The 72089-nt window shown below is 39.1% G+C and overlaps 2 protein-coding genes and 1 non-coding gene across 5 annotated transcripts; 2 read left to right on the top strand and 1 right to left on the bottom strand.

Annotated features, from left to right (window-relative positions):
* Positions 1 to 1292: 1292 nt before the first annotated feature.
* Positions 1293 to 1398, top strand: LOC120104857. The gene has a single exon (XR_005507212.1). It is a non-coding gene; the product is annotated as a small nucleolar RNA R71 (small nucleolar RNA).
* A 7888-nt stretch (positions 1399 to 9286) lies between these two features.
* On the top strand, positions 9287 to 34119 carry LOC103718432 (26S proteasome non-ATPase regulatory subunit 13 homolog B-like). The gene is made up of 6 exons (XM_008807257.4): positions 9287 to 9612; positions 12833 to 13279; positions 18769 to 18849; positions 23903 to 24099; positions 24268 to 24367; positions 33445 to 34119. The coding sequence occupies exons 1-6, from the start codon at positions 9460 to 9462 to the stop codon at positions 33628 to 33630; spliced, it is 1164 nt and encodes a 387-aa protein (XP_008805479.1). The 5' UTR covers positions 9287 to 9459; the 3' UTR covers positions 33631 to 34119.
* Positions 34120 to 38378: 4259 nt separating this feature from the next.
* Positions 38379 to 51977, bottom strand: LOC103718433 (extra-large guanine nucleotide-binding protein 3-like). Of its 3 annotated transcripts, none has more exons than XM_017845539.3 (10): positions 51629 to 51823; positions 50303 to 51491; positions 50054 to 50191; positions 49402 to 49506; positions 49089 to 49271; positions 47314 to 47491; positions 45936 to 46186; positions 42064 to 42236; positions 39277 to 39474; positions 38379 to 38980 (listed from the first exon to the last, which is right to left on the bottom strand). In XM_017845539.3, exons 2-10 carry the CDS (start codon positions 51269 to 51271, stop codon positions 38593 to 38595), a joined length of 2583 nt encoding a protein of 860 aa, XP_017701028.1. In that variant the 5' UTR covers positions 51272 to 51491; positions 51629 to 51823; the 3' UTR covers positions 38379 to 38592. The 3 variants fall into 3 exon arrangements, with proteins under 3 accessions (XP_017701028.1, XP_038972656.1, XP_038972657.1); XM_039116728.1 differs by having other exon boundaries at positions 50303 to 51513; positions 51629 to 51820; XM_039116729.1 differs by lacking the exons at positions 50054 to 50191; positions 50303 to 51491 and adding an exon at positions 51843 to 51977 and having other exon boundaries at positions 51629 to 51752.
* Positions 51978 to 72089: the final 20112 nt, after the last annotated feature.

The raw sequence follows: 72089 nt of genomic DNA on the forward strand, positions 1-72089 counted from the left end.
CAGGATCTTTGAATTTCGGAGGAGTGTTGTGTTGGAGAATAGAACTCACTTGCTCAGTTAGGAAGACCTTTCTAGGCACATATGTCCTAGATTTTCGCTTTTGGGTACAAAGGTCTTTGAGAAACTTGGCATAGGAGGAAACTTGTTTGATGGCATCAAGGAGTAGGAGGTTGATTTTAACTTGTTTGAAAACCTCCATCATCTCTTCTAGTGAAGTTCCCTTCTTGCCAAAAGGAGAGGGTGAATTAAGAGCTTCAGAAAATGGGGCCTTTGGGGTATGAGTTTTGGCAGAAGGTGGACTAGCTGAAGAAGAAGAAGAAGGTTTTAGATTTTCATTTGACACATTTTTATCCTCTTCTTCACCTTCCTTATTGTTGTCCTCCCCAATCTTATTGTCTACTACATGTCCACTCCTTAGGGTAGTCAAAGCATTGGCTTGTTCATGATGAATTGCATTTAATTGATTTTCTTGAGCCATGTATTGTCCCCTAGGATTACTTAGTGGTTGGCTTGGAAGCTTTCCTTCCTCTCGCTTGTTCAGTGCATTAGCTAGTTGCCCCATTTGGGATTCTAGCTTGACGATGGATTGCGTGTGAGAGTGCACCAATTGTGTAATGGTTTTCAAACCTTGAAGGGCGTTCAACACTTTCTCCTCAAAGGCTGTGTTTCTTTGGGGTGGAGAAGGAGTGTGTTGAAATTGAGTCGAGGGACGGTAGGGATGAATATTTTGTTGGGTTTGAAAATTCTGAGGATTTTAAAAATTTTGGGAATAGAGTTGGGCTGTGTTCGAAGCTTGCTGCTTCCAAGAAAAGTTTGGATGATTTCGCCATCCTGGGTTATATGTATTGGAAAATGGGTCATTACCCGGTCTAGGCTGTGTTTGAGCAACATTGATGTGTTCTTGCATGAGTTCGGGGAATTGGGGCGCTGAAGGGCACTCATGAATAGGGTGGGATGGGCTAGAATAGATAGTACACACTTGTGCTTGGGAAGAGTTTATGTAATACCCACCTATCATCAGTTGATCAATCTTATGGGACAATGCATCTACCTTGCTAGACAGGTCCATAGAATGACTTATTTCACAAATGGTCCCTTTTCTTTGAGAACTCAGGGGTGCTTGACGAGAACAAAAAGCATGGTGGAGGGAGTTTTCATTTAGATTTTCAAATAATTGCCATGCTTCATGCTCATTTTGAAGCATGAATGTCCCCCTGCATGCGGCATCAATAATCTGACGGTTTCGTTCAGTCAATCCGTCATAGAAACATTGCACTAGCTGCCATTTAGGTATTTGATGATGTGGGCATTTACGGATTAGGTCCCGAAATCTCTCCCAAGTTTCATGAAATTCTTCTCCCTCAGTTTGGGAGAAGCTCGTGATGGCACGTCTAAACTAGTTCGTTCTTCCTATGGAAAAGTATTTTTTAAGGAATTCTTGTTGCATTTGATCCCAGGAATGAATCGAATTGGCTTCTAAAGAATTTAGCCATTGTTTGGCTCTATCTTTAAGGGAGAAGGGGAATAACCTAAGTTTCAGAGCATCATCAGTGAAATTCTGAATCTTGACAGTGGTGCAAATCTCAAGAAATTCATCTAAATATTTGTATGGGTCTTCGTTGGTGAGCCCATAAAAAGAGGGGAGCATTTGGATCACACTAGACTTTATTTCATATTGTACAACTGCTACCTCAGGTAATCGAATGCAAGATGGGGAAGTGTAAATAGTGGGAGTAAAGTACTTCCTCCGGAGTTTGGGTTGTTCTTCAGCCATCTTAAGAGGTGGGGATGATTCTAATGTTCTGATCTTAGCTCGAATATTCTAAGGGTCCGTTCTATTTCAGGGTCAAAAGGTAATAGGTCATGTACTCTAGAACGACTCCCTTGCATACACTAGTACTTGATCAGTCAAGCATGCAATAAAAGATAAACACATCAATCCTTGTATTTGTCCTAAAATCACTAGACAGCTCCTAACTGGTTTGAAGAGGGCACCTAAGCCTCCAATCCGGTCTAGAACCGAGTTGACCAGGTAAGCTCCCAGGTAAGTGGAGGGGTCACGATGCGTTTGCAAAGGTCCCACTTAAAACCCACTTGCCTCGAACAGATGAACTGTCTCCCTTATAGGGACAAAGCTTGCCTAGACATCAACTAAGCCACAGAGCGAAATTGGTGCAACTTTCGGTGATCTTCGTCCTATTGAGCTCGAATGTCCCTAGGGGCCAATGTCTAATTGATTTTAATTAAAGTGACACTATGTGAGATTGAGTTCACCTAAATTGGGCAAGAGTCCGGTGATGAAATCCGGCTCTTATCTTGTTGGGGTGATTGCCCTTACTATGTGCGGATTAATTTGTGTATGTGTATCAAGCATGCATTCACACTTTTGCTGAAATTAAAATCAAACAGTCACCACAAAATTTTAAGCTAATAATTAATTTAAATAAGAAAGGTCTAGAGGTTACCAAAGAAAATTTTTCCAGCAATTTAAAATTTTTTAAGCAAACCTCTAAAGCATTCCCTTTTGATAGCCCAGATCTCCTCTTCGATTCCTGATCAAATAAGACCAAAAGAAAAATTAAAAAAAAAATAGTAGAAGAGAAAAAAGAGATAAAAAAAGTAACAATAATAGAAAATAATTTTTTTAATTTTATTTTAGATATATATATATTTTTGAAAGTTTTTTTTTAATTAATTAAATTTTTTTTTAATGATAGGAAAAATAACTATGCTAGCAATCTCCGGTAACGGCGCCAAAAATTGATCGGTTATTTTAATTTCAAAAATAAACCACGTAATAGCACGTATCCTGTAGGATAATGATTACGGGTGTCGGTCCACAGGAATTGGAGACAAGTTATTTTTTTCTAATTAAATAATTACTTCAAAGGGTATAAGCTAGAGTAAATGATAAAAACTAAGAATTAATATGGATGTAATAGTATGAATTATCTATGGAGGGAGGTGTTTAGGGCTAGAATCCACCGATAGATTTATATTCGTGACGCTTTCAATGATTGAGTTGTATTTAAGACTTGATTGCTTCCGACTACAAGTCAAAGCAATCATAAAAGAAAATTATAACTAATTTCCAGCATGAATCATCTAAGTCTAGCACAAACCATCTACTCTAACGATAAGCATGACCTGTCTAACCTAGCATGATGCATCTAATCATTAAATCATTAAACATGAAATCGATGTCACATGAATATCTCCCCCAAACCACAGGTGTTGGATTCGATGAAATAGATCAATCTATGTAAAATATTTTATGCAAGATAAATGATTCACATAAATTGGATAAATCATAAAGATCAATTGATAAATTCTTCATCATGCAACACTCTTACAATACAAACTCAAATCAATAAAAATGAAACGAATACTCCTCTATGGCTTCATCAAACCCCTAAACCGAGGTTTAGCTGCTCATGATGCTCGGCGACTTTGATCGGCTTGCTAAGATACTCCACGCCATCCGCCTCAAGTCCTTCCTTCTGATCGGTTCTTTCAATTTTGAAAATAAACCACGCAATAGCACGTATCTTGTAGGATAGTGATTACGGGTGTCGGTCCACAGGGATTGGAGATAAGTTATTTTTCTTTTAAAAATAAATCAAAAAGAAGGATTTGCTAACTTGATTTAACTAAATTAATCTATGAGTACGAATTGAAATTTTATCAAAGTAAATAGATCTAGGGTTTGGAATCCACCACATAGCATTGCATCAAGGATTGTGTTCTTAGTTTTTATCTTTTGGAGAGGCATGCAATTTTGGCTACAAGCCTTTTAAAATAAAAGCATAAAGAGTGTTAGGAAGATCCATCTTCGGTGTAGCATGAAGTGTCTACCTAAGTATGCTAATCTAGGATGCAGCACACTTCATCTTCCTAGGCATGGATCATCTTAGACTACTTTAGCAAACATGATTAGTAACTAGCATGCTCAAAGTTTAAATATCATGAAGAAATATTTCATTGGAAATAAGAATTTAAACAGACTCCAAAATAATAAAAAAATAAGAACTACAATTGCCCTGATACATTGCTAGGGCTTCATCCAGCCCTAGACTAGATGTTTAGCCGAGCATGGCTTCCGGACGACCTCCCATCTTCAAATGAAATTGAGCACCTCTCATTCTTCCCAAAATATCACAAATATTCTCTTTCCCTCTCTCTCTCTTCTTTTTTTATTTCTTTCTCTCGGCTGGTGGCTTCTTTTCTTCTTCACCGAAACAGAGTATTCTCTGTTTCTTTTCTCCCCCAAGCTCTCCCCCCCGTCTGAAGAACTCTTCTCCCTTTTTATATCCTTCCTGACCGTGGAGATCGGATTCTTGAAGGAGGATATGCAGGCGATGGATCCGCGGATGAGTAGCTGGATTGGAGGATGCCGATGCTGCTCCAACGCGAAGGACGACGTGGGCGTGGAGAGGATTCTGCGCTGGCTCTCATCTGGACACGCGAGGCAAGGGAGCTTCCATTTGGCTCGGGATTTGGATGGATCACGGAAGACCGCTGGGATTTGGTTCCGAAGCAAGGAAATCTGGAAGAGAAAATCACGAGCATGGTTAAATGTTGGGCGGATTCCGTGGATGATGGAGTTAATCCGAATGGGAGGAAGGTTGCGGATGCTTGCAAGATTTGAGTGCGAACGGGAGGGATCCGGAAGAAAATCTGGGAGAAGATCAAATCTGGAACAAGAAATGAGGGTGATGGTGCTCACGGGATGCTCGGACACAATTGAACGCGAACGGGAGGGGTCCGGAGGCGATCAAAAATTGGATGCGGTTGAGCTGGGAGGTATGCTCTGTTTTGAATCAGGGGGAAAACGTGCGGATTTGAGCCGTGAGCTGGGATGCTGGGATACGATCGAGATGCGGGTTATTTGTGGAAGGAGATTTGAGAGGATAAGCTTGCTTCGGTTTGCTGGGAAGGAAAGGGATGATCTGCCGATTTGAATCGCGGAAGCGGGGGAGGGGAGGACGTGGTACAGGGGATTCTTATCCGTGGGAGATGAAAATGTTTAGATTCAGAATCAGATGGAAATAAATCTTTGGGAAGACGATGTTTGGCTTGCGGATGCTGGGAGGATTGCATTGCGGGAGGAGATCATGTTTGGAGCAAAGAATCTGGGAGGACGGGGTTGAATGGGAATGGGAGTGATCATGCGGCTTGTTCTGAAACAGGGAAGGAGAAGAGAATAAATAATGATGCGGGAGATAAGCGCGTGAGGGGTGATATGAGAATTATTTTATCTCTTTTTTTAGAAAGGTAGTTGGGGTCCACTCGTGTAGGTTGGGAGGGCTCTGTTCTGAATAAAGAAAGTTTGGATACGTGGAGAAAATGGGAGAGGCCTCTGTTTTGTTAAGTTGGGAAGCTTGGTGCACACGAAAAAGATGACGTGGACAAAGGGATGGGTAACTTCATGCAAATGGGGAAGAAAGCAATCCACACATGGAACTGATTGGGACTAATTCGTGAATGGGGTGACTCGACCTGCACACACATTAGACTAAATCAATATAGAAAATTAAACCAAACTTGAATTACCTCTAATAATTTATTAAAATGAAATGAGAGGGGAAACACATTTTCTTCTGTTAATATTTAAAATATGTGCATAACAATAATAATAAGTGCTATGTAAAATAGATAAATTTGTACATTATTTAGCACTTATCACCTTCTTTTTCTTTTTTTTTTCTTTCTTTCACTAACAAATCCGCTCACAGCATTTTTTTTTCTTTATTCTCCCTTCTCGGCACCAAAACAGCTATTTTTCTTTCTTCTCACCGTCCTCCCCCCCTTTCTTCTTCCTCCCGTCTTCTTCTTATAGCTCGCCGAAGACCAGCGATGGATCCCGAGAGAGGAGGAGGGCGTGATGCTGGGAATGATCTCAGGTGAAGATGGAGCTCGAAGCGGGTGCCGATCCGGAAGGAGCTGGGTTACCGGCTCGTTGATTGCAGTCGGCTGGGATCGCGGTGAAGGCTGAATCACAGGGATTGGAGCTGGGAATCGATGGGAGGGACGCGAACGGCCGGATCTTGGAGAAGACGGAGGAGCTGCTCGCTGGTGTGCTCGTTGGATGTGGCTGGAACGGGATGATGCGGAAGAGCTGGATCTCGGCTGCTGGGAAGAGGGCTGGCCGCGGGATCGACGGGGAGACACCGGAGGCGTCACGGGCGGAAGAGGAGGCGGAGGATCTGGATCTGGCTGCACCGCGTGGGACTCGTGGCTGGAACGGGCAGGGGGGCGCTCTGTGAGGCGGGATCACGGGAAGGATAGATAACGGGAGGAAGGAGATAAACAGTGAAACAATTTTAATAATAATTTTTTATTATTATTATATTATTTCTCACTGTTCATATGAACAGTGTTTTTACGGGACACTGTTCATATGAACAGTGAATAAGTGATTCTCCCCGAAATTATTTTTATTTATTTTATTATATTCATTATTATTTTTTTGTTTTAAATTTATAAATTTTATATGAAGGCAGGTAAGGAATTGGTCGGGAATTGACTTTGGGTTTGAGGTGGGTCACGATGGTTGACTTGTCCTTGAGCCCATTGTCATTTAAATTTAATTCTTGCTAAGCTGCTTCAGATCGAACTCGACCAGACAAGACTAAAAACAGGACCGTGACCTAATAAAAAGGGTTAATCAAACCTCTGCCCCATACAAAATTAATTATAACTTTCGATCGAATCAGGACCAAAACCCATTTAATTATAACCTTAGCTTGACTACAATTCTATCAGGTTATCAAACCGGGTCAACACAATCTCCTCCTTATATGTTTTCCTGTAATTTTCATGAAAGATTGCAAACAAGAGAGAGACAAGTTCAGAGTCTGATTTAAGAAAAGAATTATTTGCTTTTTACCATATTTTAAATTTATTACAATGATGATTCAATTTAATGGTAAAATACGTATTTATCAGTTTAAGAACATTGATAAGTGCTATGGAAAGATAACTAAATTATAGATTATCAAGCACTTATCACCCCACCTCCGACAGTTGCTCCCACGATCGGGGGGGTTAGACTTCGGCACCGGCTTGCAGGATGACGACGACGCGGTGAGCTCTCCTGGCTTCGAGCTCGATGGGGGCCCCGACGACGGTGGGGCTCCCTCGTCGTCGGGGCCCCCTTTCGCCTGCTGTATGCTGCCTGACAGGGGAACGATGCCGCGGGTGGCATCCCGTGGACTCACACCTGCGGAGAGGGGGCGCAGATTGGGCCCTGCTTTGTTGTAGACCCTGAATAGTTGTGGTCAATGTTTAAACCTGCTGAAAGAGCAGGTCAAATTGCTTTGGCCGGACTTGCGGGACCTGGTCCACTAGTGCAGGTACTGCAGGGAGTGGATTTTGACGAGAGCGGTCGGGTGGCGGGGCCCGGCTGCTCGATGCACTCGGAGCTCCGTGATTTTTTAGCCTCATGATCACGACTCAGGCCCTCTTTCTAGGGCCAGAAATGTTGTGGTTCAAATTTGGCCCGAGGGTCACCACGCTGGTGGAGTCGAGGAAGCTGCTGGTTGTTGGAAGAAGAAGATGGGAGCCACCTCCTGCGCGACGGCGGCGGACCTGCGCAAAGCCTCACCGGTGTTTCCGGTGAGGGTCCTTCGGCAATCACGTTAGAGTGAGATAAATTTGGTCCAGCCAAGAGTCCCTTAGAAGTTACTTGACTAGACTATTTATAGTCCCGGTGGAAAGGCCCAGGTGGCAGAGGCACCGTCAGCCCACATTATGAGGGGGCGTGGCTCTGAGCCGAACGGCGCGTAGCTTAGGCTGGTTGGTGGCGTGTGGTGTTATCCGTTCTTGAGAACGGTAGGGTATTGTCACAGCAGGGTATGGTCGGAGTAGTTATGGTGCCATCCTTTGACTGTTAAGGGCCGGCTATGGAGGCGTGGCATGGTGATGTTGTAAAGTATGGCCACGTAGATGGGCATAGGCGCGCACATGGGCGCGGTTGTTGGCGAAGCTGAGCCCGTTGAGAAGTCGCATCATGCGTTTGACGAGGTCGGCTTGATGGGTGTTGGAGGTAGCTCGGCTCTCCAGATTCCGAGGTGTGCTCGGTGGAGCGCCTCGAGCTTGAGAATCAGGGCGTACTACTGAAGCAGGCGCCCCGAGCTTGGTCGGGATGGATCGACGAACATTGGAGGCACCCCGAACTTGGTCGGGGGAGTCGGTGAATATCTGAAGCTGAGTTGGTTCTGAGCTGGACTGAGGATTCGACCGGATGGTGTTGGCTTTTATTGGGCCAGAACTGGGCGGCCTTTTAGCTATAGGCTGGACGATCCATTTCGTCCCCCATCACTATCTTTGGTTCAATCTTTACTATTTATAGCAAAGAGATTTGATTATGAAAAAGCCACTTCTCCTGCTTTGCGTAATTGCGCCTATCTATCTGCGGTACAATATTTGCTATTTATAGCAAAAGGAGTTTGATTCTGAAAACGTCGCGTCTCCCGTTGTCTCATCTCTCACTAATAGCTTGGGGGAGCCTGGCCCCATCGGGTTAGGGTAAAAGTGGCCAATAGTCTCTTTCTATTCTTAAAAATACCAATAATAGCTGAGTGCAGGAGCCTATTTGAGGGTCTGTGATTAAATATTATTTTTGCTCTAAAAAGAAAAAAATTTCATGATTGGGTGAAGGTGTGGATCTATGGAACCGCCGATTGGGTCGCCGCCTATGCTGCCCAGCACTCAAAAGAGGCCCTTTGGACAGACCAGGGATTGTTCTCCCAACTTGGAGTCATTGTCTTTTTCTTTGATTTTACTGGTTACATCCACGTTAGAGTAGTGTGAACAACCGTTGTACCTAAAAAAATAAAAAAAATAATTGGTACAACAAGTAAAATCATGAAATTTTACTTTTTAGAGGAAAAAATTAATTGATTACAACAGTCGAGGAAGAATCTCCAACACGCCTCCTATGCGAAGAAAAGCCACCTCGTGTTCTTTACATTGCAGCTAAACTAATTCCAAGGCTGTTTTTTTTCCTCTGTTTTTAAAGTAAAAACTCCACGGAGCCTAGCGTAATCGCTGATCACATCGCCCCTCCTGGCCCCAATGGACATATGCTTTACGTGCATCTTCATAGTTTTTGTAAGGGGATCGCCTAATCCACCGTCCGTTGATAGAACAGATGGCGGATGCGATACTCGCTTAGGACGTTCTATGCGAATGGTCGTATAATCCAGCAGTCTCCCACTACAAACAAAAGTACCGGCGCTGGAGTGCAACCATCCTTCCGCCGCAGAGAGGAACTAGGAACCCAAAATAACTTATTTAATATTTAATATTTTAATATTAACAATAAAAGGGAGGGAAAAAACCTAAGCTAGGGTTTTGGTGCGTGCTTTTTGTTCGTCCTTCTCCGCTGGGGATTGGAATTGGGATTGAGATTGGGCTGGATCGATTGAACGAACGAAGGATCGATTCGATCATTCGATGGGGGGAGCGCTGCAGTACTTGGAGGCGCAGCGGAATGCGCGGCCGGAGCTGGCGGAGTGGTACGACGCCATGGCCGACCTCTACCAGAAGAAGCTCTGGCATCAGCTCACCCTGAAGCTCGACCAGTTCTTCGCCCTCGCCGTCGTCCAGGTCCCCATCCCCTTCTCTTCCTTCTAGGGTTTCCAATTTTCTTTTCTTTTCTTTCGTTTTAAAGAATATGATGATTTTGAAGTTCACCTTGTTTTGATTCTTTCTTGTTGGGAAAGTTGGGGTTTTGGGTTTTGCACGGTGGAATGTTAAGATTTTGATGCTTTTTGCTTGCTGTCTCTGTTGGATCCATGGGGTATCGTTCGGACGAATGTGGGAGATTGGATTCATGGACGGTGTGGATGCTTCCTGGACTCGGGGGAAATGCCCAAAAAATCTAACTTTTACCATCAATTTGATACTTTTTGTTATTAATGTCGATCAATTTGGTGTGCCCTGAGTTTATTGTGCTAATGGAGGAAAGGTTCGTCAGGTACTGATGGGTAATCTCTTGATTTCAGTCCTAATTATCACTTTAAAACCCGGGATATTACAGTTATCTTTAGATATAGGAGGACAGGAAGTAGCAAACATGTCAAGGAAGTTATTGAGGAAAAAATCCCAGATAAGAAATCAAGTTCTTTGGTAGTTGTTAGTATTAAGAACAAGTGGGGGAGTGAGTGCGTACAAGAGATGGAGACATGGGTTTAGGTGTTTGATAGAGAAATGGGATTTGAAAATTTAATATAGTAAACTGCAGTCTTATGTTGCCCCATGACTTGGAAATTATTTCAGACAATGCCATTGGCGCTGATTTCTTGAAAATAAAATCATGACATGTATACCCTTTGGTTAGTCCAAGATTCAAAATGCAGGATGGTTAATAACAAAACATGCATGCTTGCGTGGTCTCAAGGTGAGGTATAAATGATTGTTGGCTTGGAACCATTTAAAGACATCCATGTGGACACATGCTTTATTTTTCTTTCTCTTTCTTTTCTTATTGGGGGGGGGGGAGTGAAAGAGTTAATGTGCCTAACAAAGCCAATATTATATTAATAAAGTTCTATTACATGCATATTGTGGGTAAATTAATTTTATTATATGATGATAAAATTTGTCCATGATTACATTGTATGGAGATCATGTAATAATAGAGATTAATACAGAGAGATATAACACTCCAATTTTTTGTAATCTAAAATAGTTCACAACCTAAATAAATATATATTGGGCAAATATATTTATATTATGGTTGTCCCATGTTGTACTAGTATATGTGATAGGATGATATGTTTTAATCATCAAAATAGAGATTCTTAGTAAATATGTGGGTATTTGTAAGATGACAAATACTGAATAGGACCAAATATTAGAACACTCTTGGACCATAAAATCTGTCAGAATGAAAGAGTGGTTGTAGTCACATATTCATAATTCCTTAAAGACCTAAGGATGTTACATAATCTCATGTGGAGTTTGTGTAACTTTGACATTGTCAATCATTGACGTCTAGTAAAAGACTATATACGGACATGTTGGGTTGCATAAATAAAATATGGAGATTTGTGAAGAGTCATGAACATCCAAAAAGGGGATTCATCATTCCTTAGGAAGGAAAGAATATTCAAGACTGTGTTCCTTAGAATTGAATTGGAAACTTGGCCGGTACAATTTTGAGAAATTATCTAATTCAAATTAAATAAAAGAACACACATATGAATTACTAATAGACAGTCTCATAGTGGTTCATATCAATTCAGTAGTTCATATGGAATATTAGTTGATGAAAAAAATTATGTGGACATATAATGTGACAAGGGATACTCACTACATGTTCTATTCTTTGGGTGAGACTGTAATTTGCAAATAGGCATAATTGCAGTTGCCCAACCAAATTAGGTTTTGGCTTACCAGAGAAAAGAATATCCCTAATGGGTCCCATGCAACATGCTCATTCTCTTACTAATTGGCATCCAAAAGGTCGTAATATGAAGGATCATATTATGAATAGTCGCTTACTATTCATTAGATGAATGTTACTAAATTTGATTAATTTTTCATTCATTATAATGGAATGAATATGGCAGACTAAATGTTAGTATATGAAGAGATATGATTAAGAGAGGTTTCATTATAATGAATGTCATTGAATGAGATTTCTATTATGAATAGTCTCTTACTATTCATTAGATGAATGTTACTAAATTTGATTAATTTTTCATTCATTACAATGGAATGAATATGATAGACTAAACATTAGTATATGAAGAGACATGAATAAGAGAGGTTTCATTATAATGAATGCCATTGAATGAGATTTCAATATACCTCCTCTATAAAAAGAGAGAGCAAGTAGAGATGAAATACGAGCTCACCAATTAAAAAGGATAGCCAAAGTTGTAGAAGAGGCATCGCATGCGAACTTAGGAGGACTTTGCATTTGTGAAGTCTTTTGTGAGTAATATCATCACTAAGGTATGTCCCATGAGATGAATCCATGTACATCAAACAAGGACCTAGACTCCACCAAATTTTCATATTATGAATATGGATAAAATGAAATTATTTTGGAATAAGATTCGAAATTCTGCTGCAACTATCAGGGAGGTGAGGGAATGCTAGGCGGGAGATTACGATTTCACAACATCAGATCCAAATCAGAGAATGCATCTTGTATTCCATTGGCATCATTGTTGTTCTAGTGAAGGTCTTTACATGGAGTTCTTTTCATATGGACTTTGCTTGCTGACACCGAAGTACGCATTGTTGCAAAAGTAAACATTAATTAACTTTAATAATTGAGAAACATGGAGATAGTGATCCCCTCCACATGATACATTGGTTGATGAGAATTGTTACTAAGCTTATAATATCCTTTTTTCAGCATAATTCTGAAACTCACATTGGTTTCAGTAAAATTTGTGTTGTCATCTGAATGCAATCTATAGTATACCATTTAAGAACATGTTGGAAAATGATGTTTTTTGATTGCCCGCATCCCCACACTACAAAGTATCTTCAGATGTAGGTGTAGCTATTTTTTCTCTCTGTCTCTCTTTTGCTTTCTCTAACTGAGTATTACCTTTGGAATAAATGCATAATTTGTTCAAGGTGTTTCACTTCTAGTTGTCCTTTTTTCATTGGTTTCTAAATTTGCAGTTTATCTTTAGAATATAGAAAAAACGTCTCCTAGAATTTTATGTTGGAGTTTTCAAGGGAATTTTCTGAATTGCATTTTTTCTTATCTCTTTATTTTCAACATTCAAGTTATGAAAAGTATGCCCTACGCAATTGCTGATGTTGTAGTTCTTATATCTGTTTTTGATGTTTTCCCATACAGACGGGCGATACTCTTATTCAGCTGTACCACAACTTCATTACTGACTTTGAGACAAAGATCAATCTCCTGAAACTTGCACATTTTGCTGTGGTAGTTTCTCGTCAGTATACTGAAAGGGAAACTGCCATTAGCTATCTTGAAGGGATGATTGAAAAGCTGCGTGCCACAAGGGAGTTGCGGATTGAGGAGCCTATTCTTTATGTGAAGATGCAAATAGCTGCATTTAACCTTGAGAAAGGGGACCAGAAGGAATGTAAGAAATATCTAGAGGATGGAAAGACTACGTTGAATAGCATGACTGACATTGATCCTTCTGTTCATGCTACCTTTTACTGGGTTTCTTCTCAATATCACAAAAGCCGCCAAGAATTTGCTGAGTTCTATAAGAATGCTCTTCTTTATTTGGCATACATGTCAGTGGAATCTCTTTCAGAATCATTTAAACTGGTATGTCTGAAATCCTTGGAGGCATTTATGTCTCTTCATATGGGTATGAGCTGATGTAAGCAATTCTATGGCTATATGTTAACATATGCCTACATGGTAGTATGGTACCTCAATTTATCCATATGTTCTTGACCTACTAGCATGCATTTGTAATGTATTTATGCTTACAAAATGCATGTTGCCCATCTTTATGTCTATCATATAATGTGACAAGGATTGGCCTTAAGGTGAGTGCTTCAGGCATGGACCAGACTTTGACCTTTCATGAAAGCCTTTGTTAAAAAGTAATTCTATTTGCAAATTCCTACCATTTTGTCCTATTCAAGCAGACCATGTTATATTGTACAAGAACTCCAGTTATTTCTTTTTGTCTCATTTTAATCCTAATGATCCACCTAAATTCCCTGGCCTTGCATGATAATTATAAAACCTGAGCAACTGTTGGAGTGAATGCATATTTCTGTTAGGGCAGGAAACTAAGTTTTATATCCAATAACGAATTAACCATGATATCATAGTTGGGTGCATTTACATATGAATTTATATTTATGTACATATGGGCATAAAAAGTAACAGCGTATTAACATATAGGAAATTTACATGTTGTAATGTGGATAGTAGGAAGGTTAAACCATCCCGAACCGTCCGGTCTGGGGCGTACTGAGCCGTACCGGCGGCGGACCGAGATGGTTCCGGCAATAAAATTGAGAAACTGGAGAGTAAGGTTCGTTGTCTCGGTATCGGACTTCGTACCGATGCCACACTAGTACTATGTTGATATGTTTGGTATGAAATTTTTTCAGCATACCGAATATTGGTACGCCTCCCATATCGAGTACCAGTATGGAATTGGTATAGCATAGTACGTCCGTACCGCGCAGTTCGGGTCAGTACGGTAAGCCATGCTGGTGAGGGAGGGGGAGAGGGAGAAGGAAAGAGAGGAGAGGTAGGGAGGGATAGAGAGAGGGAGAGAGAGGGGGGAGAGAGAGAGGGAGGGGGGAGAGAGATGCCAGGAGAGGGTAAGAGAGGGGAAGCCCTTCTCTCCTTTAGTCGTCCACGAGCTCTGTTGGGTGACCCCTGTTTCGAAGGAAACAAGGGGTTCGCCTCGTTCTTTTTAATTTTTTTTCATTTCTTTAAGTGAAGTCTGCATATCTTGTGCTGACTTCACTTAAAGAAGTGAAAGGAATAAAAAGAATGAGGTTGAGCGTCGGTTTCGTTTGAAATAGGGGCTTCGCCCGGTGGCCCCTGCAGACGAGCGGAGGAGAGGAGGGCTTTTGAGCCCCCTCTCTTCCTCTCCTAGCATCTCTCTCCCCCCTCTCCCTCTTTCTCTCTCCCCCTTCGAGCCTCTTGTTTGTTCAAGATAGGGCTCCATCTAGTGGGACTGGCGGATAATTGGAGGAGGAGAGGAAGGCTTCCGAGCCCCCTCTCTCTTCCTCTCCCAGCATCTCTCTTTCCCCCTCCCTCTCCCCTTCTAGTTTTTCTTTTTCAGTATGTGCCGGAATGGGACGGCACGGCATCGTACCATATCATACCACCAGCCTATTGGCATGAGTGTTGGTTCCGGTACTGCAAACTAAAAGTAGAACCGGTAGTAATAGAAGCCATGCATGACATGATGTGACTTTGAAAGAGTGGTAGCAGCTGGTGTTCGACCACTCCAATACGCAAATTTGCATTGCTAATAACTTAGAATGTGAATAGAATGACCACCTCCACAATGGAGAACTACAAGTTGCTTCAGTCTAGGATGCAAGCTATAAGGAAATGAGTTGGTTTATATAGTTGACTAGCAGTGAAGGAGACTATTTAATCAAGACAATGGTGGTGATGGTGAAGGCATGGAGGAATAGTGCAATGTAACAATTGGTTGTTGCCAGGCATTTGCAAACAGCAAGATTTAACTGCAGGAGACAAGCTGCTGGTGGATAATAAGCATAGAAGGTTCCCAGGCCTCATTTGCTTGCAGCATTGATAAGAGATTGAGTTCATGATGGCAGGAATGACAAAAATTTGCTGGAGTTCCAATTTGTGTATCTTGAAGTTCTAGAGGACATGCAGTAGGAAGGTTAATGCAATAGCAAAATAGCATCGAAGTTGCTTGGACAACAAGGTAACAGAGACCAAGATTGTTAAAACAGATATGCTGATTCATGGTGCAGGGTAGAGGTAAATTTAACCTATGAAACATTATTGAATTAAAAATTAGGCCAATATCAGGACTCCATCATGATAAACAATGCTAAATGTATTTCAAATTCCAAGAGTCAAGTAAATTGCCAATTACAAATTGGGATGATTTAAAGATGCAACAAAGAAACATAAGGTGATGATGGAGCAATGGAATCCTGAATAAGGTGACTACGAAGTTATCAATTTACATATACTTGATTATCCAAGAGTCGGAACCATCAGGGTGCACACAAGGTTGTTAGGACATAAGGTATACCAAAAGGAAGCTCGATAAAACTTAAGGATTGAAAAGACATTGATAAATAATTAGGAAGAAGGTGGGTCTCTCATGTGGTAATATTTGGGGGATAGAAGACCTAGAAAAATTGGACCAACTTAGTAGAAGGACATGATAGAGGATATGGTGAAGGCCCTAGGACTAGGGGTGGCAATCAGCCATTCGGGTTAGGTCGAGTTATGTTGAGGTTATATATCAAGGTCTACTGAAAGATCTCTATTGTAATATTATAAAAATTCTTTGAGCGTGGGAGCAAGGTGACAACCTATGAGACTAGTAGTTGAAGACTTTTGAAGGAAAAGAAAATTTCTGTCAAAAAAAAAACTTTTGTCTAAACTTTATAAAAAAATATATTAGGAGAAATGGAAACAAAGAACCTTACTTGATAGATGCGTGAATTTGTCTACTGTCATGAATATTTGCCAACTCCTTCATGATGGAGTCGATGAGGTTGTGGGCAAAGCAGCTTTAGCAGCTGCCATCATACCAAAAGACGAGTCCATTCAAACAAAATCTTGGAGGTGGATGCCCTAATCGAAGGCTTTTGTGGACAGTGGAAGAAATAAAAAGAGAGGCATGCGAATAGGCTATGGTTGATGACTTTGTGGAGAGGAGATTGGAGAGCAGATGTGGTGGAAGAGAGGGCGGTGGAAAGGTGGAAGAGGGGGGTGGTGCTGGATGGGATGATGGTGGTAATGAGGAGGAAGAGGGGGATGGGGTGGAGAGAGGAAGTGGTGGTGGTACTGGCCAGTTTGATGTTGGTTTAGGCAGCTAAGGTTGAGAAAAAGAAGTCAAGAGTGGGAGGGAGAGAACACATGGTAGTGTGGAGGGGTCTAGGGTTGAGAAAGAAGTCAACATCCTAGCCTTGAATCCTAACTTCTTTTGTTTTGCTCTCATTGGCTCATTTTCCCATGTCACCACTGATCCAATGGCTCCCAATGGCTCATTTTCCATGTCATCACTTAACTAAACCCTATGATATATTTTTTTTAAAAAACCAGGAAGTCATGCCTAGTTTACCATGCTTAATGCCTAGCCTCATTAGCCAGAGACAACTGGAAAATTCGGCTAAATCGGTTTCAATTATGGGATTAGTAATCAAAAACTTTATTTCCTTTAATACCCCTAGATAAATTGAAGCCACAATTCTGTTCTTCCCTCATTCTATGTAAATCCATAAATCCATGGCATTGGCGTTATGCCCAGCTTCTCTGAAAATCTTGCTATAACTCTAAAGGTCCACCAGAAATCTATTGCTGCAATTTTTTCCTTTTTTAATCATATCTCATTCATAGCATCATCACTGATACATCTCCCCCTCTAGTCCCTTTTATCCTTTTTCTTTTTTCATTTGATAGAAGAATGGGGAAGATCATATTGGAATAGAAGGGTACACAGTGGCCTAAAATTCTTGATATGTTTTAGTTTTGGATTCCTTCGCCTTTTTTTTTTATTTTGTTGATAAGATAGGAAGATCTCCATCAGAAGGAAAGTGGACTTGTAGCCCAAAATTCTTCATGATATGCTTTACCTTGAGTCCTTAACAAATCTTTGCTAAAAAAAACAAAGAAAGAAAATGCACAGGTCCGTGCTTCTTTCTTTCTTTATAAAAGGATGGGAAAGACCCCATTAGAACAAAAGTGGATCAGTGCCAAAAATTTTAGGCTCATATTTTACATCTATTGATCTTGGATCATGAAATGGGATTGAGTTCTTCATGGGACCTGAGTGTGATGGCTTTGATGGAATTTTAGATGAAAAAGTTGAGGTATCATCTATGTTGGAAGAGCTTGTTCTTGTAGGGAGGGTGGGAGAGCAAAGATGGTGTTGTTTCATGGCACCCAAGGTAAGAAAGGGTATTTTTGGAATATAAGCTCAATTTCTAATAAAATCTAAGAAGCTAGTTTCTTGCTCTTTTTAGAAAGAAATGGACTGTTGGTAGCCAATCAAAACATGTGGTAATTTAGTGTGGCTTCATAAGGCATGGCTTTGAAATATTTCTCAAGAAAAGAGATTCCCATGTATATTACTTTTCTTGGATTTTTGTATATGGTATTTTTACTCAATTATATGGGTATGACAATCCAATTTTATTTGCTTTTAGGAATTCTATAAATATCATATATAATCCCTGCCTCCACTAAAAAAAAATTAACGCATTGGGTAAAGGAGCCTTGACTCGATCTCGACCTGACCCATTGGCAAGTGGAGATTGGTTGACCTGAACCTGACCCATGGACCCAATAGTTCGGGTTAGACAATTAGGTTAGGTCGGGTCAATTCAAAAATTGCCACCCCTTCTAAGGACCAAAAGATGGTGGTTGGTCTAACTCAAGGTCCGCAATCTCGGTACCGGATAATATATTGATACCTTATCGGTTCGGTATGGTATGGTACATATCCTGTACCAAAATAACTCTCTGACTATTTTTCTCAATTTTATCTTTCTGCACCTCGATACAGGTTGGTACACTTCGATATGAATCAAACGCATCTCGGTACGAGGCTTGTACTGACTCGAAATTGAATTTCGTATCGGTACTATACCGGTATGGTACAGTACGCTCTGTATCGAGCGATACGGGGTGGTACGGCAGCCCATGGTCTAACTAAACGATCATGAGGTCCACAAGAACCTTTGAAGCTATAGTTGAAGAAGTTCAATTATCAATAAAGTAACCGTTACTTCTCAAGTTTTTAGACAATGCCACCATGCATTTGACTTGCAGTCATTTTCTGTACAACTTTATGCATGCAATGCTATAAGTTGCAGATTATGATCTAGTTATGTTTATTAAATATTTTTAATCCTCGTGTTAATATCTTTGTAGTGTTTAATTTAGTAATACTTGTGGTCCATGATTTTGAACATATTGCCACTTGTTATTCCTTTTGTTGTCTGGTTTAATGCATTTGGCTATGAAATTTTAATTTTCTTACAACAAATTTGGAATTTTAATATAATTATAGTTGTGGTTTACGATTCTGCACTGACAGCCACTTGCTATTTCTTTATTGTCAGGATTTGGCATTTGACCTGTCTCTTTCTGCCTTGTTGGGGGATAATATATATAATTTTGGTGAATTGCTAGCCCATCCAATTGTAAGATATGATTTTGTTAATATATTTCTATATCCTTTCCCCTTAAAAACGTTGCATTCTATATGTAATTTTGATGCTTCTTATCTCTTTCATTTGGTGCAAATATCTTTACAGTGAAGGTTTTATCTAGAAAATGTTTAGCATTTTTCTTGTGATTATTATGTTTACATCTGCATAATTTACCCGTAAAAGTCATCCATCATTTTAACTCTCTTGTTATGGAATAAAATGATCTCAAATACATATTGTGGCCCTAGATGATTTTGGAAACTTTAAAAAAGATTGCCTCCTATTTTCCCAAACCACCGTCAAAGTGTTTGTTTTGCTTTTCTCTAATCCTCTCTGTGTCTTTGTGTGTGTCTCATGTTTCCTGAATTAATATCAAATGTTTGTTTTCGCTATTGTTACATATAATGATAATGTACATTAGAGTACATATGAGAAAATTATTTGTGCATGTTTATTTGTCTTGTCGTCCATCCTGCATATCATCTTTTGGAGAATTGTTTCCATGGATAAGGGTAAGATTGTGAATAGAGTTGGCTTTTGTTGTATCATTCTCATACTAGGCACCAAAAGAAGGGTTGGGTGTTAATAATTCTTCCGTTTATTTGTTGGAGGAAAGGTTAAGATTCTCGCATATTCATTCAAATACTCACTGTCAAGTAAAATTGATTCCTATAAGAAGCTCTTTTAGGAATGGAATTTATCTGGTTTAAATTTAAAAAATGAGAATAAGAATCATTATATCTCTTTTTGGCTTTTTGTTTTTAACTCCTAGGGGAGCATAATACCAATGCTTTTTAGAGGGAAGTCATGTAGATGGTTGGCTTGTCATCATGGGATTTTAGCTTTGTCTATTGGGCCAAATCTGTGGGTTATAATTGTGGCTGTGGTCTGGTAGTGATTTCCTTATTTTATTGCAATTTCTTTGCCATTAGGCTTGGTGCCTTTTTTGAAGTTAATATTATTTCGAGTGTTATAAATAAATTTGATTTTGCTGAACCATAGACCTTGCAAAATCAGCTGCATTTAACTACCTTTTAGAAAAATGTACCTGTTGGTATGACTTTCATGCTTCCAAGTATTGCATACGAACATGACAAATTCTGTGTGGATGAGGTGTTTGAAGTTTTAATACTACATAAATTGTAAGTCTTTGATCAGTTGATGCATGCTAACGAAAGGCTTTCTTTCATGGTACCTAGTGTAGTGAGTAAAGAGGATGTAACTAGGACAAGAGTGATAGGAGTTGGGTAGTGTAAAGCGAAAAAAATACTTGATTTTTGATCTAGGTGATTTTTTAAACCCTTTTGTTATAGAAAAACACTATCCACAATATTTTATTTGTTTAGAACAAAGCCTCAAAGAAATCTTGGAGGAGGAATGAGATTCTTTCTTTATTTTTATTTTTACTTATTTTTTGTAGGGTAGGTGATTTTTTTTTTTTGGGGGGGGGGGGGCATAAATTAGAACAGATTTTGGACATAAGTGAGTTTACCTAGTGCTTCCCTCTTTTGCATGGTGTTGCCTCCAACTTCTCATCCTAACGTTAGAGTGGTTTCTGGCTGGTTTGGAAGCTGTGCAGGATGATGAAGAGATGAGCAGGCCTTTGTTTACTTTTGGCCTACAAAAGGTAGATGGTTGGAGGCAGGATGAACACTTGTAGATGTTGGGTCTTAAGGGCTGTTACCAGTTTGGCCAATTTATGGTCTAATTACTGATTGCGTGACCCAATTTATGGTTTAATTACTGATGTTTTGATCCACTTATTGATGGTTGGAAACTTGGTTGTGAAATAACCTGCTTCCTAAATGACCTTTTTAGCCTTGGTTAAAGTAATTAATTAAGAAATATAAGGTCAATCCACAATTTGCCTTAAACATGGTGTGATAGAGCAAACAAACATCGCTTAGTTGCTTCTCCTCTGGTCTTGGCATGCACATTGCCTTCCGCTCCATCCTCACGACTAGCGACCCCCTTAATGCCTTTACCACTGCTCTTCTCCTCCATCGCCTATTCCACCAACTAGCCAATGAAAGATGATGCCACTGGGAGCTTGATCCTCTCATTTGTCCTCGATTTTGCTTGCTGCTTCACCACAGCCCATGGCCTCATCATTCAGGCTGTTCTTGTCCAGGTTGCCAATGCTTTCACTATCTTCCACATGAATGTGGCTCGCGATGTTGTCATCCAGGCTACTGCTGTCCAGGTCACCAATGCTTTCACCACCTTCCACACCATCATGCCCAAGGACATCAACCCTATCTTCCCCAGGCTGACCTTAGGGGCCTTTGCCTTCTTTGAGGTCAAGTCTATGCCTCTATGGCAATATCATCTTCCGATATGTCTCCTTCCCAACCGAAACTCCCCAAAACCTGTCCACAACAACCCTTCATGTCTGGGAGTTCGAAGTCATATACCTATGGGCATTTCGGTCTTTTGGCATGAAAATGGTTATATTTTGATAACCTGTGATGATGGGCTAACCACAAGGTTATTGGTGCACACGCACGCACGTCTGTACGCACAAAAGAGAAAAAAAAGAATAGAAAAGGTTTCAAGGGTATACATGCTAACAGTACTTATGGGTGGGTACACATGCAAATAGGCATATTTTGTATATAATATAATATATACATATGTACAGGTACGTCATGCTGATTTAGTTTTTTGGTTAGCTGCATGGTGGAGTGAGGGAACAAAGGCGATATGAGATAACAGTTGCCCATTTAAGCATAAGACAAGCAATTTTTCAAGGTTCTCATTAAGGCCAAATTGTGACATATGTTGAAATAGCTTTTAATTGGGCATCACCAAACACAATAAAAGAAGTTAATTCCTGATGTGTTGCATGGTGGAGTGAGGGAACAAAGGCAATATGAGATGTTGACAGTTGCCCATTTAAGCATAAGACAAGCAATTTTTCAAGGTTCTCATTAAAGCCAAATTGTGACATGGTTGAAATACCTTTTAATTGGGCATTACCAAACACAAGAAAAGAAGTTAATTCCTGATCTGTTGAATAGGTTTTTTAAAGCTCCGAACAGACTCAACGTCACTGTCTTATTATTAAGCATGTGATAGTGCTTATAGGATGACAAAGTTATCTACAGACCAGGGAGTATGACTCATGAATTAAGATTTTGAATTATACTGTATGCTATTTACATAAGAATATTGCCTTATTTTTGTTTTTAAACTTTTAATGGGTGTTTCAATGCTTGACTACCTTGACTGTACAATATCCTCTACATTGGTACAGCTGAGAAGAGGAAGTGAAAGGATTTTAGAATACCCCTAATCACTTTGTGCATGGATTTCAGTATCTTGTTGTAAATGTGGTTGGAGACTTGATATGTGCAACATCTTCTTACAAGTGTATATACCATCTTTGCCTGACGGAAATCATGGTTGGGCATCTGTAAATCCCTCAAAATTTTTTATTTCATGTAATTAAGTGTAATTTTTTACATTAGAATTTTTTAGAGTTATTTATCCATGTTGCTTATAAGTCAATGAATGCATCTTAGAATTTCCTAAGCTTTGGACACTAGGATAGTTGTTTTATTATTTAATTATCTGTCCATAATTGCTTGAAGATTTAAATTATGGTTTTTATCTTCACATATCTTTTATTTTACCCTTTAATTGTGACAATTTGGAAACTAAATGGAGCTTCAGCTGGTGAATGCAAGCATATTTATCTCATTGAAGTGATAAACCTTGTAGATGTCTACAGATGGACTATGCTCTTTTAGCACTGGACTTCACGAAAACCATGTGGCTGATTGTGAGGCATGTTCACTTCAAAAGTTGCTCAAAATGTGCATATGCCTGATTGTAGTCTGAAAAGTTGATGAGTGGTATGCAGAGAGAGGGATGAGGGGAGTTTAGAGTGAGTATATTTGGGGAAACGTAGGAGTTACACTGGTCAAGCACAAAGTAGAGATTTGCAAGAGATTGTGTGGGGCTATGGGCATGCGCAACAAAGATTTAATGAGGCCTCAGACCTTGTTAAGGGACTCAGATTTGTGTCACCTTTGGGAAAAAGGAGGGAAATACGTAAAATAGAAATTAAAGTAATAACAAAAGGGCATGGAAAATCTTGCAGTGAGAACTGGTAGGCATGTGCGACAAAGCTCTAATGAAGTCTCAGACCCTGTTAAGGGACTCACATTTGCATCACCTTTTGTAAAAAAGGAGGGAAAAGTGTAAAATAGAAATAAAAGAAATAACAAAAGGGCTTGGAAGATCTTGCAGTGAGAACTGATGTAGAGTCTGTTGAAGTGAATGAAGAAGGATTTGTAAAGCAAACACTTACTTACTGGAATAAGGGTTGATAATTATGGTTTGTTTTAGAGAGGAAGAGATCAGAGGACTTTCAATTTCACTTTTGTTTTGTAATTGCTGTATGAACATAGATAAGCCATTCAACTGTTTTCTATTGTACCTAAAAATTATGTTAGAACCAAGGTTCGCCGTACCGATACCGGACCTCGTACCGATGCCACACTATCATAGTGTCGGTATGGTACAGTACGCGGTACGCCATCGGTATGAATACCAGTACCGAACTGGTATGGTATGGTACGTCTAGTATGGTACGATACAGCATACCATAGTTAGAACCATTTCTTTTCTTATTATTTTTGCCACTGTATTGATTCTTAATAATACGGAGATTTTCTACAGTGGTAGTCTTAAGGTTGTCATTCTAGTAGCAGGTGTCATGCCTTCACAGGTAGGTGTGAAGTTTGCAGTGCATCTGATGATAAATTTCTTGCAAATTGTTTACTTTTTCTCTATAATTTCATTTTTCTGAAGCATTTTTATATATTTCTTGGTGATGTCTGCGCTATGTTGCTAACTGCAGTCAGATGCATTTCTTCTAGTTATTTGTGTATTTATTTGTCAATATATTGATCATATTGTTTTCTGTTCTTAAGCATGGATGCATTTCATATGCACCATTTTGCTTTTTGTCCTCCATTTTTTTTCTATTTTCACATGCACCTTAGTCATGCGTGCTGAGCTTGCAACTGTTTTGCAGATAAATTGTCTTCTTGGAACCAAAGCGGAGTGGCTTTACCATATACTTCATGCATTCAACACTGGCAATTTAGCTCTTTATCGTGAACTTTGTCATGTTCACAGTACTTCTCTGAATGCACAGCCTGCATTGGTAGCAAACCAGAAAAAGCTAATGGAAAAAATAAACATACTCTGTTTGATGGAAACCATCTTTAGGTAAGATGCTATTTGATATTTCAGTTATGCTTGAATTTATAGCTTAAGTAAGATTAGGTAGAAGATATTGAATCAATTGTTTCTGTGCACTGTCTTACAGAATCATTCTTCATAGTTGCTTAGTTTATTGTAGCTTGTATCTAGGTTAACTTTCTTGTTTCCTTGCAGCCGACCTTCGGAAGATCGCACCATACCGTTAAGTATTATAGCTGAACGAACTAGACTTTCCATAGAGGATGTGGAATATCTTCTTATGAAAAGCCTCTCTGTGAGTTTCTGTTATAATTTTGCAAACTCTCTTATGATAAGCAATTCTGTATTTCTCGTTCTGATTTCAACATAGGTGATTGCATGAAATTTAGAAGAAAATGAAGTTATGACTTCTGGGGGACTATTTGTGCAGTTTTTTAATTGATTTTATGTGTGCATTACATCCTTCTGACCAAGAGAGCTTTAATACTCATTTAGAGAAGTGGGTGTGTTAACACGGAGCAATGAAGATCACCAAAACACCTTTTAGTGTTATATAATTAGATGGAAAGAGAGGGCAATTCTTAGCCTAATGGTAAGGTTGCTCTATGGTGACTTGTGTATCATGGGTTTGAAACACAGAGACAACCTCTTCGCACAAGGGCAAGGCTATGTACATCTAACCCACATCTGACCTTGCAGTTTCAGGAGCCTCCTGCACTTTGATGTCCTTTAGTTAGATGGAAAGAACCAAGCTTATTGTAGTCATTTAACCAGTAGAACAATGATTGACCTTTTTGTATCTTTTTATGTCTCCATTGCATTGGTTAAATGATTAAAAAAATCCAAATATGCCAAGTGAATTGGTCAATTAACTTCCATATTTGAATTCCTAGTATCTGCAATGCATGTTATAAAAAGTAATCCCAATATCCCAAGTGAATCGGCCAATTAACTGCCATGTTTGAACTCCAATATCTCCGATGCATTTTAGAACTGTACTCATAGCAGCTTGTCAGATGCATACTGTACGAGCATACAGAATTATAAACAAATCAGACTTTATGATTTAGTTACCTCTCCAAGGGATGCATGTATAAACCATAGAACCTTTTGCGGACTACCACATATTCTATAAAAGTAAGGTAAAAAAGTCATATCGAACTACCTTTATTTCCTCCTTTAAGAGCTTTCTTGTTGAAATTTCTCTTCGTTGTTGTTGTGCTTGTAATTCCAAATTGACATCAATACTTGTTGGTTTTCATCAAAGTGGCAGCAATACCTTTTCCTTTGTAAGCTGGGAACAAACAAAAACTTGTCATGCATGGTCCCATCAATGCCTGCACTGAGTATATTCTATAATTCTCTTCCTAGAGATTGAAGTCTACAATTTATGAACATGTAAATAGAGGTTCAAGAGTATGTTCTTTGCTAATATTTTAGGTGATTATGGTATGCCAATGCTGTTCTTTGATTTGAATTCTTTTTGGGAGTTGTGGCTTTCCTCTGTGGAATGGTCTATCGATATGCAAGCTTCCTGGGAGAATGAAACAAGGCAAGGGATTTGCTTAGTGTGGCACATGGTTGGATGGATTGAGGAAAATGATTTTTTAGAACTCTGCCGTCGCACTTCCCAATAAAATAGAATTGGAGATTTTCACTATGTTAGAACTGTCACCTTTACCACTTTCAAGAGGTTTGATGAAATGCAGTGGTGGCCTTATCTTAAAAAGGTTTGGGGCTTACTACAAAGTCTGTTGGAGTACATCTTTACTTTGACCTTGTTTGTCTACCTTAGAGGAGAGATATCCTTCTGCCTTGTAAATTTTTTCATCCTACTTCCTACAAGATTGTTGTTTTTAAGTTTATATGAATTTAAGAGGAACTTGCCTTTTAACAATAAACATGTGGTTGCTATTGCATAGACTAGGGAGAGAAATCCTTTATGTGTAATTTGGGTAGATTTAAGTACTACTGTAATAAAGCCACATAAAACGGAATGAAATTTTAACTAGATATGCGAACAAGAATGATGAATGACATGATTGTTAGAAGTACTAAACTTCATTGGTGTTTAATCTTCATATGGTGGTGTGGAATCCATGTGTTGATATTATTTGCACCGCTAAGGCAGTAGGGTTACATGCTCGTCAAAATATGCCTGCTCATAGCCTGTTGTTTGCACTACATCCAAACATCTGGGGATCATCGTACACATAGTGGCTCGGGGATGTGATTGAAGAAGGGGTTCCATGTCTTGAGCTGAATAAGACAATTTTTCATGCGGTCTCACTAAAGAGTTAAAAAGGAAGGTGTTACTTGATAGACCAAAGCAGCAAGCACCTATGGGAGAGTTGAGCCAGTCTGAAGGTACATTAGCATGGAGAAGTAGTCTATAGGTCGAGAAACGACCATGGTAAACTATTATGAGCAGGCTGAACAGACAGTGCAATAGGATTGAGATAGATCAAGTGTGATAATCGGTCTGACAGAGGATCCAAGATCTGGCCATTATAGTAAACATGAGTAGTGAAGGGTAGTTAGCATCAGTTGCCATAACTGTCAGAGATGGAGGCTAGACATGAGCTACTATCGCTGGAATGGGTGGTTACCATATCGTTTGTTTTCTAGTATAAATAATAGATTATAATTGGATACTTTCACCGATCAATGAAATCAATTTATCTTTAAGCTATTTTTTACTTTTATCTTTATCTTTAAATTTCTTGCTTTTAGGTTTCCAATAGGATTTTAAGTTACCAATATGAGTAGCAGTAGAGTACTTCGATTGTAGCCCCGGCTACACCCTTTCCTTCTTCCGTATGGCCAGTGTGATGGTAAAAAAGTTTTTGAAGGTCAAGGCACCTGGGCCCATGCTACTTATCATCATCTTTTCATTACCCCCATTTCGGCTAATTTGACACTGGTGGTATGTTTGTGCATCTGCCCTAACCTAAGCTGTGAGATTTGTCATCCTTCTCTGTTAGCCAGCAAACTTTTTGAAAGCCCATTGTCCGCTCTCGACAATTGAAGAGAGATTTGGACCAAACAAAATTCTTTGGCACGCCCAGTGAGGCCTTATTGCATAGCTATTATCGTATCACCGAAGTAGAGTATGGATGCTTGCCAGATGACGACGAACCATCTATCAGTCGTTTTTCTATAGGAAGTGGCTATGCAACTCAAGTCCTATTTGGAGGAAAGCCGATGTGGTCTATTGGATGTGTTTTTGTGCTAAGTGACTGTTGTGCGACAATCGCTTGCAAAACAAAACATGACAACTTTGAAGCTGATAACAGAACGAGCTGAAAGGCTCGTTTCTGTTATTGAGGATCAAAATGATCACCTGCAGCATGCTTTGATGCATACAATCACTTGCAAGACGAAACAGGACAACTTTGAAGCTGATAATAGAACGAGCTGAAAGGTTCGTTTCTGTTATTGAGGATCAAAATGATCGGCTGCAATGTGCTTTGACACATACTGTGGTAAGGTCGGCAAACCAAACTTGTGGAAAGAGTATATTGGCTTACCCACATTTACAAAATAGTGTTAGGGTCTTCGACAAATCCGAGTATCTAGTTTCGGCCTATCAAGAAGGTGAGGCTGAAGGTTATCTGGTGGAGCCCTAGGAGTTCTCAAACTGAGGTAGGAAACTTGTACTAATGATGTACAAGGGATCGTGTCGGATTGAGGAAGGTGTTCGTACTTCGGTCAATGAAGTTAATCGCCTCTTCATGGATGGGAGACAAAGTTGTGGCCCTACGATACTAACCACCTTTGCCATGAGGGCTGAAGGAAAACCATATTGAAGAAAGCCATGATGTCCTGCTTGGATGTGGGCATTGAAGCCATATACTGGGGGCCAATATCATTTTAACGATGGTCTGCCGTACCGGCCGGTACCGGCCGGTCCGGCCTGAGATCAGTACTGGATCAGCGTGGAATCCGGTACCGGTAGTTTATTGTTGAAGGATCGGTATGGGACCGGTTCGAACTGGTACGTACCGGTCCAGGCCGCCACCGGTACGCCGACCGGTACCGGTACGGTGGACCTTGATTTCAACAGTTTTTGAAGATTTTATATGGCATGGAGCTTAATCATTTGGATGGTTAAGAATTTTCATGTCGACTATGGATCATGTGGATCTCAATGCTACGTAAAGATTCACTAAAAGATCGAGAGAGAGTTAAGTTTGGTTCGAGAGCAGGAATAGAATAAAATATGGGACAATATCGAATTGGTTGGCGAAAAGACAATTTTCTATTACTACCTACTACAAAGGTACGGACTCTGCTCTAGAGATCTCTTACAAAAAATTTTATCCTTCCCACTTGTCCTGAAGAGTTTTGGACGTCTGCTCGAAAGTGTCTATTCCGGCAAGGAGATCCGGAAGCTGGGACTTGCATGCTTCTAAGTGTTGCCAAGCCTCGTCAAGGTTTGGAATTGTTCCTTGTTGCTACGCTCCAACTTCACTTGTCCATTCTCTAAAAGTTATAGTTCTTGGCAAGCTTCGTTTAATTGCACTTCAAGGGACACACTCAGGTCTTTCTGGGCGTGAAATTTATCTTGAACCAATGTATAAGCATCCAGGGTTGGCTTGATTTCTTTTTCTATGGCAATGATGTTAATCTCTAGTGCATCTGTATAGGATGTCAATATGTCTTCTTTTGGTCAGGTTTGCTAACAGATGGTGAATGTGAGAAATGTTGGCTAGATTATCTTAGAGGTCAATAGCCTGGTTCACTGAAAGATATGCTAAGTGCTGCTAAGTTGAGAACACATTTGAACACTTGGCCATATTCTTTGGAGTGACGAGTTCATCGATTGGGATAGTGGTGACATGCTGCAATGACTTCTTAGTCGTCCTCGCCTTTGTAGCAGTGTCAAGAGCAAACGCATAGCCGATACGAGCGTCAGTCGATCAAGCCAGCAATCTAACTTTGGCACTGGCCAGAGACCGGAAGATGGAGAGGCTGCCAAGGCTCTGTAAAAGAGTCCAAGCTAATAAAAAGAGGGACCCCTTAGGAAAAGAAGATGAATAATTTCATGATTGACAGTCGAAGAGTTGGAAAGTGTTGCTTTAGGAGATGTAGTTGGAGTCGGAGTGAATAAGGGATCGAACTTTTCGACTTGGAGAATCTCGGCCACTTTATCGATAGCAGGGATTGAAGGGCCCTAGTGCTTGAGGCTCTTGAGGCGATCAATGTAGGGAGATTGAGAAGGTTGAGTTAACTCGGTCAAATCTTCTCAAGGGTTGGCCTATGGGGAGTCCGCAATATTGGTGGCATCATTAGTTGACTCATCTTCTGAATCCTTACTGATGTCCAATTTTATGGTGGACATGGAAGATGTTGCCCCACCTGTCTTTGTTGGACATCTCACTCTACCGTTTTGTCGAAGCGGACTTGAAGGAACAAGCTTGGGTTTGTGAACCACCGTCTTTTTCTTTTTTGAGGTGGGGACTTCAGCCTTTGTCGATACTGATCGAATTAGGGGAGTCATCAATAGGGTTGCAAAATTAAAGATCGATCATGCATGATTGCAATTGTGTATTTAAATAAATCAGCTCAACTCGGTCAGAAGAATACAGATACCTTTGCCCTTGACTAGAATTGAAGTCTTGTTCACAGATGATGAAGGGGATTTTTGTCGATTGGCTTTGAACCAGAAGGAACATCAATTGTTGAGTTGAGAGGTGATCAAAGGTGTTGGCACTCTCATAATGCATATTGGTCATTGGAGTGTCCTAGCAACCCATAAACTCTTCAATCATGGCAGGTTGAAAGTTAAGAGGGATAAACTAATAGTCTGGGCATAATTTCTCATAAAAGAAGTCTCCTAATGTAATCAGATGTGGCTCGAAAATAAGTGGCTGATCAAAACGTGAAGTATTTAGAGAATACAGGGGCAGATAAGGGATACCTTGGACCAGTTCGAATTGACGAGCAAAGAAATTAGGAGAATAATGTTCAACTGAGTACTTATTATTGATTGATTTATCTATTATTGAGCCAACATAAAGATCTCTGGGAACCAAGAAGTCCTTTTAGAGAAGTCCCACAGCTTCGATCTCTTTTGGGAACATATCAGTTTGTGGGAATGCTAGCCAGACAAGTTTTGGAGAATGGAGGAAAGACAATCAAAGATTTATGCCTTTACAAGAGGGACCTTCATAGAAGAATTTGAAATACTCTGCGAAAGAAAGTAATGGATTCTCTAGGTGAGCATATCGATGATCGATGGAAATGGTGTCGGCCACATCAGTTACAAACAGGCAAATCTCTCGAAAATAAGTGTATAGCCAAATTTGAAACATCTAGAGAGGACCTCCGCATCTCTAACATCCAAAGGTAATCTCCTTAAGGCTCAGGTAAAGATAGGCTAAAACAAGAGGAGCTAGGGCTATTGGACAGTTTTCGGCAAGGGCTACAACCACGCTAAGGTGTGCTTTAACTACTTGGACTGACTAAGAGCCTAACAAGTATTTGCAGACCCAAACCAGAAAGAAGGTAAGATATTCTTTGTGTAAGGTCAGCTTAATACGACGATGAAATGTTTGTGTATAGAAATTGGAGTTGGCTGATTTATTTGGAGGCAAGTCGAAATCATCTTTGCGTCCACAGGGGTGTTGGCATTGAATAGTTCGCTAGTTGGTCTAAGGTTAAAAGAATACTCATCTAGTAGGCTCGAGCTAGTCGTGCCATGATTTAAATGGCAAGAGTTGGTCGAAGGAGACTAAAAAACAAGGCGACAAGAAGTTAGGTCGGTTAGCCACAGGTGGGAAACAAAAAAAGGCCAAAATTTCGGAAGACCATTTTTTTTCAAAATAGATAACATCTGCTAAGAAATACAGTCGAACCATCGGTTTTAGAGGTCATATAGGGTGACAGATTCCTACCCTACCCAAAGCCCTGTGGGTCAGCTAACCGACAATCTGATGCTGAATTCCCAGCTCGGCTACGCGATGATCGGGAGAATTCTCTTCAACCGGCATTCTCGCCTGACACTGAGAAAGGCTAGCCAGCTATATTGGCTTTCTTTCCGGTGAATAACTCTTTTGGAAAGGTCTCCGCTCATAACTCTTGCTTTACAACCTCCGTGGAGGTTAAGTGGACGGCAATGGGCCATGACCGATGATAGTTGGGGTTCTTTCAGATCAAGGATATAAACTTGGGCCTCTTATAAAGAAAATATTCTTTAGGGTGGCAAAGAAAGATGGAAGAAAAAGATTTTGGTTCTTGGGATTTAAAAATAGGGCCTAACATGTAAGATTGGAGGGTTCCTGAATCACTACTTAAGGATCTACAAACTGCAGAACCTCGGAATGCTCAAGTTGTTTTTGCCTTTTACAAGCAAGAACATGAAGTGAAGCAGGATCTTGGCTCATCTTGTTTTAGGGTAGGAACAAACATAGGAGCTCGAAGACGAGGCCTAAGAGAACAAGAGTTGTTGAGGGATGATGGTAGAAGATGACTTCTCTAGGGCTTTAAAAAGACCTTGGATTGTACAAAACCATGCCTTAGAAGGATTTTGATCAATCACGATGCCTCGATAAGTGACCTAATCAGAGAGGGAATGGTCTTATCAAGATACGTGGGCAATTCTTTGAAGAAGAGAAGATGTGCTGATTAGAGCTAAAGCTCAAGGAGGAAAATCCTTAAAAAGCATGGGAATACCAAAAGGTGTATTCATTTCAAATGCTTGAATGCTGGCATTAATTTTAGCGGATGTGGTGTTTGGAACATCTCATCATCGTTTTAATCGATGGCCGATGGTACGTGGGGAGTATTATTTGCACCACATCATGACATTCGGGGATCATCGTGCACATGAGGGCTTTGGGATGTGATCTAAGAAGGGTTTCCAAGTCTCAAGCCAAATAAGGCAACTTTTCTTTTAGTCTCACAAGAAGTTAAAAAGGAAGGTGTCACTTGATAGATTGGAGCAGCAAGCACCGTATGGGTGAACTGAGCCATCTTGAAGGTGGAGAAGTGGTGTATAGGCCGAGAAATTGCTAGGGTAAACTATTATGAGCAAGCCGAACGAGGACATTGCAATAGGATATAGGTCGATCAAGTGTGATAATTGGTCTGATAGATGATATAGGATCTGGCCATTATGGTAAATGTGAGTAGTGGAGGGCAATTGGCATCAGTTGCTAGAATTGTCGAAGGTGGAGGCTAGACATTAGCTAGTATCACTGGAGTGGGCAATTATTATATCATTTTTCTTCTTGTTTAAATAATAGATTGTAATCAGAACGAGTGATCCTTTCGACAATCAATGAAACTAGCTTATCTTTAAGTTATTTTTATTTTTATTTTTATCTTCAAATTCCTTGCCTTTTGTTTCCTAGTGGGACTAATTACTTGTAGGAGCAGTAGTAGAGTACTTCGATTGTAGTCTCAGCTATATCCTATCTTTCCTTCTTCCGAATGGGCGGTGTGGCAGTAGCAAAAATCCTTGAAGGTCAAGACACCTTGATCCATGCTACTCATCATTGTCATCTTTTCATTATCCCTTTTCCAGCAATCCAACAGCGGTGCATGCCCACATATCTACCCTAAGCTAAGCCATGAGACTTGTCACTTTTCTTCATCAGCTAGCAGGCTTTCTGGCATGCTCGTCTCCTGCTCTTGATGGTTGAAGAGAGAGTTGGACGTAGCACCTGCGATGTTTCAGTGCATTAGTTCTTAATAGAAGTAACAAATATTTCTCTTGCTTCCATGTGTTAATGTGCTCAACCCAAGTATATATATGCGATGTATTGTTCATGATGAGGTGACTAATTGATTATGATGTGTTTTACCTGAGCATACTTGGCTAGCTGAATAATCACGTCATTTTGATGCGTATGCGGTGTACTGTCATGATGAGGTGACTAATTGATAATGTCTGTCTTCTACCTGAGCATGCTTGAGCAGTTGAACAAGCATGTTATTTGGATGCCTATACATGAAGCCAATGATTATTTGAGATTAATGAAACAATGATTATTAATGTGCTTGTTCGATGATTATTAACGTTGAATGAACCCAATGATTATTTACGTGCTTGATCTGAAGGTAGATGTAGCTTTTGAGGACAACACATTCCTATTGGATCTGTAAAGGTACCATGTAATTGGATTTATTGTATTTATAAATCTATTTCATTACATTCTTGATGCTCTTATAATTACATGTTGTTTGGCCTGTTCATCTAAAAGGTGCCATATTAAAACACAACATGATGTTATATGTCTGCATTAACACAAGTAGTTTTTTTTTTAGTCCTTGCATTTTTTTGTCCTTATTAAACTGTCTGTATTGATTTTTGTTGCTACGTACTGCCCATCACTATAATGTTAATGATGAGACATTTCTGTGCAGGTTCATCTTATTGAAGGCATTATTGATCAGGTTGAGGGGACGGTCCATGTCTCATGGGTACAACCTAGGGTTTTGGGGATATCACAGATTAAATCCCTGCGAGACCATCTAGATAATTGGCTGGGCAAGGTGCATACTGCTTTGTTGTCAGTTGAAGCAGAGACGCCCGACCTGGTGGCTTCATGATGTGCGTTTCATAGCCCTCTAAACAATCTGTTATGCAGAAGGAGACCAAAACAAACGAATGTTGCTGCGGCTCCTTGCTCTGGAGCCCTGTCTCTTTTTTGCCTTCCTACCTTAAAATTTTTGAGAGGGACCGCAGTTTTATGCTCACTGAGGTGTCCGTATTTGGTCTGTATTTTTCAATTCCTAGGAAGTGCTAAAACATAAGATACATGCTTGCAAAACAGTGAGCAGGGCACAGAAAACGGCAGCCTGGTGAATGTTTCTTTTGTTTTCGAGTTCAGGTCATTGCACATTGGTATGAAAGAAGAGTGCATGCTTTGAGGACGATGCGAGAAAAATGCTGCTCATTTTTTCTGACAGGCATCACCATCATTATTACTAGCAACATTATCATATTTATCAATGTGCTGTAATTTTTTGAATTTATTTTTGGAACAATAATATACATTTTTATATACTTTTAAAGTCGCATGGAGACTAAGAATTAGATAAGGTTGGTGCAACGCTGATTCAATTTGTTGGCATCGGCACCCTCATATTTTATTCATCAGGGTTTGAGAACTTCACATGGCATTCCACCTTATAATTATACGGCTTAAAGCTTTGAGGCGGCCAAAGAGTGTGAAGTATGAGCAGATGAGAACCTTCTGAATACCGAGCGGTCATGTAATTCTTATTCTAGTAGGAGATGTTTGATGGACGGCAAAGATGGAATGCCTTAAGACCCTTAGGGTACTCATAAACACTAAGCTACCAAAACGTAGGTTTGTCACCGAGGATGTTGTTAAGATTGGCTACCTAAAGGAGCTGAAACTCCTGGGCTTAGCGATGGATCCAGAGACCTAGATTGACACAATATTAGAGGTGTTACCAGAATCCTAAAATGAATTGATTTTGAATGAGAAGTCTCTACCTTCACCAAGCTGCTCCAACAGCATCAGGTAGCCGAACTCATTAGTGTCGATGCACTGGAAGTGCGTCATGCATAGGTACCATGAGCTGTAAGGAAATTGAGGTCAAAGGATGGCAACAAGAATAAGAGAGGAGCTTCCCAAAGATTTGAGTAGGGGCAGCAACAGCAGGTGTAGCAGCCTCCATAGCAGGAACTAGGTCCAGGACTAGGTCAAGCAGGATACCAAAAAAGAAAGTCTAGAAAAAAAGGTCGAAGGACATCCATTGTGGCAATCTAGGCCCCTGGAAAAAGCACTGCCATGGTCACACAATAATGTTGAGGTTGGACCAAGTTTGGGCTATGGATCAATATGGATCCCTGATTTGTCCTTTTACAGGGATGGCTTCGAATCCTGGGCAATGCTGAATAAGATGGGATATTCTGGTTGGAGCAAAGGCAATATAGATAAGCAGTAGTTAAAGTCACATCAGAGCAGACATATGTTTAATCTGTAGACATTTGTTCTGTGAATGATCGATAGTAGTTTAATCAATTTTCTTTAGTTATGATGATTATTCTATTATGGATGATGTGACATGTTCAACCTGGATTATGACTCTTTTATGAGTTAAGTTTTATATATATGCTTGTGGTTAATATACTTTAATTAATATGTTAGTGGGAGATTCCCTGCTTTACAAGTTCATAGAAGGTAAGGGAGATGGCCGAGTACTCTTCTATATCTTTAGATATGTTCTCCTAGTTTGTGGAAAAAATAGTCATATGATGGTGAACTCCCATGTTTTTCCATCTTTACAAATGATGATTTTATAACTATCAACTGACATTTCTTGCTATGGGTTGATATTGTTGAACCGTATTGGATAAATTTAGCTCACAAGAAGATCTAGGGGGAAAGTTGAACTTCTTTATGCAAGGATGATCCACATATCAAGTGAGAGTTGCTATCCTTCATAGTTAGTTCTATATTCTTCAGAGAATAACTAGGCCATGAGTGCATCAAAGCATGGGAGATTAAGAATTTGAGATCTCTGTTGGCACTTTCTGTCCGAATCATTGGTTTTTTTGGATACTTGTAAATAAAATATTTATTCGCTAGATAACTCTTGCATAACTATAAGGTTTTTTTGCTACTTTCATATCCCATAAGATAATTGCTTACATTAGGTAATAGCATTTGGCGAGATAGTTTATGCTACAAGAGATTATCATGAACTTGGAGGTCAAAAGAATGTGAATACGCACCCATTTTAGCCATAAGTATTAAATACCCAAATGGTTTTAAGTGCAAATATAAGATTGTTGGAAGTGGGGTATGCTCTAAAAGTCATTTGCATATTTAACATTAAGAATAGTTGAGAAATCATGATTATGTCATATCTACATAGTCATATACAATATAAGTTGTCATATATTAGCCATAGAGCTAGAAAAGAGTGCATGAGTACTATGGGAGTTTATCCAACTGGATGGAGTGTTATCCAAAGGTAGGATTGAATAGACCTATATACTCAAAACTTTCTCATGGTTATTGAGAAGGTTGACATCGTACCTATAAGACTACCAAAGTGGACAGTGATGGCATGAGTTCCTTCTTCATTGAGGTCCAACCTTGCACTGACACTTAGAGTTGCCATCATATTGAGTGTTCTATACTAGCAATCCACTACACAAATCAATATCAAGAGTAGAGTTGCGGACTAGATACACGGGCTTGCAAATAGTCTCTTGATGTGAAAGGACAGGATACCTTGCTATACTCAGAGACTATTAAATCTGCGGCCAAATCTATGTTTGACCATGACTCTCTTGATTTTATCCTTAATAGGGAGTATAGTGGTTTACTGGATTTGGATACAAGCAAGAATTAGACTATCCAAAATAGAAATGATCATAATGACATAGTGTCAATGTTAGAACTAAGCATGCAATCGAGCTGAGCCACGCCAAGTAACTAGATGCTTTAGCTTGACTCTATTCAAAATAATTGGACTCGAAACTTGACTCGAAGTAATTAAGTTTTAATATCCAAGCTCGAAATCAACACGATCAAAAAAAAAAAAAAAATTGAGCCAAATGGAGCTCGAGTTTGAGCTCGAATTTGAGCTTTGTTCATAATTAAAAGATATGGTTAAACTAAAAAATAATATAAAATTATGTTTTAAAATATTAAATTAATAATATATAAATAAATTATAAGATTATTAAATATACATATACTCAATTGGCTTCATAAGCCTTCAAGCCAAATATTTTGCTACTTGAACTCGACTCAAAAAACCATTCGAGCTACTCGAGCTTAATTCGAGTTTGTTAATAGTTGAGTTGAATCAAACTTGGATCCAAGTTAAGCTCGAGCAACTCCCAAGCTGTTCAGCTCTTTTGAACTCCTAAATAGAACAAAATATAGTTTGGCATGACAGGCTCGGATAGTCAATAACTTGAGAAAATTTAAAAATTATTAATTTAAAATTACTATTATTATTTAATTATTTTTGAAATGAATTTATATGAATAATTTTTATAAAAGAATATCTGACATGATCCAAAATTCTAATGGGCTATGAACTGTATGGATAAAGGCCTCACGGTGCTAAACTTAATAGTCATACAAGGATATTAGAATGAAGGGTGATTGAATAATAGAACATAGCTTGTACATGAATAGGAACATAGCTTGTATTAGATCCGAGTATGGTAGCCAACTAGAGTAGTCAGCTGCCACCCCTGTCAAATTATAGCATCTTAAATGGGGTGCAACTAAAAGTTGAGGGGGTGGTCATAAGGCAATCACCCCTACCTTCTAGGGCATCCCCAAGGAGCACATAATTTGCACCCTTCTAGGAAGGAAAAGACTTCGAAAAAGGTTAAAGAGGGATCGAGTAGTTTCATCTTCCGGGATGATGCACTAATGGCATTGGGTGGTGGATAGGTCGTAGGATCATATTGAGTCAGTATGGTAATTCAAAGGACCCAATTAAAAAGCCAGGGAGGTCAAAGTGCAAATCATTCAAAGTAGAGGGCTGTAGCTGTAACTTTCAAAAAACAAAAAAGGAAATTGAAAAGACTGGACATTAATTGGCTCTTCCAAATTGATTTTATGAATCCTGCGGCACTGCAACAAGTCCATCTCAAATGACTCAAGGGTATAATGCAAATGAGTCTGCCAGCCCTAAAACCTTGCAACATTAATTTTTCTCCAAGAAAATTCATAACATTAAAATCGTTGCATTAGATTTGCTTCAAAAGTCCGAACACGATAAATGCCAAATAAATGTAATGTTGCAGATTCCTTGTTTGTATGTAATCTACTTCAATGCTAGAGATAAGTTTCTTTTCTATTTCTTGTAAAACTGAATATATGGATCGAATCATATATCAATATTATATTCATTTTTAGTTGAATGTAAATGTGGATGAGATATTAATTAGATACTAAAATTTATATCCATATTTATTTTAAACAGACGCATACAAGTTGAATATTAATAATATAGATTAATCATATAGTTAAATTTTATGAATCACCAAATCAAGAATATCACTGTATGGAAGGTAAATTAAGGACATTAAAATTATCTCCGATTTTTTTTTTTTAAAGTTCACAAGAGCTATATAAAAAAAAAAATTATAAACGAAACCAGATACATACTGAATAATTCCCTATTCATATCCATTTTTTTTATCGATATGAAGATGGATATAGATATTAATCAGATGCTCAAATTTGTATGCATATTCAATAAATTCAAATACCAAAACAATTCAAATACCAAAACAGAAAAGATATTGTTTGATCCATTGTCACCTAATTCCATGTCAGCAAACATGCAGCTTAACAAGAATGCCATATTTATTGAACACGAAGATTGGCATACAGGAGCATAAGGTCACTAAACACATCATTAGACACCTTGGACATTTAATCGAATAATACACGAAATAAACCAAAGAAGCTGTAGGACTTCTATAATATACATTTATTAGGAATGTCTACATGAGAGAATCAACCCACACCGGAGTCCCTAGTTATAGGAGTTCCGTGTATATTATTCCTGCCTGATGAAAGGTGAGGAGCTCAGTTCGGTGGTGCTGTAAAATGAGTCCTCTGGATAGTAGTTTTCATCCTTCTCATCCTCCCACTTAAGCACCTCCCTTATGTACTTAAAGGCTTCATCCACCGATGGACGGTCCCGAGCCCGTGCTTGCCACACGAATAGTTTTCGCTTGGTGAGGGAATAATAGAGGTCCTTGAACTTCATAGCAATATAGTAGTAAGCCTGGTGAGCCAATGACTGCTGGTTGTGGTGAGTCCTCACAGGGCAGAAGTCGTTGAACCACTCACACGCAGATAGTGGCACACGATTTATCTTCTCCTCGAAGAGGTCATACTTGTTGAGCACAAGAACAAACAGGGTGTCGTTGAAGCATGGTTGCCTGGTGCAAACTCCAGAGAATCAACTTTACTGGCAAGTTTATAACTCAGAACCTCTAAATTATATGCAAGGTACTAAACACAACATTCAATGAATGACTTATGGAAAAACTCAGTGTTCACTAAATCTAATTAAATGAAATCTGTAGAAATTTTTTACTACCCCCACCAAAGGTAAAGTTCCCACTTTTATCAATAGAAACTCATACTTCATTAATAAATAAATTAAATAAAGATACATCATAAAATGAATTTAGTAGTATTATATGAACTATTTAGAGAGTTAAAAAAAAATTACCTGACCATGGCCTCGAAGAGCTCCTTGCTTTGCATCACCTTATTCTGGAGGGGCTTATTGTTGCCACTGACAGGGGTCCCTAACTGGTCGTAATCGCTGAGAGCCAAACAGAATATTACTACACGAACATCCTCAAACATTTCCACCCACTTGCAGCCCTCATTCATCCCCTTGGCACTCACCCTAATCAACTGGTATCTGGAGGCAATAATAATCAGAAAAGAAAGATGAGAACTAAATATGAGAGAGAAAGGGGAACAGACATTAGGAAGACCTGAGATTATACAAACAACAAGATTTAATGAGGTTGGATGCATTAAGTGTGCATGAATAATAGACATTCTATCCAAGCCAGGCTTCTGCCTGTATACCTTTGTCATATACGAAAAACCATAAACAGTCTCCACAGCATTGCAGATTTAAGTAGGCCATTTGACTGGATACTAAGTTAGCATAATAATAATTCTTTCTTTTTTCCTAGAAATGCACAATGATCATTCTTTAATAGTAATGCTAAGTAAATAGGAGTGATAATATCTGGATTCCATTTTTTATTTTTAGCCTCTTTATTTGCGTGGAGAAAAAATTCAAACTTGATGGACATTTTGAAAGCTTGCAATAACATCAGAAGCAAACCTAAATAGGTGGGTTAACACAGATTCAGGAAGTCATCTCCATTAGTTGGGACAGTGCTCGATGGTTGTGTGCAGATGAAGAACTACAAATCTCCAAAATTATCATGACTTTGTACATGATAGCTTGCAAAAGTGATCTTGGAACTTCGACAAAGTGTAGCAACTAAATTTACTGCATATTTTCTTCTAATTGCTATATCTATCCAAGAATTATCCTTCAGATTCAAATTTTCTTGAACTAGTTTTGGAAGTTTTATTATAAAAATCAAGATATATAATCGAGGGGGATGAAACTTCGAACAGTTAGGTTGTATAACGTATCTTCTGACAATTGTTTTCAAGAAATCAAATAGAAACAATAATAATACAACAATTTGTTGGATGCCAAGTTGCTCATCCATCTGAAAAAAAATGTTAATTAATGGTAAAGGGCTCAAGATGCATATAGAAGTTTGGGAAAAAAAACACATCTATTTGGAAAATACATATAAGTGCAATTCATGAGCCCGAATTTAACCAATCAATTGATAAGATAAGATTTGCAAATTTTCAAGGGAAAAGAAGAGAAAAGAAATGATTGTAAACAAATATTTGTAGTATTATCTATCACCTGTAACAACTACTACAAAAGGTTGATGTGTATCTCATATTGAGCTAATCAGTGTAAAGAAAACCATTTTGACATTATAAATTTACAGAAAGAGGTATGCAAATTTATCATGCCACACTGAGCTCCTTAAACAAGCTTTTTTCTAAAATTTTTTAAAGACCAGCATGGGCCCTAACTCCATCTGCTATCCATACCCACCCTTCTTAGGCCGGATCCTATGCCCCCAGGTAGACCATGGTAGAGCCCATGAAACCAAGGCTTTGCTAATCAGGGGTTGAAGTGAGGGTCGATGACACTTGGAATCAAACCTATGTCCTCTAGCGCAAGGGACAAGAGGTAATACTGTCCGAGCAGGTGCTCGGTACTACTTCAATAAGTTCATAGAATGCACATGAGAACAATATTACAGATTTTTATGCTATTGATTTAGCTGATTGTAGCAAATATTTTAAATTGACAAGGCAAATTAGTTAAGGGTTACCAAGAAATTAAAAATATGAAATATAAGAAATATGAACTTAGGGTCATACCATTCAAGTCCTAAGGCAGCCACTTTGTGCAAAAAATGCCAAAGGTTAGGCCTATCCCCATTCCACCCCTTCCAGGACTTCAGATTGCTAGGACCATAACTAGGCAAGTTTGATAATTGTAAGCAAGGTTGATAATTGTAGTGCAAATATTTATTTTAACAAGAGCATTCATAATTCAGTCATTTGTTTTAAAAGTTTGGAATAAATGAAGTTAATCATCATGTTTACATTGTCAAGATTTTGATTCCAACATTTATTAAAAAAGAACAGCCCAATGCACGACGCTCCCGCCTTTGCAGGATATAGAGAGGGTTAGATGAATGCAGCTTTACTCCTGCGTGTGGAGAGGTTGTTTCTGTATTTCAAACCCGCTTTACTCCTGCGTGTGGAGAGGCTGTTTCTGTATTTCAAACCCATAATCCATAGATCACAATGGAGCAACCTTACCTTTGCGCCAAGGTTTATCCTATTTGGTTCGAAATTTAATAGAAAATCTTAGCATGCGCAAAGTTAAATAATTTCAAATAAAAATTGTCTTAGCTTTAAGGCCATCTATCCATGAGTATAATTTTGTTATCATGATGTGCTGCTAAATGATTAGCATCCTAGGATCAAAAAATGGACCTTTTAGATAATTTTTATCTATTTTTCTTCAAGAACATTGAATCATCGTGGTACTTAGTGAAATGATTTCCTTAAGTTCAATGCAGTTTATCCCTGATGAGCTATGATCCTTTATGTTTTACATTGGGATAAACTTTTACTGAGATTGACCGGAACTTTTCCGTTATTTTCTTTTCCTTGAAATTCTTTTCTTTAGCTCTTATGTAACATCATAACCTCTGTGTAATACTCTTGAGCAACTTTTGCTAGTGACAACTAGACATTGTCAAAGTCAAATTCTACTTTATAGAGCAATAAAGAATGAAATGACAATTAAAATTGTCCTCTTTCTTTAAGCTAGTTAGTTGTAAAAAACATGAATTAAAACCAATGATAAGAAGAAAATTACTTTGTAAGTGATTGAGAGTGAGCATCAGGATTGTCATTGTATGGTTCTGACATTGGGCTACGGTCCTCCAATGAGAATTCAATGAAGGCTAACCCATTCCCTTGGGTTACTCCTTCTGCACATAATATATCCTTTTCTGAAGGCTCATATTCGTTGCTTGACACCTCAATTGCCTGCAAGAAAAAAGGTTTTCCATCAAAAATCTGAGTCTTTGAATGATGTATAGAAAATTCAGAAGAAGTGCAATAGATTCTCTAACTCAATTTTTAATCGGCATCGCCTTTTTGTGGGGTAGTAACAGCATGATGGGGACTCTAATAGAATCACAAGTGAAGGATTAACATAAAGTATTTAAAACTTCGGAAATCAACCTCACCTATCTATTAAAACCTCTCATCTTTTTTGGAATTCTTCCCTATTTGAGAAATCAGAAAAATCTAATGTCCAAAGTATTTGTTTTTTTATGGGATGGAGTTTGGTGTCCGGAAAAGGAAAGCCATACAGAAATATGGATCATGCGAATACATGTCTGCGAGAGGCATTTACAATATTTTACAGGAACATCCCTTTTGTCTTCACCAGTTGCATTGGTAGTACTTGTCAATTCATAGTTATAGTTGAAGATAACAACTCAACTCAACCAAGCCTTAATCCCAAACAAGTTGAGGTTGACTACATGAATCCTCTTCTTCCATTTCGCTCTATTTAGGACCACACGTTCTAAAAGAAGTAGAAATATCGAGTCTTTCCTTACTATTTAATCCTATATGAACTTCGGCCCACCTCTACCCCTCTTTCCTTTCATATGCATCAAATACTCCTTCATACTAGTGCATCCCTCGACCTACATTGTCCATGTTCAAACCATCTAAATCGTCATTTTCTCAATTTATCCTCAACTGGCGTTAGCTTTATCTTTTTAGGAATGACTTCATTTTCTTATTCTATCTTTTCCTATATTACCACATATCTATCTCAACATTCTCATTTCGATCATACTTATCTTGTATGCATGTTGTTTTCTAACTGCCGAACATTCTATACTATAATGCATAGCTAGTCATATCACTATCCGATAAATTTTTTTCTTCAACTTGATAGGTATTCTATCACATAATATCCTAATTTCACTTCTCCATTTTATCCAACCTATTTTAATTCTATAGATAACATCCTCTCCAATCTTCCCTTATGAATAATCGATCCTAAATCCCAAAACAATCACTCAAAACTATATGATCCTCAATTTTCACTCCACCTTCATCTCTATTTCTAATTCTCCTAAAACTATATTCTATGTATTCCGTTTTGGTCCGACAATTCCAAATTATGATTAACCCTTGCTCCTCTCGACCTTAGTATCATCTACTAAGACTATATCATTCATAAATAGCATGCACCAAGGAATATCATCCTGAATATGGCTACTAAGCTCTTCTATAACTAGTGCAAGCAGGTAAGAACTTAGAGCAGATTCTTGTGTTGTGATTGAAAACTTAGTATTAGTACCACTAGTTCTCAGGCTAGTACCTGCTCCATTGTACGTATACACATTAATATATCTAATGGACATTATTTTCTTTTTGCCTACCATAAGACTCCTTTCTTTTTCACCCACCATGAGACTTCTCCAAGAACTCCACCATATGCTTTTTCTAAATCAATAAAAATCATATGAAAATCTTATATCTTTTCTCTATATTTTTTTTATTAACCTCTGAAGGAGAAAATAGCTTTCATAGTCGACCTTTCTAATATAAAATAAAATTGGTTCTTTGAATTTTTTTGTATCACATCGCAATCTGTGCTCAATTACACTCTCCCAAAGTTTCATAGTATGACTCATGAGTTTAATACCATAATAGTTAGAATAATTTTAAATATTACCTTTGCTTATAAATCAATGCTATAGTGCTCTTTCTCTATTTATCAGGCTTCTAGGTCTTTAAAGTCTTATTAGATAAATTAGTCAACCAAGTTACTCCCAAGTCACCTAAACACTTCCAAATGATGATAGGGATTCCATCAGTTCCAACCACTTTTCTTATTTTTATTTTTTTTTGGACTTTTTATCCTAGATACTCTAATTCGACATGTATACTTAACATTTTTATTCTTAGTAGAACTAGCACGTCATCCTAAATCTTTTAGAAGAATTCCACTGAATAGCTTATCGAAATAACTTCTTCAACTTTCTTTGATCTTACCCTTCTTGTTCAAAGCTTTTTGATTTTCATCTTTGATGTATTTGATCCGAGTCAAGTCTTTAGTTTTCCTTTCTCTTGGTCTTACAATCTTATATATATCTTTCTTCCATCCTTGGTTTCTAACTTGCAATATAGCTCTTCGTACACTTTGAATATGGTCTCTCATACCACCATCTTAGCCACCTTTTTAGCTCTCATATGCTTCTCTATTCCTACATTTAGGTAGTCATCTATAGCACTCTCTTTTAGCCTTAACCTTCAAGTGAACTTTCTTATTCTACTACCAAGTTTTCTTACTGGATGACCTTTTTCTTTTGATTTTGTAGCCACCTTTTTAATAATGTTAGCCATCTCTTCCCAAACGGTATTGATTTTCCACATGGGCACCTTAAGCAACCTACAAATCTCCTCCAACTTATTGATCATAATCACTATAGAAAGGACATTAGAACATTTTTCACTGCATGCCTAAGCATCCAAATAGAGACGATAGATCAGATCATTAGAAAAAACAAATTAGGATAATTTTGAAGCATTTCATTATTTATCAGGGAAAATTCTTATAATCTAAAATACCTGATCAATTAAAAACACAGATACTGTTATTGAGCAAATGCCCATAGCGAGCTACCATTCTTTATATAAATCCTGTCAATCTTCCCTCTTATAGACACGACCCTCTGTACCTCTCCACCCATGTGCATACAAAAGATGATTGCTGTAACATTGCCCTCTACCACCTAACCCTTGACTCCACCATCTGATTCAACTTAATTGATGGTTATGCAACCCATCTACCATGTAGATTAATGCCCTTACTTCCTTATTCATGCACCCCTAACAAGCATTTACCCTGATGTCAAGAAGTCAATCTAGAGGAAGGATAAAATATGGTTAAACGACTGATTCTGGAAAGACAGGAGAAAGGAATGGGTGAAGAGTGGCAGATAATAAAAGCATTTAACTAAAGCTTAGCTTTCTTGCCAATATATTAAATATCATGATTTTTTATTGGTTCAACCAACCAATTAGAGAGTCATATTAGGAAAATTTGGAAACCAATAGTATTTTATCAGGATAAAATAAATGTTTTTAGAACCTTATCATTGTTGCTAAATGATCATTCTTTCGATTGACTGGCTTGTTAGGATGTTCAAGAAGTAAAGAAAGTGAGGTGCCAAGGAATACATGGAACATGTGATAAAAATGGCTACAATGATCATAAGATTGCCAAAACTGCCGCTATTAATAGTAAATCACTTGAAAAAGAGGATCATTGTTCAAAAATAACCACCCTTACAAACATGATGAAGTAGATAAGTAAAATGAATGCAGAAATGAAAAGCTTATTTGATAAGTTTATCAAATCTCCAAGATTGATGTTAATATTGCCAATAATGTCCAGATCACATTACAATGACAGCAAGCTCTTGCTCTGAAGTTCTCCTAGATGATAACTCCCAGTATAAGCCAAGTTTGTCAGACAACCTTGGACCTATATACCATATGTTATCCTGTAGTACTGCAGCTACTTTTGAGAATGAGACATACAAAATTGTGTGCTTCAGACTTTGCTTTATATCACAACACTCAACGATAGGTTTGAATAAGTCATATCAAATTACTTGGAAAAAGTATAAGATTTGAAGGACAATTAAGGGATACCCTGCTTAGGAAGTACTCAGCAACCTCTGGAAGAAAATGAAGCTCATTTCTTCTCTTATATGTCTCCTGGATGGCAGGATCCTTCCACATCTCATCGACCAATGGAGCATACTCGCGTGTTGCAGCAGGGAAAAAAGCATCTAAATCTCCCATTGCTATGATGTCTAAAAGCCAATCAGAGAACTGCTTTAACCTTCCATTGATGGAGTAAACACAATGAGTTGTCCCACTTGCATCACCATCATTTTCACCTGATACTCCAACCAAAACATTTGTCAAATGCATTCACCATCATTTTCACCTTATACAATGCAGTACTATAGTGAAAAGGGACAAGATATAGTCCAAAAAACAAGAAATTTTGATATAAATATAACAAGGTGTGCAATACAATCAACATGCTTGTTTGGTTATTCTGAATTCCAAAGGAATTTGAAAAAAAATCCTAACTCTATATTTATATAAAGACAAGTATTATTTGTCAGTGAAAGCTTTAGGTCCATTTATGTAGGATGTCTCTAGATAAAAGTAAACAATATTTATATGATGGTCTTAGCCAAAAAATCTTATCCCATTAAAATGAGGTCAGGTATGCGGATCGACGTCTACCTCGTCGAACTCAGAAAAACATTTTATGACCAGATCTTGAGCTAGCAGCAGTCATTTGGTTTGGCATCAATTTCCTAGCTGAAGCAAGTTTTGGTAAGAGAAGGCCTGTCATAAATCCTAGAAGATCAACTGTTAAGCATGGTTGCCTAACTTATTGGTTATTGATTTCAAGCTCATGAAATAGGTAACATGGTATAATATTTTTCCAAAGATCACCTACCAATGTTGGCAAGCTATATGTAATCAATCACGATGCTAATAACTTCATGTGCATGTAACTCATACATCTAGATATAAGATGGTTAGTATATCGTGTGATTGAGTCAGATGCTCAAACAGGCATCTCGTTAAGCCAAGCAAATCAGCTCTGTTGACCAGTAATCATGATAAAATGGCATAAAAACAATAAAAAGTATGTGTTTGCACTGTGAATCCTTTTTGAGCCTGATTTTCTCTTGTTCCCTTAATCTTAATAAAAGATTTATATCAGGTTCTCACTATAATTAGTGTACCTCACAGCAAAACATCAATGGGAATTGCATGCATATGTAATATTTTAAAAAATACATACTTATTTGCCATAATTCTCTTAGTATAGTTCATAGGAATATAGAGAATCATATGCTTACTAACAGACAATTTCAGGTGCCACAGAGAAAACGACCTTACTAAGGCAGCCACTAAAGCAAGCCTGTCAAAACATCATTATGGGAAAATATGCAGCATGATCATATTTAGATTACTAAGAACCAGAAAAGCAGGAATTTACCTTTTGTTGGACATTCATCAAATGAGCCTGATGCTTTCAACTTAGACAAAGCCTCTTCCTCAAAACATTCTCGTCCTTCAAGCAAAATGCTCAAATATTTGTACATATTACTCTGTATCATCAGTTTAATACTGTCTAGTTCTTCTTGAGTAAACTTATTTCCATACAAGAATTTGGCCTGTAAAGCCCCAAGCCAATATATGAATACAGGAATCCAACTTAAATAGATGCCAAAAAATTAGTAAGACTACAACTAAATTCTGAAAATAGTAAGAATGATGCAAACAGAATACATCTGAAATAACAAGAAGTAATATAATGGAGTGATGGAATACAAGAAAGCTATGAGTGATTTATTACATCTATTTGACAATGAGCAAACACAGCCCTCAAAAGGAATGTAAAGACAAAATAAATAAATATGCCATTTATAAAATAGTTGCTAGAAACAAATGCACAATCAACAGTGTTTCAAGAATTATAAACAACGTAAAAAAACTGCACAATTTTCAGTATGCTCTGCTGCAGATGTTTCTCAGGGCATGTTTGGCCGAGGGGAGTTGGGCTCTGGGAATGGGAATGGTAATGACTCCCATTCCAGTTGTTTGGCTGGGGGAGTCACATTCTCATTCCGATTTCAGGAAAAACGGAAAACGGGAATATGCCCCAATCTCTCAAAATCTAATCTGAACTCTCTCCAAAATCTCATTCTGATTCCAATTCCTATTCCAATCACAAACCAAAACCATCGGGAAATGTGGCCATTCCGATTCCAATTCCGATTCCGATTCCGATTTTGGTTGCGAACCAAATGCACCCTCAATGTAATCAAGGAAAAGTATGTATGAGTTAAAGTATCGTATTGTAAATGATAAAGACTCCCTAACATGCACCTTATAACTATACTCACCATGCAAATACTTGGAGACCAGATAACCTAGTGCATAGCCGTTCAAAATGGGCATGCTCTGGGGATACCAGCCATGGAACTTGTACTGAAAATGGAATGGATCTTTTATGGGCAGTACATTCTGTTCATGAGCCAGTCATACAATTGGCATATTACTTATTGAAATGTTCAACTGATGTCTTGCATCACTTAGAGATCACTACAATTGTAGAAATGCAATGCTAATATGATGTAAAATCCACCAAGGATTAAGTTGAAACTAATAAAAAAGCATCATTTGGTGCAGAAGAGGCAGACCGCAAAAAGAAAGAGAAAAGCCTGAATGATGTCTTGAAAAAATGTATCTGATATCTCTTGTTTTGAGAGGAGTATGCAGGAAAAATGCTGTGTGAATAAGTCTTAGTGGTGGTGGTGGTGGTAGAAGAAGAATAACATAGAATTGGACTCCTAGTAGTAGTCACATATTAAATCTGCATAGAATTAATCTAATTCAAACTCCATATGGGGTTCACAAGGATTGAGCTCTCCTTCAAAGTGAAATCAGGAAGAACTTTGTTGGGCCTTTTATAATGTTGCATAGAAGAACCCTGAGAGTTGTCATCTTGCAAAAGGACAGGTCTCATGTCAAAGGAATTGATCAAAGTATAAAAATGACAATGATGAGTCACAACAAACACATCCAAGCAGCATATAGGGAAGTATACCGGCAGTGGTGTTCCAAAATACCACATATTCCAAGACACATGGTTTATCTAGCAGATCCATGTAGCATCGAAGTCTTTTAAAATATAACTTCCCAAGAAAATCGATTGACCAACTCATTACGAGCCAACAAGGAATTACACCAAAAGTAACATGATCTCACCTGCTTAAATATAGTGCTCGTCCCAGATCCCTCTGGTCCAAGCAGTAAAAGCTTCTGAATTCTTTTCTGCTCCAAGTAGTTAGGAACAGTTCTGGCTGAATAAGGAGCCTCATCCTTAGGTCCATTTGACGTTGCATGAGGCACAGGCAGTGAAAACAAGGAACATGCTAGTCGTGTTAATTTCTGTCTAGCAGAGAAGATGTGAATGATACTTAGAGCAAATTCCAAAAATCTATTTTTAGTAAGGAAAATAAATTGGATTCAGTATTACATATACGTAAAAAAATTAATGATCGTTGGTTACAGTATATACCGATCCCCAAATTTGTCCTTTGATATTATTTTGGCCTTCCTCCTCATATCGGCCATCTTCATAGACCCAGAAGTGTGTACCACGTGGGCACTGCACATTTGCAATCTGCAAAAATAACATGCAATTGTTGAAATTTAGTGAACTAAAAGTTACAGCAGGGGATATAACCTCACCATATATGATTATACAAATGATTATAAGAGAATCTATTGACAGAAGAAAGCAAGTGCACAACTGGTATTCTGATATAAATAACAGAAATTCACTTTCATACTCCAGTTGCATGGGGAGAGTGACCACTTTTTTGTTTTTTCAGTCCTTCCCTACCTATGTCCATAAATTCACTTAATTATGACTTATATAACAACTTAAGCATTCATGCTTAATTTTATTCAGCTATGCAGAATACTTCCATGATGACATCATAATCTTTCTTTCTCTGTTTTTCATAGTGAGTTTATTGCGCTGATTACAAGAAAGAAAAACATCACCAGTCCGGATGTCCACCTCTTTCATGATCTTTCAAAAGAAGCAAGAAAAAACGAAAACTAAGTAATGTGGAAACAAATACAAACAAGAATTTTGACAGAGGAGAGGAACGAAAGAAAAGTGTTTTTTTTTCAGAAAAAAAAAAAAACAACTCAATACTTACCTTTAGCGCCCTCAACTCAACTTTTGTAACTTCCCTTCCATTTATATACACTTGGGTATTGCCATTGCTTGCCTTGGGCTGAAGCTTTCCTACAAAGTTTAAGTTTGAGCTAACGATTCTGTCTGGTTTTTCTCCCTCCTATCAAAAGAAGAAAGAGTAGGCCACGGATCAGCAGTTCTTGAGCCAACAAAGAAGGAGGCCTCTGAGCTTCCGACAAAGGCAAATGTATCAGATTGTTGGTGCACTTACCTTTCCCCAAAGGCCCGATTCCTTGTCATACCAATATCTCCCAGGCTTCAAATTCCGAGGAGGTAATGGGCAACTAAGCAACTCTGTCATCTCATCTGACCGGAGTGGACATCCATTCACAATAAGCTGCTCCGGCAGGAGCTGATTCGCCGGGCATTCCCTCTCGGCTTTCAGGATTTGCCTCACTTCCAGGGGACTGAGCAACCGCGACAACATCCTTGAACCCTTTCCTAATTTTGACCGCTTCGACTCATCGATTGGCTGGCCTATGCAGCTGACACATTTACGCCCTTCTGGCATTGATCCCATTGCTCTGAACACACAATAGCTGCAATATCTTGCATCGCAAACCAGGCAAGACTCCTTAGTCCCCCACTTCCGCTTCCTACATCTATAGCACACCCTTTTTCTCTTCTCCTTTCTGGACACCGCAACATACTGAGGAGAAGCCGATACCTCCTCATAAATCTCCTTACTTTCTGATTTCTCAACATTTTCGAATGTGACCACAGACACTCTCTTTGCCTCACTTGCCAGCTGCTTAGGCTGTCTAGTTGGAACACTATGAGTGGAGCCGGCAGACTCCAACTGCGAACCATCATCGGAAAACTCCTGGTTCTGCAAGACAGACACCATGGACTCCAAGCTCCCTGATGCCTGGGGGCATTGAGAGTGCGGATCAGTGCAGCGGGCGATCCGAGAGACAGGCAAAGGTATAGGATCAACCACGAGGACCACGGTGCCGTTTACCGACCTATGGGAGCTTCCGACTGGCTCCGCTGTCGGGATTGCCGAGGAGTTCAGCTCGACAGGGTCGACCCTCGGGAGCTCATAGGATACTGGCGGTCCATCATACTCTAAGGCGATCGAGTAATCAAGATTGGCCGGCGCCTCAGGGATGGGGGTCCCTGGGGGCAATCTTCTTCTCAACATCTCCTGCCAGCTTTCCTTCTCTAATGCTTCCTCCATTAGAGATTTCTTATGCTAAAGCAATCGAATCTTAAGCTCTCACTCACTATTCTACCACAAATTAGATTAAAGCACTACTTTCAAGCCCCACAAGATCCTATCTTCACGGTTTAAATCAGCAACTTTGGCAGCGATAACCTCAAGTACATGGAAAGGGGTGGAAAAGTCCAACCTTTTGGTGCCTTCAGAGAATCTGGTGCCTTTCTTGGACGAAATTTGGCTTCAAAATGAGGATAAACGGTCTTAACAAGAGGAGGAGAAGGCGAAAACCAAATCAAAATAAAATCTTTTCGCCACCCAGGAAGAATTCAGCACTGAAAATCAAAAATCCAGGACGGAAAGGCGGGGAAACGATACCTTCCAACCGAGAAAGGCCAAGAAGACAACTTTTGTGACGATTTGAAGGTTGAAGAAATCAGCAGCTCTTCGTGGCGGGCGCAGAAATTTCCTCGATCCGAACTCAGATTTCGAGGTCAAAACCCTAGAACAGGAGAAGAATTAAATAAATAAAATAAAAGAATTCGGGGAGGGAAGGAGGGAAGGAGGGAAACAATCAAAGCAGGAACGGTACCTCCGTCGATGAAAAGATGCCTGTTGTTCAGAGCGAGACAGCGAATCCAAGAACGACAGAACAGTCTCCGTGGTGGTTCCCATTCCTCCACTGCAGACGGCCGTTTAGGTCGCAGTATATTGCGATCGCAACGTTTGAAAAAGAAAGAATAAAACATTATGAGTCGTCATGTTTGACCGCTAGACCATAGAATGTTAGGATGCTGCTTAACCATTTAATTTATTTTATTTATTATAATTTTTTATAAATCTGATTAGATTATTCATTTAATAAAATGATCAAATTTAAGCTTAAATTTTTTATTTGTTTAATAGGTTAGGTTTGGGTTGACAAACTTTTGATGTATTCTTTATCTAATCCAACTCATATCTAGGCCAACCTAATAATTCTTACGTAATCTTTTCATAGAAAATATCTAAGAATTTCTAAAGAAATCTCCAATTCCTCTTACTCATTCTTCCTTTTACTATTTTATTAGCACCATCGGCTTTCTGTATATGTAACCTATGCTATAGACTCATTCGAGCATAAGCAACAAGATGCAACACATTTGGGCATAAGCAAAAAATACTATAACTCCTTAATGAAATAAAAGAAACAGTTGGACAGAATTTTGAGATGAAAAGAATGAAGGATGGGTGGGTAAAAAAGAAAAGTTGTGAGAATTTTTCTTCAAAAAACCTGAATAAAAAATAAAATCCTGAAAAGAATTTGGTATTAGGCAAAGATGAAAAGTTTACATAAATTAATTGTAGTTAGTTTGAAAAAACAAACACAAATCTATGATTTATACTGAGCATGTATCAGTAATCCCTATCCCTTGTTAAGACCTCTCCACCCTAACAAATGTTTGGGTTGCAATCTCTCGGCCCTATCTCTCGTTCCTTCGAAACAAATGATCTTGAAGTTGTTAGAAGCCAAGTTTGGGCACTAATGAGCGCACACACAAGCCTAATTCGAAACTTAGTTCATGCAAGAGTTATTACATGGTGATAACTACTTGGTATGGTTTATCACAACTTTCATAAGATCTCCAAAACTTTCGCAACCACCTCTGTAATAAAATGAGAAGATTAGAAATGAAAGAGATCATCAAAGGAATCCCCTCTCCTCTCTTCCATCCTCCTCTGTCAACCCAAAAGACTCTTAAATTATCAGAAACAAATTTTATTTCAATTGTAAATGAATTTCTGACCACTTTTTTGTGCTATAATAAGGAAAAAGATATTCAAGAACACAACAAGAAACCCAAAGCACATAATCCTAGCCAAGGAAAGGTCCACAAACATTGATCATACACTTTCTAAAAGCTATGTTATATCTTTTTTTCAGGTTGAAGATTTGATTCCTATCAAGCAATGGATAATAGTTGCTAAATAAGAAGCCATAAGCTTTTGGCTTGAGTAATGCTTTAAGATTTTCTCATACAAATTGATGATCTTCAAATGCTCTCTCCATATGAACTGCTGGCCAAAGTGTCATAAATATTGGAAAGATGCCTATTGCTTTAGAAGGCATTGGAGGTGCAAGAATGGGAGAGCGCACAATGGAGGTCACTCTAGAAAGGACTCAATTAAGAGGGGGATAAGAAAGGGGGATAAGAAAGAAGAACACGGGAAAGAGGAGATGGAAAAGCGAACATAAGAAAAAGGAGATGGGAAAGCGGATGATGTAAAAGGGTTTCTCCCTCTACATCTCTCTAGTATTTTGTGGGTTATCTTGTTCGATTAAACCACTTGGTTCACAATGCATCATTTTTTTTCCTTACAGAATTGGACATGCATCATCATACACAGATGGAAAAGGCGGTTGTCATTGCAAACCCTAGTAGAACAAAGAGTTTCCAATATTTTATTTAATATTTTAATTTATAATTTTTATCTGCACATTATGTATCTGGTGAAATGGTTCCTTTGATATTATTTTCTAGTATATAATTCCTTTTCTTTTCACTTCATTATGAGGCTAAATAGTACTCAAGTTTCTAACTGACACCACATATCCCTCGTGTGATACACCAATCCCTATCTACTATGCAAGATTGATGAACTGAACAGATGTGATAATGTTTTGAGCTTAATGATTTTCTTCTCACAATGGTTGAAAGAATAGGAATATAACAGACATACTGGCTAGTGAGAATACAAGTTTTATTAGCCATTAATGATCTATATTATACACTGAGTTTCATGTGCTTTCATTTTGAGATATATGTTGCTTTTTTCAGATAATAGAAAAGAGAAAAAATCATTTTGCATTTGGCTTCATAGTTGAACCAAGGTAGATCCTATTAAATTTTGCAGTTTCATGATCTTAAAAAGCCTCCTAAATGAGTGCCTTAGGGTTTGACCACACAAATAGCCTAAGGTGAAGCTTTCTACGCATATGCTATTTCTAGATAGGCATGGAGCAAGAAGTGGTCTGTGATTCCTAGTTCCTACGTAAGTATATGGATACAAGAAATTGTGCATAAAATGAGAGTAAGAAACATGCAATAAAAAATTCAGTTAGTGTCAATTATAGAAAATTTCTCATACATGATTATGGAATCTATTTGGGTTTTTACTTAAAAATCGCTTAATTTATCTATTAGTGTTAGTTTCCATGTGCTTCCCATGTGTAAAAGTATGGTAAGAGAGAGATTATGTGAAAAGTTTATATTACTCTATTACAACCATATGCATAGCCTATCAACATGGCTCATTAGGAAAGTATGTCAAGACAAATAAGAAAATATCAATCACATTTGGACCAGTGCAGTAATATAAATATACTTAACATCTCTTTTCAAACTCAAAGTGGTAAATTAGAACCTAGCTTGAGTTTGGAAACCAAATCATGAAATCTTCTAGATAGATATGCTTTGGTAAAAATATCATCAATCTGACCAATTGAGGTAACTGAAAGGAGCCATATTATTCCACAAACAATGTGTTGGTGAACAAAATGACAATCATTTTAAATATATTTTATGTGCTCATGAAAAACATCATTGTGAGTAATTTAGATAGCACTCTAATTGTCACAATGAAGAATGGTGGCATCGGAGTGTTTAACTCCCATATTTTTCAACAACCAATGTAACCCAATAAGCTATTGAGTAGTATCTACAATGGCATGATACTCGGCATTAATACTAGATCTGGCAGTAACTATTTGCTTCTTACTTTGCCGGGATATAAAAGAATATCCAAAAAAATAATAACTAGCAGTGGAGCATCTATCGATGGGATCACCTGCCAATCAACATTTGAGTAGGCATATAGCTCGAGAGATGAGTATTTAGAAAAATGAAGACCGTGAAATAATGTACCATTAACACAGAATGCAGAGCGCAGCTGCATAGTGAGTGGTACACAAAACTGATTGGAAAGAGAGAAAATATATGAAAGGTATATGTTTATTCTTTGTATCTTGTATTCAAAGTTACAACAATATTTTCATCAAAAAAAGAAGTCACAACAATAATGTGCACGAATATATAGCCCAACAATGTGGCTAATAAGGAAAGTGTATCAAGACTAATAAATAAATATCAATCATAAAAGCATGTCAAGAGAGAGAATATGTCAAAAGTTTATATTACTATATTACGACAATATGTACATCAATATATATCCTATCAATGTGGCTAATAAAGAAAGTGTATCATGACTAATAAGAAAATATCAATTATATTTGGACTAGTATAATAACATAAATATGTTTAACATTGTGCTTGAGTTGTTTGTAGGTTTCTCACTCCCTATACAAATGAATGATGTCCACCTACTAGTTATTCCTATGTGCAATAATTAGATTAAAATCTCATGTAAGTACATTTGCATATGCATAAAGTATATTTTTCCAAACAACTAAGCATTAAGTCTTAATAGAGCTGATCATAGACCGGGCTTGGGCATAGAAAAAGTCAAATTGTAAATAGGCCCGACCCGAAGTCTGATTAGAGTTTTGGCCCAGAGCTCGGCCCGTGATTAGCTATAAGTCCTAAGAGCACTACGGGCATGCCTTCTGATCTTAGGTATTATATGGTTAATCTTACTCTATAAGCATATTACATATTTTTCTTCTATTTATATTTATAAAGCAAATAGTTATTTTTTAAATCTTTATTTTTAAAATAATATTTTTCATACAAATATTATTATTTTTAAATAGAGGTGGCAATTTGGACCAAATACAAGCCATGTTAGATACATAATAGATCAAAAAGCTATCAATCCGAATTCAATCTATTTAGTAAATAGGTAAAAAGTCTCAATCTGAATCTAACCATTTTATTAAACAAATAACCTAACTCGACCTACATTAATCGAGTTAAATAGTTAAATGACTAAGTATTGCTATCCCTATTTTTAGATGTTCTATACTTATATTTATGATTAAATCTATGAATTGTACCAGTACATGTTGCTTCTCTTAGTTTTATAATCCTATTCAGCAATGGTATAATACACATATACAGGGATGTGACTGTTGAAGCTGGACTATTCATGTAACACCACATTAACATTTGTTGACCATAACAATCAGCAAGAGAAAGTAGAACAATTATATTTAGGTAATTAATTCATGGTCCTCCTGATGACTGGAGTGTAATAAAGAATCCCTGTTGACCGAAACTTCTATTTTTGGTCCATAAGGTATGTGGTGTTATAATTTCCGATCACTCATAAGCATTCTAATATTTTAAAATTCCTAAGACACACCCACATGTTTGCTTATAGTGCGTCGATGGAATCCCGAATCTATAGGGTTCCCCATAGGAGCACATTCTGTTAAGAAAATACTTTACGCCCGCCCACCCCAAATCTCTTCTTTCTTCACACACGCCCGCCTCAGCTATCTTCTTTCCCATTTGGCTACCTCCTTTCTTTAAAAGAACTCAAAAAAATCCCTCTTCTTATTCTATTAATGCATAAAAGGGATCCCTAAAGAAGAATCTTCCCCCCTCTAATTCATCATTCTCTTCGCATCAAATATTAAAAAAAAGTCTGTAGCAACTCTTTATCCTTGCTCTTTAAACTGTCTCATCTAGCATTCAAACCATCATAGCTTCGAAGGACACAAGTAGCCCAGTTTTTATGGTTGTTTGCTCTTATGGTAGTGAAGCCCACATCATTTCCATCTTTAAAGACACAAGTCTCAATCATATCTACAATAAAATAATGGAGAGGCAGAAACATCTATCTCCACAATGATAGATGTAAAATTCTATGTTCCAAATAATTTTAGAATGTTGGTTATGCTCATGGCTGATAAGGATATTAGGAATATACATCAAATATTAGGATAATTGAGATGATTGTTAGTCATTTTGCATGCTTGATTGAATCTATTAATGTGGTATTCGACATGAGGCAATAAATAAAATCATTGCACTCTTTTTTGTTTTGGTATTTTTTATTTTAATTGCTCTTGTTGTGTATATCTATTCTCTGCCTGTATGTATAAATTATGATCTGTGTATATGCAATCTATTTTAAGCACAAAATTGATTGCTAATATGTTGAAAATTTTATTTTTTATATTGCAGGGATAGTGGCACATCCTAGAATATTGAGCATATATGCCATTACAAAAATGATCTAAAGAGTATCTCATCTCGTTTTACCTCTTTTGGCAACTCAAATAATAATGATCAAGTTGTCAAAGAAACAAGAGCCACTATTGAAAAAGAACCAAGTCAAAGAAATGCTTTGGATGCTTGGAAGTGCTTTATAGAGAGTGTTGGTCAAAAGTTTAACGATGTAGAAACCCTTTGTGACATAATTCATAACTTCTACATCATAAATTGTAGGTATTTTATGTTTGTGAAGAATGATCATTGGCATGAGACCACAGATATTTATATAAATAATGTAGATGGTGTATTCAAGCTTCTCGACTTAAGAATCAAGAAAGTTTTGTAATTAAAATAATAAATAGTGAGCATAGATGTGGCGAAGGGCTGCAAGTTCGGTCTCATCAATGGCTTTGAAATATTATGTTTCAAACATTGTTAAAAAAAAAACTTCAAAATATGTCATTATATATGTTGATTGATATGGTAAAAGATATTCGTCAAGAATATAGTGTAGAATTGTCATATCATCAAGCTTGGCATGGAAAAAAGGTGGCTATGAAGAAGCTTTATGATCACAGGTTACGATCTTATGGTTGGATGCACTGGTCTTGCGATACTATTTTTCAGATCAACCTCGATAGCATAGTAGAGTATGCAACCAATAAAGGTAGATTTATACGCCTATTCATTTCATGCTTCAATTATGGGTTTTATGAAAGGATGTAGACTTCTATTTTATGGATGAAATATTTATAAAGTATAAGAACGGAGAAGTACTACTTGGTGCCACTTGCAAAGATGTGAATGATGATATGTTCCCCATAGATTATGATGTGGTCAATACAGAGATTGATGGCAATTGGGAGTGGTTTTGTCAAATTTTGACAAGAGTGATAGATCGTTGTAGTGACTATAATAGTCAGCAGTTCATGATTACAACAAACAAATTTGGAGACTTATCGAAGCAGTGTCGAATATTTTTTTGGCAATTACCACGTATATTATATTTGTCATATGAAAGATAACTTCAAAATCAGGTTTATAGCTTCATTTTTCTAAAATATAAGCTACAACTTTAAAATAATTAAGTTCATCATGATACCATTGGCCCCATCCAAGATCCTTTGATAATTGTTAATATTGACGCTTGTCCATTATCGTGTAGTTGTGAGAGGAAGAGGCTGCTTGATTTATTAAATGTTGCTGCATATATTGCAAGGTCGAATGTTTTTATATCGGGCAAATGCAGTCTTTTCAGGTCCGCATTCAGGTAGCATGACATCTGATGTGCCAGAGTATTTTAATAGTTGGATCATGGAAACTTGACATCTTTCTGTACCTCAGATGATTGACCATATGCTTCAAATAATGCAATTGATGCATGAATAACGAATCGAGGTCACAATATGCAAACATATTATTGCCCCAATCCTAAGAAAAGCTTGCAGAGAAATGCAGATGATGGACGGAGGTTATTTGTGTTTACATCAAACATCATGATATATGATGTAAAGGATACAAACTATTCATACAATGTTGACTTTTAGGAATGCATCTCCTTCTGCAAGTGGCGAATCTTCTACATACCATGTAAGCATGCATGTGCATGCAATGAGAAGGCTAGTAAATTGTTGTACTACTTCACTGATAATTCTTTTCTGGCTGAAATATACAGAGCAGAATATGCCAAAGCTATTAATCCAATTTTTGATATTGATGAGCCCTAGAATATCCTAGACAAGATTCATATTCTATCTTTTATGACGAAAACTCGTTTAGGCAGACCTAGAAAAAAGAGAAGATCTTTCCACGTGAAGTCACATCACCTATGAAATTCGGAAAGCATGGGCACAATAGAAGGATTTGTAATGAGATCATCGAGTAAATATTATGAAAATTAGTTGTTTTGTAATAAGTAGATTTTTAGACATGATGTGCGCAATAAATTTTTAAGATGGCAGGAAACTTCAAATCAAGCTGAAAGTATCTCCAATATTCTGTTATTCATATGCTTTTCATTTTAACTTAAAGGCTTCCATTTCTGATACGTAAATTGCATTATTAAATTTTCAGAACAGTACGAATCACATAGTATATGTGCGTAATTTGTCACGTTTAAGTTTCTGTTACATAAATTAGATATCATTGTAAAGCTCCAAATAATTTTATAAGTATATGTTGAAGCATATAACTAGTAGAACATTAAATAATTGATGTCTAACTTAAGTCTAACTAAATTGGCTATTGTTAATCACATGCCATGCTCGTGTATTTTGCAAGTATAAGATCGATTTTTGTTATCCTCGGATTGTTTGCATAACATTTAAGGCCTGACCATTTAAATTATTCATAATAGGATATATAGGATGACATATGCATACACTAGACCCTTATAGGACTGTCTCCTGCTCATGCCCGAGGGAAAAAATATCTAGGCAACTCTTAATGTGTGTAAAGTTCCAAAAAAATGCAAAATTGACTATAAAGTAAATTTTTATGCAAAATTCTCCTGCATATATAATTGTTGCCGGAAATTGGACCCGGGGGCGGCCGTCGGCTGAGAAGGAGGAGCTCCGGCGTGAGATGGCGGGCGGCGGTTCGTCGGCGGGTGGCGTCCTCTAGGAGGCCTGCAAAAAGCCGGTGACCGGGGTTTCCGGCGCCGGCCCTCCGATGCCTAAGTCAGAGGGGGCAAATATATAAGGGAGGAGAAGATATCTTTTTTCTGAGTTTCAGAGTCCAACCCCTTCTAAGATGGAGGGACTCCCCTTTTATAGAGGATCCAGGATTACCTGTAATGTGATGGGGCGAACGGGTTACCATCGTGATTGAGCATGTCGTATGAATTAATGCACGATCGTGTGAATTAATGCATTATCGTAGGAGATCAGGCCGGAACTGACAAGTCGTTGTGGCTGATCGGACGTAGCCGAGCGGGTCAGCTGTTTGCCGTGGAAGGCTTAAGATCCGTAGATGACATGCGTATTAATTGTTGAGTGAGCCGGAGATCAGCAGAGGCTATGCGCATTGATTATTGAGTGAGCCGGAGATCAGCAGAGGCCATGCGCATTGATTGTTGGCAGCATAGGCAAGGCATGGTCCCTGGTCGAGTTGCAGAAGGATGTGACCATGGCGGGTGGATGGTGAGGTCGGGCTTCCGAGGTCGAGAATGTTGAGGTCGGGCGCCAGGTCGAGAGTCCTGAGGTCGGACACCAAGTCAAGCGCCAGGTCGAGAGTTCTGAAGTCGGGCGCCAGGTCGAGAGCTCTGAGGTCGAGCGCCTGGTCGGGCATCCGAGGTCGGGAGCTCTAAGGTCGAGCGCCTGGTCGGGCGTCCGAGGTCGGGTGCTTTGAGGTCGAGCGCCTGGTCGGGCGTCCGAGGTCGGGCACTTTGAGGTCGAGCGTCTGACCGGGCATCCGAGGTCGGACGCTTCTCATCACATGCTGGCGATCACGTGCTTTGGGACGATTTATATTCCCCCAACACTACCCTCCGACTTCCGAGTTCGATCCGTTTGCGAGCTCGGGCGTGAGAAGTAGTTTCCTTTATTGCAGTGGTGGGGGCCAGGGGACCTTAAATTATTCCGGCATTCCGCGCGCTTCGGGGCACTTTTAATGGGAGGAGATGGGGCGACGCCTTTTCGCCCTTCGAGGCCGCCTCGCGCGGTGGGCTCATGATAGGGCTCCGAGATCCGATGGGATGCTGCCTTGATTCTATATCCGAAGCGTCGATCCAGATTAAATATGTCGCTTCAGCTTTTGGGGCCGACACGTGGCACAATCTGGACAGAAGGCGGGATCCAGTTCCGCCGATCTAGGCCGTCAGGAGGGTCTATATAAACCCTTTACCTTAGCCCTAGAAAGGTCATGCTTGGCCGCTTGTTGTTGCTGCTCCCCTTTTTTCTCCGTTTCTTTTCCCCTTTCCCAGCTGTGATCGAGTCTTCCCGGCGGTGCCCTGAGGCGATTTCCGGCGACCCCTCCGTAGGTCATTTTCCCACGTAGGCTCGGGGATCCCCCTTCTTCTTCTTCCTTTCTTTCTTCGTTCTTTGTTTTCTTCTCCGTCCTTCTTTTTGAAAATGAGTCTTGGTCCGAATGAGGTCGGGTCTAACCTGACGGAGGAGGAGCTAGACCTGGTCTGTTCCCGATTCTTTTTTCGGCTCGGGTTTCGTCTTGAGCCTGCGGGGCCGGAAGACTGGGCGACGAGGCCTCCTCCAGGTCGGATCGGGGTGTACGTTGAGACACTCTGGGCCGGCCTGCGGTTTCCTCTTCATGAGTTTGTGAACGATTTGTTGGTGGAGTATCAGCTCGTCCCAACATAACTCGTTCCAAACTCATGGAGGACCATCGTCGGGTTCCTATCCCTTTGCCTTGCGCACGGGATTCCGACCTTAGTAAGCGTCTTCCGCCGGTGCTTCTTGTTGAAGTCGAACCCGGCGGACGGAGAGTGGCTTTACTTCGCCTTTTGAGGCGGTATGTCACTCTTCCGAGGTGCCCCTTCCTCTATTCATGAGTGGAAGGGGAGGTTTTTCTTTCTTTCGTCCGAGATCTCGTGGGGATTTAACCCGAGGTGGGGGCATCCCCGGCTGAAGCCCTCAACAGGCTCAACCAGCTTTCGGCGGACGAGCAGAGGGTTTTGGACGCTCTGTGTAGTCTCAGGAGGGACATCATTCTGACCGACCTCCTAAGCGAGGAGGCCTTGGTGAACGTCGGCTTGAGCTCGGCGCACCCCGAGGGTAAGAGCAGTCACACTGCTCCTTCTTTATTTTGTTGTCTTTTGCCTTATTTGCTTCTTTCCTTCTTTTCTTAGCACTGATTTGACACTTTGAATTTTTCTTCTCTTCAGATATTTCCAACATGGTGACAAGCAACACATCCCTCTTCGCCCGACTGAAGAGGAGGGCAGCCAAGGCTGGCGGGGCTCTTCCCGAGCCTAGAAAGAAAGCTAGATCGGCCTCCACTTCCGCCCCTGCCGAGGCGAGGGGCTCTGGGGCCGGACCTTCCGGGCCCGTTCAGGCTGAGGCCCCGGTTACCGAGCAGACGAGCTCGGGTTCCTGAGGGGCGACGAGCTCGGCGCCCCCTGCCTGCCCCACTCCTATTTCTCAACGGGCAGGTCGGCCGATCGTCCGTCTGCGGCGCTCGGGCCCCAAACCGAGCAGAGGCCCTGGGGTCCCGAGCGCGTCCCGCTCCGCCATCGTGAGCTCGGGCGGGCCGAGTTCGTCTGAGGCCGGAGATCGCTCCGGGAGGGGGTCTAGCAACCCGAAGTCTCCCATTTGTGAGGGCAGTTCGGCCTTTCACGACAGCAATGTCGCGCGCGAGGTATTTCGTCGCGCAATGCTCCAGGCTAACCGGGCCGAGTTTGAGGCCGTCGAGCTTGAGGACATCGTCGATCAGACATACTGTAATGCTGCCCGGGTAAGTCGCTTTCTCACTTTTGTTTTGGTTATTGGCATTTCCTCCACTTTAGCTCATCGTTACTTTCCTTGCAGCATATTCACGAGATCGACACTCTGGTATTCATAGCCTTGGGATGCCAGAATGAGGCTCGGCGATTCCAACGGCAGTTGGAGTTGGCCGAGAAGAGGCTTGCCGAGTTTGAGGCCGCGCGGGCGGAGGCCGTCGCGTGGATGGAGTCTGCCGAGGTGATAAGTGCTAAATAATGCATGAATTAATATCTTACTCATAGCACTTATCATTATTTTTACGCATATATTTTAAATTTAAACATAAGAAAATTCATTCCCCTTCATCATTGCATTTTAATTAGAAATAATTCAAGTTTGATTATTTTTATCTAATGTATGCAGGTCAAGTCAAATTCATTAATTTCTGAACCCAAATCGCACGCACCCTGCAAATTAGATCCTCTCAGATTTTGATTCAGCCATTCATCCCAGCTTCCCTGCATTCACGACATACATTTAAAACCAAATATGGACCGAATTCCCTACTTCTCCGTGATTCTCTTCCTCCTTGAATCTTTCACTCCCATGTCCAAAGAACAAAACAAGCCCACACTCCAACCATGTTCCCAGCCAAATAGGATTAATTCCATCTTCCCAGCCAAACCACATTAAAATCTTCAAACAAGCTCAGCCCCTGTTCCACGTCATCCTTCCCAGCAAAACAATATCATTTCCAACGTCTTCCCATTCTCCAGCATCCGCGGTTGATCCCATGTGAAGTCTCGAATCCCGGGCCACGGACGAAGCTCACGCGTGCATGGCCTCCGCAGCCCACATCCTCTCCGTGATCTTCTCTCCTTCCGTTCGCGTTGGCCTCTTCCGGATCACTCCCAAACGGCATCAGCTCTCATCAAGCGGAACAGAGATTTTCTTCCGGATGAACTCCAATCCTAGCAAATCAAATCAAGCATCCTTCCGATGGCTTTCTTCCATTATTCACGGGATGAATACCAGCAGCTCGCCCACGCTGGTTCCAGCTTTCCGTGAGCCAATCCACATCTTTCCCAGCTCCTTTCAAAGCATCTCCCAACATCCCAGATCTCCTCCGCGTCCGAGAATTCCGTGGATAGCATTTAGATTAGCTCTATCTCTAGCTTTTCCTCCTTCCACAGATGACTCCCAGCTTCATCCCCTGTTTTCCAGCTATGCCGAGCATCACGGAAGAGTTCTTTTTTCCGTTCCCAAGCTTCATTCTCCGGATTCCTCTCAGCCGAAGCCCCTGCATCCCAAACCGACCAATCCCAACTAGATTCACATCTCCCTGTTGTCAACCGTATCCACCGATTCTAAGCTTCAACAACGTCTTCCCCTGTTCCGAGATCCTCCTTATCCCACGGACCAACCATCAGCGATGCATGCCAACGTCTGATTCCTCCCGAACCAAGCCAACGATAGCATCTTCCGAATCCCCTGTTCCCATTGAATCAAGACTCATCTGTTCCCAAGCCATCTAGAAACAAGTCTAGATTAGTATCTAAACTTCCCCTCCATTCCGTGTTCATCTTCCACATCATCCCGTTCCTTCCGGGTCCAACAAACAGGGCTCTGTTTCGGAACAGAGCTAAGATCCTCCACGTCTTCTGCAGTCCAAACATCTCCTCCGGATCAGCTTCATCCTGAATTCCATGGATTAACAGCATCCCCTCTGTTCGTAAGATCAGCATCCACGGCACTATCCTTCCAAACCAAGTCTTCATCCCGTTATGATCCCCTTCTTCATTCAAATCCCAGCAAATCTCAGCATCCGTGGGTGAACTTGTGTATCCTTATCTCAGTTCTTCCACTCCCAGCTACCCACCTACCACCCTTATCCCTTGCTTCAACGGATCAGAACTGCAACAGTCCGCGGATCAAGCTTCCCAACCATCTGCCTCTTCCCAACGCTCGAATCAAATCTTCTACGCATCGCCCGCTGCCGTGGAACAGAAGCCGTTCCTCCATCCTCATCTTTTCACTGGGGAAGCTTATCCTCCGGATGCTAACAGAGGATAGGAAAGCTATAAAAGGAAGGGAGTTCTCTTCTCTGGGATTCATTCTTCTCTTCCGTTCCATTCTTCTTCCCCCATCAAGCTTGGAGTGAGCCGAATCCCATAAAGTCAAGAGAGAGATTATTTTTGGGTATTCTGGGAATGATTTCCCATAAGAGCTGAGAGGGAGCCGTTTTCAGTAAAAGCTACACCGGAAGGAGACGTCGAAAAAATGGAGGTAGCCATGATAGGAGCCCGCTGCTGTGCTGCTACTGCCGTCCACCACTGCATGGAAGCCTAAGCTCTTCTCTAGGGCCAGATGCAGCCCTAACAAAGGGACACGGTTTTATATTTTATTTTATATTCTTGGAGTTGTATGAACTTATTGTTTTTAATGAATATCTTCTTTTACTTCATGTTTAATTTCTGTGATTTTAAATGTGAAGTGTATACAACTGTTCTTCATAATCACTAAGTAAATATAAAATAGTCCATGCTTAGGAAAGATGCGATGTGCTGCCACCTTAGATTAGGGTAGACATTTCATGCCAACTAAAGATGGACTATGCCTAAATTACTTTTGTGAATTTCTATTTAAATGCTTATTAGGCTTGTAGCCAATTTGCATGTTAATCCAAGAATAGATTAAAATATAAATAATCCTTGTTCCGATGTTAGTGGTGAATTCCTTGTCCTAGATCCCCTCAAACTGATAACACTTTAATTGCATTTTTAATTAAATTTCTTAGTTTAATTTTCTTCACAAACTCTTCCTTTTAATTTTTTTTTTATTTTTAAGAAAATAACTGTACCCCAATCTCTGTTGATCGATACCCGTGATCACTATCCTACCAGATACGTGCTATTGCGTGGTCTTTAAAGTTGACTAACAATTTTTGGCGCCATTGCCGGGGATTGCTAGCATAGTTGTTTTTCTTTTCATAAATTTTTTTTTTTTAAAAAAATAAAATAATAATAATAATAATATATATCTAAAATAAAATAAATATATTTTCTATTTTTGTTACTTTACTTATCCCCTTTTTCTCTCTTACTAATTTTTGGTTTTTCTTTTTGTATGATTTGATCAGGAATCGAAGAGAGCATCTGGGACAATCAAAAAGGGAACTGCTGGAAAAGGAAGGTTGTAGAGGTTTGCTTTAAAATAAAAAAAAATTGCTGGGGAAATTTCCTTTGGTAACATCTGAACCTTTCTTATTTAAATTGATTTCCAGTTTGCTTGAAATATTGTGGTGATTGTTTGATTTTAATTTCAGTAAAAGTGTGAATGCATGCCTGATACACATACACCAATTAATCCGCACATAGTAAGGACAATCACCCCAACAAGATAAGAACTGGATTTCATCACCAGATTCTTGCCCAAATTAGGTGAATCAATTCTCACATAGCTATCACGTTAATTAAAATCAATTAGACGTTGGCCCCTAGGGACATTTGAGCTCAATAGGACGAAGATCACTGAAAGTTGCACCAATTTCGCTCTATGGCTCAGTTGATATCTAGGCAAGCTTTGTCCCAAGGGAGACAGTTCATCTGTTTGAGGCAAGTGGATTTTAAGTGGGACCTTTGCAAACGCATCGTGACCTCCCTACTTACCTGGGAGCTTACCTGGTCAACTCAGTTCATTAGACCGGATTGGAGGCTTAGGTGCCCTCTTCAAACCAGTTAGGAGCTGTCTAGTGATTTTAGGATAAATGTAAGGAATTGATGTGTTTTTCTTTTAATGCATGCTTGGCCCATTTTGACTTTGATATAGACAAGGCCATAGAGGCAGTCAACTCCGTGCTCGACAATCAGTCTCCCACAAATTTTCTTCTTTGGAAAACTCGGTATGAACCCGGCATGATATAATTAAGGATGCACTGCGTCTGGCTGAAGACGTTAAACTTAGCGCTTGTTGGGAGGCAATCCAATTTTCATAGATTATTTTTGCACATTTTCTTGTCGTATTTTTTCAGAAGTCCTCGTATTACTGATGCAACTAAGGTACAATGTTTCTATCCTCCATATGCATCATATTTTCATCCAAAATAAAAATAATAATAAAAAAATAAAAAAATAATAATATAATATTATTAAAAAATTAAAAAAAATAATAATACTTAAAAAAAATATTGAGGACAATGTCTGATCTAGGTTGGGGGGTATAGGATTCGAATTTGAAGAAAGTTTTCATATTTTTAAATAAGTTTTATCTCAAAAAAAAATACCTAATTTCTATGCCTTAGTGCTGAAATGATGAATACACAAAGTATATAAAATCTAAAAAAGCCCAATGACTAGTCGGGAGTAAGACAATTTGAGATCTTTTCATTAAAAGTTCTTTTAGTGAGTTGTAAGATAATTTTTACTTTGGAATTTCACAACACACATGGCCTGCACTTCTAAGGGTTAGGTTCAACATTATGTTGTTAAATCTGGTAGCAACCTTGAGTCCTGATGAATCATACTTATCTAATTCACTTTCATCTCAAAAAAAAAGAAAAAAAAAGAAAGTGAATTTAGTCAGGTACATCGAAAAGGGCTACCTATTATCAAAGATCAGCGGGCTTGTATGAGGAACCCGAGCATAGGTCCGTAGGGGAGTCTTAATGCCCAACACCTTATGCCATTTGGCGTGGGAGTTGTTGACTGAATGCTCGCTACACGGAGGAATCATTACAAGAGTAAAAGTGCGTAATTTATTTATAAATACAAAATAAAAAATAAAAAAAAATATATAAAAAAAATAACATTGACCTTGAAAAAGACGATAGTGTGAAAGCCGTCGTTGTAAAAATTCGAGTAAACTGGAATATTACAGATAAAGCCCATGAGGTATTAAAGTAAACATCCACAAGACTCGAAATCCTGCAAGATAGGATGATTTTGAATCAGTGATTAGGTCTTATCTGACCAATTCTTGAAAATTACTAGCTTTAGCAGTATTTTGGGAGATCTAAAGCCTTAGCTTGTGTATGGTCCAGATTTCACCGAGCACCCAAATATAAATAAGTCTTACAACTCTCTAACGGAAACTTAATGACTTCAACTTGAATTGCATCTTGACCTAGGATTTGGGCTGACTTAGTGATTAAAACTTTGTGTGCTTTTGAAATTCTTAGCACTTATGCATTTGAAATTAGATTTTATAAAACGATAAAATAAATTCTTTGGGTAGAGACAGCAGTTTGTGGGTATCTGAGCCGGAAACCCTCACGAGACAAAACTCGTCCACTAGGGCCACCTAGGGGTTTAAAGCCTTATTGCATACGGTAAATGCAATCGCGATTCCTGCGAAAGTGAGTTAGTTTTTATTCTGCTCGAGAACTAGCAAAATGTAGGTTTGGGGGTGTGATAAGTGCTAAATAATGCATGAATTAATATCTTACTCATAGCACTTATCATTATTTTTACGCATATATTTTAAATTTAAACATAAGAAAATTCATTCCCCTTCATCATTGCATTTTAATTAGAAATAATTCAAGTTTGATTATTTTTATCTAATGTATGCAGGTCAAGTCAAATTCATTAATTTCTGAACCCAAATCGCATGCACCCTGCAAATTAGATCCTCTTAGATTTTGATTCAGCCATTCATCCCAGCTTTCCTGCATTCACGACATACATTTAAAACCAAATATGGACCGAATTCCCTGCTTCTCCGTGATTCTCTTCCTCCTTGAATCTTTCACTCCCATGTCCAAAGAATAAAACAAGCCCACACTCCAACCATGTTCCCAGCCAAATAGGATTAATTCCATCTTCCCAGCCAAACCACATTAAAATCTTCAAACAAGCTCAACCCCTGTTCCACGTCATCCTTCCCAGCAAAACAATATCATTTCCAACGTCTTCCCATTCTCCAGCATCCACGGTTGATCCCATGTGAAGTCTCGAATCCCGCCCCATGGACGAAGCTCACGCGTGCATGGCCTCCGCAGCCCACATCCTCTCCGTGATCTTCTCTCCTTCCGTTCGCGTTGGCCTCTTCCGGATCACTCCCAAACGGCATCAGCTCTCATCAAGCAGAACAGAGATTTTCTTCCGGATGAACTCCAATCCTAGCAAATCAAATCAAGCATCCTTCCGATGGCTTTCTTCCATTATTCACGGGATGAATACCAGCAGCTCGCCCACGCTTGTTCCAGCTTTCCGTGAGCCAATCCACATCCCAGCTCCTTTTAAAGCATCTCCCCACATCCCAGATCTCCTCCACGTCCGAGAATTCCGTGGATAGCATTTAGATTAGCTCTATCTCTAGCTTTTCCTCCTTCCACAGATGACTCCCAGCTTCATCCCCTGTTTTCCAGCTATGCCGAGCATCACGGAAGAGTTCTTTTTTCCGTTCCCAAGCTTCATCCTTCCGGATTCCTCTCAGCCGAAGCCCCTGCATCCCAAACCGACCAATCCCAACTAGATTCACATCTCCCGGTTATCAACCGTATCCTCCGATTCTAAGCTTCAACAACGTCTTCCGCTGTTCCGAGATCCTCCTTATCCCACGGACCAACCATCAGCGATGCATGCCAGCGTCTGATTCCTCCCGAACCAAGCCAACGACAGCATCTTCCGAATCCCCTGTTCCCATTGAATCAAGACTCATCTGTTCCCAAGCCATCTAGAAACAAGTCTAGATTAGTATCTAAACTTCCCCTCCATTCCGTGTTCATCTTCCACATCATCCCGTTCCTTCCGGGTCCAACAAACAGGGCTCTGTTTCGGAACAGAGCTAAGATCCTCCACGTCTTCCGCAGTCCAAACATCTCCTCCGGATCAGCTTCATCCTGAATTCCATGGATTAACAGCATCCCCTCTGTTCGTAAGATCAGCATCCACGGCACTATCCTTCCAAACCAAGTCTTCATCCCGTTATGATCCCCTTCTTCATTCAAATCCCAGCAAATCTCAGCATCCGTGGGTGAACTTGTGTATCCTTATCTCAGTTCTTCCACTCCCAGCTACCCACCTACCACCCTTATCCCTTGCTTCAACGGATCAGAACTGCAACAGTCCGCGGATCAAGCTTCCTAACCATCTGCCTCTTCCCAACGCTCGAATCCAATCTTCTACGCGTCGCCCGCTGCCGTGGAATAGAAGCCGTTCCTCCATCCTCATCTTTTCACTGGGTAAGCTTATCCTCCGGATGCTAACAGAGGATAGGAAAGCTTTAAAAGGAAGGGAGTTCTCTTCTCTGGGATTCATTCTTCTCTTCCGTTCCATTCTTCTTCCCCCATCAAGCTTGGAGTGAGCCGAATCCCATGAAGTCAAGAGAGAGATTATTTTTGGGTATTCTGGGAATGATTTCCCAGAAAGAGCTGAGAGGGAGCCGTTTTCAGTAAAAGCTACACCGAAAGGAGACGTCGAAGAGATGGAGGTAGCCATGATGGGAGCTCGCTGCTGTGCTGCTACTGCCGTCCACCACTGCATGGAAGCCTAAGCTCTTCTCTAGGGCCGGATGCAGCCCTAACAAAGGGACACGAATTTAATATTTTATTTTATATTCTTGGAGTTGTATGAACTTATTGTTTTTAATGAATATCTTTTTTATTTCATGTTTAATTTCTGTGATTTTAAATGTGAAGTGTATACAACTGTTCTTCATGATCACTAAGTAAATATAAGATAGTCTATGCTTAGGGAAGATGCGATGTGCTGCCACCTTAGATTAGGGTAGACATTTCATGCCAACTGAAGATGGACTATGCCTAAATTACTTTTGTGAATTTCTATTTCAATGCTTATTAGGCTTGTAGCCAATTTGCATGTTAATCCAATAATAGATTAAAATATAAATAATCTTTGTTCCGATGTTAGTGGTGAATTCCTTGCCCTAGATCCCCTCAAACTGATAACATTTTAATTGCATTTTTAATTAAATTTCTTAGTTTAATTTTCTTCACAAACTCTTCCTTTTAAATATTTTTTTTATTTTTAAGAAAATAACTGTACCCCAATCTCTGTGGATCGATACCCGTGATCACTATCCTACCAGATACGTGCTATTGCGTGGTCTTTAAAGTTCACTAACAATTTTTGGCGCCATTGCCGGGGATTGCTAGCATAGTTGTTTTTCTTTTCATAAATTTTTTTTTAAAAAAAATAAAAATATAATAATAATAATAATAATATATATATCTAAAATAAAATAAATATATTTTTTATTTTTGTTACTTTACTTATCCCCTTTTTCTCTCTTACTAATTTTTGGTTTTTTTTTTGTATGATTTGATAAGGTATCGAAGAGAGCATCTGGGACAATCAAAAAGGGAACCGCTGGAAAAGGAAGGTTGTAGAGGTTTGCTTTAAAATAAAAAAAAAATTGCTGGGGAAATTCCCTTTGTAGGACTTGGTCTTTTCTTTTTCTTTGTTTTGTTTCCCTTTTTGTAAATGAGGTCGGCCATTGAAGTTATTGTACGGCCGAACCCTAATTTTGTACTTTAGCCTTTGGGCTTTTATCAATGAAGAGCTTCTTTCTAACTTTATACTTGTCTCTTTTTTTTGCATAGTAGGTAAACTTTTACCTTTAAGTTGAATTCCTTTTCCACGAATTTTCCTAAGTCTTCTATCTCGGCTAAATCCATAGACTTAGATTCCGGTAGCCTTTGCTAGATCGTCCAGCTTAGCTCTGATAGGGATCGCGTTAAGGCTCCGGGCTTAGACTTTAGGAAAACTCGCTATGTCCCTGAGCTCGGGCTCCGAAGAAGTCCCGCTTATCCTTTAGGCTTAGCTTCCGAAAATTTGGTCAAGTCCTTGAGCTCGGCTCCCAGAACAAGCTTGCCAAAGCTTTAAGGTCGGACTCCGAAGAGATCCCACTAGACCTTTAGGTTTATCTTCTGAAAAATTTTGCCAAGTCCTTAGTGTTAGATGTATGCCCTAGAAGCCAATCTGGCGGATACATTATTAATTATAGGACATAAATTTGTACTTGACTTTATTATTATTGAATAATAAATGGGCATCTTTTCATTCATATTGTTTATGTGTCTATGAATTGTCCATAATAAGATGATGATACATATTCTTAAGAGTTGAGAATTTGAGCCATGTATCATTCGTGATTAATTTCTAAATGCTCCTAATCAATGGATCATCACGAGGACGGTGATTGATCCGATTAGTGCACAGATCACTTTCCTTCTGGATGGACGAGACTCGAGTCCACAGTGTAGGGACACTGAAATGATAGTGCAGGTGCTTGTTAGAGAACAAGGGTACTGAGCGTGACCAAGACAAGAAGTCACTTGGATGT

The sequence above is a fragment of the Phoenix dactylifera genome, unplaced genomic scaffold (assembly GCF_009389715.1).
Source record: "Phoenix dactylifera cultivar Barhee BC4 unplaced genomic scaffold, palm_55x_up_171113_PBpolish2nd_filt_p 000125F, whole genome shotgun sequence".
Classification (NCBI taxonomy): domain Eukaryota; kingdom Viridiplantae; phylum Streptophyta; class Magnoliopsida; order Arecales; family Arecaceae; genus Phoenix; species Phoenix dactylifera.

Bases quoted from the DNA above. Each gene is read 5' to 3' on its own strand.
- LOC103718432 (XM_008807257.4), top strand. From the start codon at position 9,460: ATGGGGGGAGCGCTGCAGTACTTGGAGGCGCAGCGGAATGCGCGGCCG. The intron at 9,613-12,832 runs GTCCCCATCCCC...TTTCCCATACAG, and splicing joins TCGCCCTCGCCGTCGTCCAG to ACGGGCGATACTCTTATTCA. The intron at 13,280-18,768 runs GTATGTCTGAAA...CTTTATTGTCAG, and splicing joins TTTCAGAATCATTTAAACTG to GATTTGGCATTTGACCTGTC.
- LOC103718433 (XM_017845539.3), bottom strand. From the start codon at position 51,271: ATGGAGGAAGCATTAGAGAAGGAAAGCTGGCAGGAGATGTTGAGAAGA. The intron at 46,187-47,313 runs GTAAATTCCTGC...TTGGAGTATCAG, and splicing joins TGATGAATGTCCAACAAAAG to GTGAAAATGATGGTGATGCA. The intron at 38,981-39,276 runs GTAATTTTTTTT...AGTTTGCACCAG, and splicing joins CTCTTCGAGGCCATGGTCAG to GCAACCATGCTTCAACGACA.